The sequence below is a fragment of the Homarus americanus genome, unplaced genomic scaffold (genome assembly GCF_018991925.1).
Source record: "Homarus americanus isolate GMGI-L3 unplaced genomic scaffold, GMGI_Hamer_2.0 scaffold32929, whole genome shotgun sequence".
NCBI lineage: Eukaryota > Metazoa > Arthropoda > Malacostraca > Decapoda > Nephropidae > Homarus > Homarus americanus.
Genome location: NW_024737097.1, coordinates 11,416,319 through 11,488,407, shown reverse-complemented (window position 1 = coordinate 11,488,407; position 72,089 = coordinate 11,416,319). Strand labels below are relative to the sequence as shown.

The 72,089-nt window shown below is 42.8% G+C and overlaps 1 protein-coding gene across 1 annotated transcript; it reads left to right on the top strand.

Moving 5' to 3' along the window:
• Positions 1-12,418: 12,418 nt before the first annotated feature.
• Positions 12,419-54,621, top strand: LOC121873204. Its single transcript, XM_042376558.1, has 3 exons — positions 12,419-15,536; positions 41,485-41,664; positions 53,615-54,621. Exons 1-3 carry the CDS (start codon positions 12,632-12,634, stop codon positions 54,280-54,282), a joined length of 3,753 nt encoding a protein of 1,250 aa, XP_042232492.1. The 5' UTR covers positions 12,419-12,631; the 3' UTR covers positions 54,283-54,621.
• Positions 54,622-72,089: the final 17,468 nt, after the last annotated feature.

The window sequence follows — 72,089 nt, the reverse complement described above, 5'->3', positions numbered from 1 at the left end:
AAGATCTGTGTAAGTTGTTTTATCAGTGTTGTCGGTATGTTTTGAAGGACGGTTTTGTTTATCTGACATAGTCCAGGTGCTTTATTTTTAAAACTGGTTATTATGTTTGTTACGTCTTTTGTGGTGATTGGCGAGGTTAATGTGTCTGCACTGTTTAGTATGTTGAGGTCTATTGTTCTTGGTGGTTGCCATTTCTCTGTGGTTAGTGTAATGTGTGTTGTTACCATCTGTTCTGTTACTCTACAGTAGTTTCTGTTTTCTTCTTCTGTGATTTTATATATGTTACTCCAGAAATTTCTGAAAATCAATTCTTTGTCTACAGATTCTGTAGCTTTTACCCCGTTGTCATCTGTAAGATGGCTGTTATCTATGGAGTTAGTGCCCTGACCTTCTTGACTTGTCTTGACGCCTGGAGAAAAGGTAGAGAGCTATTGCTTGTAATGCTGAGTGGGAGGGCCGGGATTAGGATTGGAAGTACTTTGGTGGCAATTTGGGGGAGGGAGGGGGGGATTGGTTTAGGATCAAGGAAAAAGAGGGAGGAAATTTGAAGGAAAGTAAGTGATTGACAGTATCCGAATCAACCAGATATGCTGAGGTTATAATAATTATATTTGAACTTACATCTTGCGTGATTAGGTTCTAGCTCTCAAGCCTTTTTCATTTAGTTAAAAATATGTTTATTTTTGCTCCAAGGGGTGACGACCTCTAGCTAGGTTCTTGTGGAGCTGGCTGAGCAGCGTATCTTTTGTTTTAATAAGAGTGGAAGGAAGGGGCAAGAAGACAATTGTTGGAGAGGCCAAGGATAGTGTCCTTTGCTCATTCTCATCTTTTTAATGAAACATTTTTCTGTTTTAGAGAATTGAAGCGCTTTGTTTATAGTAGGGGAGTTTAATTTCTAAGAAGAGGTGAAGGATCCAACTTGCTACTTTGTTCACAAGGAGGTGGTCCTATTTTTTTGGTTTAATTGAAAGATTGAAGCTTGACTTGAAGGTACAGTATTTATTGGCTATACAGTTCTTTTTGTTTTTGTGTTAAATTTGATAATTTTTAAATGTATTTTGGTATTGGTGGAGGATTGTTGACTCTTATTCTGCTTAATCTGAACCAAGCGTGTTCTTCTCTTGCTCTTCTTACTGGTTCGTTGTCGAGCCAGTTTGCTACAGTTTCTGAGTCTAACTCTCGTACTTGTTCCCATGTTCTTTTGGCTTGGATGTAGATGTCTATGTTTACTGCGTTGATGTTGGCTCTTCTATGGAGTTCTTCGTTTGTTACTCTTTCTTCGTAACTGATGTTATATATGACTCTTAGGCTTTTATTTTGTGACCTTCACGGCGAGGCATGGGGTATTTATATCATTCTGCCGGATCAAGAATCGAAATGCAAAGATGAGAAATGCTGCTAATGGCTAAGATAAGGGCGGGAACTGACCAATCACCTTGCAGTTTGAACGAGAGGACTGATTTGTGGAACTCGTCGCTGGTTGGATGATAAGTGGGCGGCAAGTGACCAATCGGCAGTTGTAGGGGAGAGTATCCACTACACTACTCTCCCTCCCCTCCAAGCGCTGCAGGAAACTTGTTGTCGGCAGGGTTGTATCCCACATGTGAGAAATAACCGGCGGGGTTGTGAACCACTCGGCCGCTAAGGGTGACGACTCCGTCTAGTGACACGAAATCTGTGGGAAAAGCAGAGGGAGAAGGAGGGTTGTGGATAAGAGAAGATTGAACAGGCGAGGGATGTGGTGCTTCTCTCGTGGCAGGTGCAAAGTCCTCGGGGGCGCCGGGTGGGGTGTCTGGGTCCATAGGGCCGGATGCAGGATCCTCATCAGGAGCAGGGTCAGGAGCAGTAAGTACCTGAGGGAGAAAAGAGGGTGCTGCAGGCGACAATGGTGACCAGACAGGTGTCCCACACTTGGGTAGTCTCCTTTGTAGTATATTGCATTAACTATCTCAATTAAATAGTTAATTCCATTCCAACCCATTTGTTTTAGTAATTCTGTAGGAAGCCCAGCAACCCAGCAAACGTTATAATATTTTCATTTAACTCTTTTATTTAATTTTCTTTTATTACCTCCACTCTCTCCTTATCATTGTATGGTTCTTCCACATACTATGTCCTCCCTGCCCCTTTACTTACCTCCTTTTACTGATTCAGCCTCATATTACCTTTACTTATTCATTGTCCTATTCTGTTTATGGCTTCTTTTATGGTTAATTTCTCTTATCTCGCTGCTCATTTCCTTGTGGTCATGTCTCCTGCTATAAGTTTACCTCCTTGTATTTATTTTGTGAAAAAAATTGGGTGACATTTCTACATCCATTTTTCATTTTCTTGTTTAGTTCCTATAAGCCTCGTTTCCTCTGACCAACTTTCTGCTCGTATCCATTTTCACTTGTGACTCACTCTGTTTCAACCTAATTTTCTTTCGCTGTTCTATCTCTTTCTCAAGTCCCTATCCTTATGACACCAAATGTCTGTTTTGGGTCTTAATTTAAAATTCTATCCCGACCTCCGGTTTCAGCTTTCTTAAGTCCTATTTCACTTTATCCCACCTTCTTATTTATTGACTTTTGCCTGCACTAGTTAAGTTACCGAGTTATTATTTTTTTAATATATGGGCTATTTCATTTCAGACAATAATTATGATTCATCATCCTTGGGTAATGTCGAAATGTGAAGATTTTTGGATAATGATAAAGCCAGGGATTTGCATTGATATTCTTGTTTTCTTTGCAAAAGGTTGGACCTTTTGGCGATGTCGATCTAACAAGTTGTTCTTAAGTACGACTTAAAATTCAGTGCGGTAGGCAGCCCGAGGCCTTATCTGAGGAGAGCATAAATAAATAGAAAAAAAATAGGAAGTAAGCAATGAGGGATTGAAGGGATGGGGGATCGCTCCTGCGACTCGAGATAGATACTGCCATTGAAATAAATCTAGCAAGCACTATAAATTATATATGAGAAAAACCTGTGCGTGCAAAGTTTGAGCGACCAGACTGACTCGGGAAACACCAAAGTAGACCAGCTATACCGTGCAGGTCCTCCACCACGCCCAGACCTGATCCAATTATCACACACCCGAAGTAGTATTGGAACTGGAAGACTCATCGTGTGACCGAGAAATGCTGAGTGGCAAGTTTTCTCTCTTAAATCAATTCTTCGAGAGTTTACTGAAATGCTCAAACAAATCATATATGACTCAGAATAAATATATATGGTCATATAAACGGAAATGGATTCAATCACTGATCATGCGTCACATCCAACTACAATTATGAAATTATTTATATAACAGTAAAAAAATGACTTTCTGGCTCAAGTTAGGTAATTTCTGAGCAAACGGCCAAAAGAAGATCAAAATACCATCTTTGGATTATTGAGTTTTTATTTGCATAGATACTTCGATGACTGAGAGGGGGGAGGACGTGAGAGGATCGAACCAAGTTAACAGAGAAGTCCCACGCCCAACACTCCTCCTTTATGTTCATATCTCGTCTTGTGATCATATTTTTTTCTCGTATTGCTAGTGTTTACGGTGGCAGGATTCAGCGTTCATAACATATTTCTACTGAAAACATGCTCTTGCCAAGAGCACTGCAAGTGGGCAACATTCTCCTCTCACCCTATCCCCGCCTCCACGGTCCTGCTGGCTCGCCCCTGTCTTCGCAGTATTCAAGTGAACAAAGAAATTTTCCTTTTTTTCCAGCTTTTAAGGGCAGTAACCTTGTGCTTTGTTCTCTGGCACAAAGGCGGGAGCAGGCGGGTGGCGACGGGCCCACCAGCACACACAAAGTGGCAACCACCAAAATAACAAAAAGAAAATTACACGCTTGGCCAACGTCACATCAGGAACGAAGCCCAGGTTGAATAATCATTTAATTAATTTTTAAAGCTCATCGAAGATGTAAACGAACATCTCGGTGCACTAATTTGTACATTTACTAAGACTAGTTTCAGCTTGGTGTCGTGGTTATAGTGTTACATGCCTATATTTTAGCAAGTGTATCACTCGCTATTAAAAAAAAAATGTCAATATAACAATATTTTATTTAAGGTACACCAAGTACTCAAGGTGAGAGTGTGAAGACTCTCCAAACACAAGAATAACGACACCATCTTTTGACACAGCTTTTCAGTTGGACTGTTGGGAAAAATCAGTCAGGGTTTGAATTTTGAAAAGGACTTAAGGATATTTACCGTGCTCACCACTGTGGGACACCGTTATGTTTTCAGTTCTGTCTGTGTACCCAAAATAACTCGAGAACCAGTTGGCAGATCTACACCGAAAAAGTCTATATGATAAACTTTTGGTACTTTTGGTATGGCAATGGGTAATCCACTCTCACCTGTATTAAGCAACCTATATATGGAATTCTTTGAGAAGAAACTATTAAGTAATATTGTACCACCCTCAGCAGTCTGGTTTAGATATGTTGATGATGTATTATGTCTCTGGCCATGTAATGAGGACCTAAAAGCTTTCCTGCCACAACTTAACAACTTAGCCCCCTCGATCAAATTCACTGTGGAATTAGAGCAAGACTGTAAATTGCCATTCCTAGACTGTCTGATACACAGAATAGGTAACACTTTTAAGTTCAGTATTTATAGAAAACCAACTAATGTGTGTTCATACATTCATTATTATTCTGCCCACCATAATAAAGTCAAACAGTCAGTATTTTCAACAATGTTTTTACGTGCCTTGAGAATTTGCAGTCCGGAATTCATCGATGAGGAATACAAATATATATATAATATTGGCTCAAACCTTAAATACCCTAGATCTTTCATAGACAAATGCTTAAACATTACTAAGAAAACTTTTTATAGAACTGACCCCAAGCCCACCCATGACCATAAGAATATCTTAATATTACCATTTCACAAAAATTTCTCACACATTCCTGCACAGCTAAAAACCTGGAACGTCAATGTGGCATTTAAAAACTCATGCACTGTTAAACAAATGTTAATCAAGAACTCCCCCAACAACACAATTGGTTGCATTTATAAAGTTCCTTGCAAGGAATGTAATATGTTTTACTTAGGCCAGACAGGTAAAGATCTTGCAACTAGAATTAAACAACACAAATACAGTGTTAGGACAGGCCAGGAATCCAATGCTCTGTTTGTTCATTTGAGGGATAACAAGCATTGCATTGACTGGGATAATGCCTCCTCAATATTACCATGTAATTCAATTGATAGTAGGAACATCATAGAATCTAGTCTTATTAAACATACCGAAGCATTCAACATGAATTTGAGTAACGGCATGTACAAACTGGACAATTTTGTAATTAAGAAGATTTGTGATCAGGTGAGAAGGCCGGGTCACTTGACCATCTGACCTGACCACCAACCGTTGTGTACTATTTAAAGATTAGTATGGTCATTACCTAATACCTGACCATTGTGGACCTGGTCTCACCCTCCTCTGTATATATACACCTTGATTTGTATTACTCTCTCTAGTCTGTACTCACCCCTGAAGATGTGAATTACACGAAAGCGCTTGGGAACTTCGTGTTTTCTTCTTTCCTTGTGGTTATCAGCATATACCTAGATCACGCGCACCTACAGTGATTTACTTGCATATATATATGGATAAGATAAATCTTGAATAAAGACGAAAGCTAAGGTACTCCGTTGTTTCCATTTTCCCGTGTGATTTTATCAAGATATATATATATATATATATATATATATATATATATATATATATATATATATATATATATATATATATATATATATATATATATATATATATATATATATATATATATATATATATATATATATATCACTTAGCGTAGTTTAATAACACGTAGTAACACTAAGGTTGTGACAGAGATAAACATCTTGACGCTTACATCTTCTTTGTTTGATAACGTTTCGGTTATTGCCTTAATTATCATTCATAATCAAAACGATCTATAGAGGAAGAATTAAAAATGTACAGAAAACAAAACAAGTGTGCACTAAGCATTCAGTCGGTAAACAATTAAAACAAACAATAAATTCATAACGTTGTCTTAAACAAGCACAAGCGCAGTGGGCCCCAGAGGGACGGCGCATCGACCCACTGGCATGTGGACACGTCCTGGCGGGTACCAACTATTGCCTCGCTGCCTTGCGGGTTAAACTTGGTAAATATAAGGCTAAGGGAGCATACCCCGAACGAAACATCTGCGGTGGAGCCCCGCAACAGGTAGACATGCTTACAGAGCTCCAACAAGACCCCAACGGCGGTATAGGCTAAAGAGGTGACCACCATGGGAACCCAACGACTACACCGTCGGACGAAGGCAATGCATGATGGACAGATTACTAAGGAGAAACCCAAGAGACTGGGCTATCGGCAGTCCATTGGAACTCTCCCTCTCCCCAGTCGTTGCAATACTTGCACCACTGGATCAGGGAAAAGGTGAGCCAAGATTTGTGGTTGCAGCCTGCGCTCCTGCCTCACCACATAAATCAACTCACGCGCAGCCATCATCCAACACATCATACAGTACCTCTCATCATCATCAAAACCTCTATACCCCCCATGAACCGGTTGGTTAATTCCAAGTTAACCAGGTTGGTATACATATATTATATTGGGCTTTAGTAACGAAACCCAATTGAAGTTTCTTCTTCTATTAAAAAGTATTGTTTGTATAATTCCTGAGTGTAGATCAACCGTAAGTTCCACTATTTATGAGTGTGGTGAGAAAGGGACGGCGTCTATGTAAATAGACGTGAATCAACGTCCATTCTATATTAGTTTGTGAGTGAGACTGACTAAAGGCGTCGCATGGAGCGCGCTTACATATTTGCTGACTATGGTCAAATGGGCTCCTCCCTCTTGGGGAAGCTACCGTTCACGTGATCAGTTCATGTCCTCCTCATAGTTAGTGGAAACTTACAGGGGATGAATTTGAATATAAATCAAATGCAAATAACCCATTTATATAATACTTCTGTTGTTGAGACAGGGGCCATTACACCCAAAGTCCTATGGCGACGGATGAGTGGCGACGGGGACAGGCAGAGATGACTGCGGGGAGTCTCTAGTCACAACCCTGCACATGGGCGGCACAGATAAAATGGGCGTTTATGCACTGGGATCTAGGCAGCATTGCAATCGGGTGCTGTCTGTGCAACTGAGCAACCCTTTCGAGGAGGGGGCTAGAAAACGTGCCCTAAACATAGCCTGCCTAAATAGCCAACCTGACGGGGCAACTGTACCCAGTAAGGTCATCCTTATGGGGTCGAAAACCCAATCAAAATCACAGATCCAAACAAAAACAAACTATACAACCTCCTTTGGTTGCTGCATGGAATGTCAGGACCTTCTGAATACTTGTACTGGCACAAATGAGCGTTACGAAAGAACTGCCCATTTGGCAAAATAGCTGGCTAGGTATAACATCGACATAGCAGCCATTTGTGAGTCCCTGTTCCCAGACGAGGATCAAATCACAGAACGGGGGTTTGGCTATAACTTCTTCTGGAAGGGTAAGCCTGCTGCGCAGAGAAATCGCATTTATGGAGTTGGCTTTGCCATCCGCCAATGCATCCTAGACAGGCTAACTGAAATGCCTATTGGGATCAACGAACACCTCATGACGTTCCGATTCCCACTGAATCACTCACAACATGCCTTTTTCATCAGTGCATACACCCCAACACTGGATACAGAGGATGCCATCAAGGAGGCCCTTTACGCCGACCTTGATAAAGTGCTAACCTCTATTCCCAGAGAAGATAAGGTTGTGCTCCTTGGTGACTTCAATGCCAAAGTTGGTAGAGATACTGACATTTGGCAGGGGTCCATAGGGAGAAATAGACTAAGTAAGTGTAATCCCAACGGCCTACACCTCCTCAGCAAATGTGCTGCACACAACCTCACTTTCACCAATACCATGTTTAGGCAGGCCGAAAAGTGCAAGAGTTCCTGGCAACACCCACGATGCAAACACTGGCATCTTATTGACTACATCATTGTCAGAGAAAGAGATCGCCGAGATGTCCTCATCACCAGTGCCATGCGTGGCTCAGACCACTGTGACACTGATCATCGGCTCGTCAGAGCCAAGCTCTCACTTCACGTCGCCCCAAAATGGCGAAGGCAGCAAGCCTCTAGAAGAGGTTTTAACACTAAAAGTCTGGAGGATCCAGCGGTACCACATTATTTAGAGAGCAGCTCGAACGTGGGCTGATAAACAACCCGACAACGAACAACCCAAATCACAGTGCCGAATGGGGGTATTCTCAACACTGTCATGACAAAAGCCTGCAGAGAGACCTTCGGCCAGATCGAACGAACACACCACTGGTTCGATGAAAATGACCTGGCAATCAATGTACTCTTCAGTGATAAACGTGTTGCTTGAACTGATTGCCAGACCAACCCTCAGTCTCTGACCAAACCTGATACCTTCCGCGACAAGAAACCTGCGGCCTAACAGAAACTTCGCAATTTACAGAACGACTGGTTTAAAAATAGAGCATGTGAAACACAAAAATTTGCAGATCAGCACAAGATACGCGAATTTTTCAATTCCACCAAAACATTTTGTGGGCCTATCATTCGTGGCACAGCGCCCCCGCTCATCCGACGGTAACTCCATAATTTAAGGCAATGAAGGCCTCCTTCAGCACAAGAAAGAGAACTATCATTCAATGCTCAATACAAAACACTGATGTGGATGTCCTGACTATCCAGCAGGTCCCTCAGCATCCAGAGATGACCCACCTCAGCTATGCTCCATCCCTGGATGAGGTAGCTACTGCCATCAATTGGATGAAAAACAACAAAGCCTCAGGGCCTGATGAAATCCCAGCCGAGATGTATAAAGCAGGAGGACCTCTGCTTACCAGCCGTCTCCACTCTCTCCTGGAGAATATATGGGAAAAGGAGGAAATTCCACAAGCTCTTAAAGACGCCTCCATCATCAATATTTATAAGAACAAGGGAGACCGATCAGACTGTGGCAACTACCGCGGGATCTCGCTGCTGTCCGTAGCTGGCAAGATTATCGCCCGAGTCCTCCTAAACAGACTTCTTCCTGAGGCAGAAAACTTTCTACCAGAATCTCAATGTGGCTTTAGACCATCACGTGGTACCACTGACATGATCTTTGCCACCCGCCAGATACAGGAAAAGTGCAGAGAACAGTGCCGTGACCTGTACATGACATTCATCGACCTAACCAAATCTTTCGACTCGGTCAACAGAGGAGCCCTCTGGTGGACCCTCAGCCGTTTTGGCCGCCCCCCCCCCAAATTCATTTACCATGGTGAGGCAACTCCACGATGGCATGAACTGCAGTGTTCTGCACAATGGCACCCAGTCTGAGTTCTTCCCCATCCAAACGGGGGTTAAACAAGGGTGTGTTTTGGCACCAACTCTCTTTTCCATTTTCTTGCCTGCCTTCCTCACTCGTGCCAGTGCCAATTTAGCTGGTGGGGTGGACATCGAGTACCGGATGAAGGGTCTTTTCAACATAAGACCACTCCAGACAAGAACAAAGGTGTCAGCAGCTTCCATTACTGAACTTCAGCTTGCAGACGACCTCAATCTATGCAGATGCGTATGTGCATTTCGGCTTTGAGGTGAATTTACATAAGACTCAGATTCTCTTTCAACCTGCCCCTGGTTCAGACACATCTCCACCATCCATTCATCATAACGATACTACCCTCTCTAATGTTACCCACTTTCGGTATCTCGGCTCCCACCAGTTTAACTTCGCGGACATCGATGAAGAGATTCAGCATCGGATCAGATGTGCATTTCAAGCTATTGGCAAACTCCGAAGCCATGTCTTCAGCTGTGGGGAGCTGAAATTATCTGCAAAGTTACACGTATATCGAGCAGTGGTCCTCCCTACCCTGCTATATAGCAGTGAGGCATAGGTCACATACAGGAGGTACCTCATGGTACTTGAAAACTTTTACCAACGTAGTCTACGTTCCATCCTCCGAGTTCGCTGGGAAGACAAGAGAACAAATGTACTGGGTCACGTCCACTTGAGATGGTGATTTCAGTCATCTGCTCTCGAGTAAAAAAAAAATTGTATGTCTATCTGGGATGACATTTAAATATATCACTTGACATATAACGTTGCTCACGAGAATATATTCGGTATATAGTCTGTTGCCTTGGAGAATGACACTTAGAAAATTTCACTGTTACTTGGGTTACAGTGACGTCGGTTCTTGCACAGTTAGTTACACTGCTTCACTGGTTCAGTTAATGGTTCTATCTGTTCGCTGCCACCTTTATATATAAGTTTTGAGTAGAGCTCCCTTTTAACTTGGCTTATATATAAATAAGTTAAGGGGTTAAGTTACAAACCCAAAATGGTCTTTTCTCCATTTATTGATAAACTAAAAAGGTAACAGGCTATGAGTAAAAGCACCGTAATTAACACTGTAAGCTGTGAGTGTTAGTTAAGGACAGGGCTCAGCTTGACTGAGTTAAGTCACCCGTCTGATTCTTGTGAGGCTCAAGTGAAGACTGGCTGGTGTCCTGAGGGGAGGCTGGGCTGACCCTACATTTTCAAGGTCGGCCTACTGATAGAGGAATTTCCCCTCACGTGAACAGCACATGGCAACTCACAGCTTATGGAGAATTACCGTGGGGTGATTGTATTATATAAACTAAATGTATAAACCCAAATTTATATAATTGTTATTGCCATGAGACAAGGGCTAATTCAAATTAACATCATCGAGTTTTATCATGAATATTTTCCCTCATATTGTGTAAGATGTACTTAACCCTCTCCTCTGTAACCCTCCATATCTCGCGTCCCCTCACCTAGTTCATCCCAGCCTCAGCCCTTTCCTTACATATCTACCCGCAACATGGCCCTCGCCTCAACCCCTTGCATATCCGATACATTAACCTGAGCTCTCCTCCATCTATCACGTTCCAACCTCCTCCCTACCCTCACGCCGTTATATGTTCAACCCAGGCCTCTTCCCTCCCCTCCCGTCCCTTCTTTCACCTATCGGACAAACACCACCTCCCACCAACACACACACTTCATGAAACGAAATAACATGGGAAAAGAAAAAACAGAAATAATGGTTGCATACATAATTTACGGATGACATACTGTGTATATATATATAATTTTGTACGTGTAATTAATTTTGGTCAAGGATGGACGCAGGCTGTGAGCTGCCGCTCTATACTAGTATGTGTCTTCGTGTGTGTCCCCGCTTGTTTTGCCAAAACAAACCAGGGCAATACCAGCTAATATAAAGATAAAAAATAATGGAAAGTAATTAAATTCTCCAGTGAAAAAAGCCTTATGTTCCAAGAAAAATATAGAGGCTTCAGAATTACGAGTGACAGAAACAGGACGTCACTGACAGGCCTCTGATCAATGAGATTTGTCCGTTCCTGATGGGTAAGTATTTTCAGGGAAACTGGGGCCCCAGAAATTGTGTTGACGCCAATATGTAATTGACAGTTGCCGTTGGCACCCTGGAGGCCACTCTGGGCACACAAACACATGGCGGTATGGGAAGTGTCTTGTTATGTTGTGGGGGAGGAGGTTGAGCCGGGATATATATATATATATATATATATATATATATATATATATATATATATATATATATATATATATATATATATATATATATATATATATATATATATATATATATATATATATATCGGCATAGTGGTGGTTACATGGCGTACGATTCTGTAATCGGCTATTTAACCCAATGTTAAACAATTTTATTAATGTTGTATTTCTTCTAAGAGATATGGTAAGAAAATGAGAGACAAAGATACTTTAGAAAGAGATGCGGAAAAAATATAGGAAACATAACAGTGAAAACACTTAAAGAGGGCCTAGGTTAATAGGAGAAGTAGGTGAAGGAAGACAAAGTCCTCCCCAGCGTGTGACTCACACTATCAGGAACAACAGTTAAGCGTCTTCTAAAAACTACTTGTGGCTCCGAGTATCTCCCGTTCCCTCTCCACGCTCGCCGAGTTGTCATTATTTACAAGTTAAGGTGTGCATGCGTGGTAGTGCCTCTCCTTGGTGTTAGTTCTGGAAACGAACAACAAGGTATAACTTGTGTGTCTGTGAATCACCCAACTGTCTAGGAGGTTCATCAAGATGTAAACCCTTGTTCCTAACACACACGTATCAACACACTTGGCAACTATGCATGTTTGGTATCTCTGGTCTTTGTTGTATTGCGATTGAAGTTATATCATTGTATCATAAAGTAACATTTAAATATCTTGTAAGAACTTAGGTTTAGTATATCTTTAAGTCATAATTTACCTTGTCGTTAATTAATTTAATCAACACACGTAGTCACCTTGTTATATTATGACTTCACTGAACTGCGTCGGGGAGGCAGACTGGCACCTCGCTTATTACTTAAACAGCTGTTGTAGTGGCACTGACTCGCCTGCCAGTGTCGCAGTGCCGTCATTCTCGCTCTCTCTGTTACAGTGACCTATGTGCTTCTAGTTAACTGGCATCTTATTAGTGACATCTTCATCCAATTTAAGGACTCATTAGAAAGTTGTGAAGACAAGTGGTGGTGACGGTGTGAGTTTAGGGAGGGCAGCCTCGCTTGGTTGTGGGAGACAAAGATGCGTGTGTTGATGACAGTGTTGACCGTGGTGGGGAGCGTGGCCGGCACAGCTCAGCTGTGGGCCGTACAGTTGGCCAGTGAGGATGGGGAAGTAGCAAACCAGGTGGCTAGAGACTTGGGAATAGTGGTGGTTGGGAAAGTGTTCAATAATGTTTTCCTCATGCGCGGATCAAATGAGGAGAAAGGTGACTACGAGAGTGTGAAGGAGAGGGAACTAAAGAAGGAGTTAGATCATCACCTTATTGTTTGGTCCGAGCAACAAATCGGACGTCGACGAACCTCGGGCAGCGAGAGAACAAACACCGTGATACCTGGTGAAGGATATGTGAGCAGTGTGAGGCAAGTGGCAGGTGTAGCAGGAGTGAGGAAAAACCAACGACAGGTAAGGAACATTGGAGGTTTGAACCGGAAAATCCCTGCATTATCATGGGAATTCTCCAAGACCGACCCACTCAGGTGGCGGCAATGGTACCTGGGTCCAGGACCTGGGATGCAACTAAACGTGACGGGGCTGTGGGAGGCTGGTGTGCGGGGAGGTGGGATCAGCGTGGCCATCCTAGACGACGGTGTGGAGTTGACTCACCTCGATTTGGCTTTAAATTATGACCCCGCAGCATCGTGGGACCTGCTGGATTCTGACCCTGATCCATCACCCGTGCCTTGGTCACGCCACGGTACGCAGCTGGCTGGGATTATTGCTGCAACGCACTCCAATGGCATGTGCGGCATGGGCGTGGCGCCTTGGTCTGGGGTTGGTGCTGTGAGGATGTTAGGTTACGTAGTATGGGACGCTACGGAAGCTGCGGCACTAGCTTACGAACGTAACCACGTGGATGTGTATGTAGCGGCGTGGGGGCCCGTGGACACAGGGGCTGTATTAGAGGGTCCGGGGGTACTAGCTGCCAGAGCCATGAGAGAGAGCATTGCACTAGGTCGCAGGGGGCGGGGATCCATATACATATGGGCTTCCGGAAATGGCGGATTTGTTGGTGATGACTGCAATGCTGACGGTTATGCCAACTCTATCTATACACTAACTGTAAGTGGCAGCACACGTGGGGGTCACCCCCCTAGCTATGCAGAGACTTGCGCAGCCACTTTTGTTTCCACTTACAGCGGCGACGCCGACGAGTACGACTCCGAGGAAGAAGTTAACGGGGTGGTAACTACTGATACCGGTGGTGTTTGCACAGAATCATTTCGCGGGTCGTCTGTGTCGGCAGCAATGGTCGCTGGGGCGTGCGCGTTGGCCCTGGATGTTAACTCCAAGCTTGGGTGGCGTGATATGCAACACCTGATGGTGCGAGCAGCTACACCCCACAACCCCATTCCGACGCAGTGGAATACGAATGGCATCGGGCTACGCTATTCGCACTACTTCGGATTTGGTTCTCTCAACGCTGGGAAGATGGTTGATCTAGCGCGGAAGTGGAAACCTGTTCCTCCAGCTTTCCGGTGTTATGTGCAAGCACCATACCAAAACATTACATTGGTTCCTGACGAGCCCCTAGTTCTCTCTCTCAGTGTTTCCGGCTGCCAGATAGTACAAGCCGAGCATATCCAAGTTAATGCGTCAATCAGTGCCCAAAGCCGCGGGCAGATAGAGGTGTTGCTGGAGTCTCCCTCAGGCACGGTATCTTCTCTTTTACCTAAGCGTCCCCTAGATCTTTCCCCTTATGGCATCTACAACCACCCTCTAATGTCAGTTCACATGTGGGGGGAGGACCCACGGGGTACCTGGAAACTTCGCATCACTTACCACAACTCCAGTATAATTGGCCCATCCGGCAGCAAAACATTCGTCGATGTTCCTAACATGCTGCACAACTGGACGCTAATCATCCACGGCACAGAAATTACCCTGGACCGCGCTACGCCCTATCACTACTACTACACTTCCGAACAACTCACCCGTATAATCCGCCGCCAGAAAAGGACAGGAATTATGACTATTGGTACAAATAAAACTGATAATCCGAGACAACATCAAGAGGATCGTGTAAGAGTCGAAGTTCAGCACTGGTGCTCTCCCATTACCACTAGAGACAAGATACACTCTTACCTTTTCTGCCGTGTACGTGCTCCTGTCCCAGGTATTGTTAGCGGTATCACCTGGTACAGTGGAGACAGAGAAATCGTCCAAGATGTGGTTCGGCGCCTAAGTGGGAAGGGTTTTCTAGCTGCCAAATACCCGTCAATCCTGCTCATAAGGGAGACCAAGACTATTGACGGCAACTTTACTTGCAGAGTGATGTATGATAATGAGGTATTTATACAGAATTTAGAGGTCAGAGGTAATTATTCAACAGTCCCTGAGGTCACTGAAAAGACTCAAGTATCTGTGGAAGGCGGGAACGTGGAGCTGGCCTGCGACAGTCTCTCCCCAATCTTAAGAGGGACATGGACTCGAAACGGGGAACGGGTCAAACCCACTGAACGAGTAACAATTAACGAAGAAAGGCTGACCATCACTGGGGTTGAAAACCAAGACTTGGGTGTATATAAATGCCACGTAAAGTCCCCAAGATTCAACTACTCCCACAATGTCTCTGTCACTCTCTTGCTGGCTCAAGGACGGTCAACACTCATTACCCACTATGCCATCACTTCCCAACCTCCACTGCCGCCCTCTCTAGCATCTACAACTTCTTTGTGCACGTCACAGGAAAATGCAACAGATACTTCCCCAAATCCATTGACATCAGAATTATTTGGAGCAGGGCCAAGAGGCTGTCCTCGACCATTCAAGACATTGGTGGAAGGCCATTGTCTGTTGGTAGCACCCGGGGAGGCCAGGTCGTGGAACCGGGCGAGGGCTCAGTGCCAGCGAAGGGGAGGTGACCTACTGGTATTGCAAGACGCTGCCCTCATGCTGGCAATTATGCAACTCTTCCACTCTCAAGGTTAAGCCAGAGCGTTTAAGGGTGAGCCTTGAGGATGAATTTTATGAAAGGGTGTAAGGGAGTGTTCTGAATGGTTATTAAGAGCAATTGTTTGAGGCGAATAGTTCTATTAATGCTTAAGTATAGGGAAAAAATATATAAATGGATGAAAGTGTGGAAAGGTGTGTTACGTGAGTGATTATTGAGTATGTTGACAAATGGAGGGAAGTCCATAATTGATGATGTTACGGCTATTCATTAACTAACAAAATGTTCATTTCATTTCAGCTATATAATCCACAATGTTAAAGGTGAAACACTTGTATTGTTTTATATAACAAATAGTATTAAAAGTGTTAGCTTGACTGAAGAAAACGGACTTAGACACTCGGTAGTGGTCGTTGTGTTACGCTGATGTGTGATACGAGTCGTAAAATTAGTTGTAAATGAAATGTTGCCTTTCAAAGAAATTGAATATAAAGCATTCATGATTTACTGAAGCCCTTTCGTCACATGTTTTTCTTATGGGGTAATTTTTTTCGCATTGTTACTTTCCTCTCTTTGGAACTTTCTTCACTTTATTCACTACTTCGTAACCTTTCCCATTTCAGCGATTGATTAATTTTTTTTGTACCTATTCCTGATTTTAGTAACTGTGTTCATTGTGTACCCGATTTTGGTCAATTTCTCACATCTTTTCAGAATTTCCTTACGTTACCGCCAACATCTGATCACTCTAGACTATGATCACACACTCACTTCAGATTCGGCCATCACTGAAAATATCCCATCCCCTCGATCTAGTCTGAGCTTCACAGCTTCTAAATTTCTTCATATCGCTGCATCTACAACCCGCCACACTTTCTCTCTACCACTCCCCGAATCCTTCCATTCCGTCACTCTGCAGCTTCTAAACTTCGGTAAGATTTTTGTTTAGTAAACTTTAGCCTTGAATACATCATGAGGATTACAGGAGGAGAGGCATGGAAGGTAAAGCGGGAAGGAGGTAAACAAGAGAGAAAAAATCGAAATTTTTTTTACTTTATAATTTCAGCTTGTAAGTTTTGAGATCTTACATATTATTTTCTCTCAATTTTTATTTCATTAATTATTTTGAAAAAATGCATGTGAAGTTAGTGTGTTGAAGATGTTAATTTGTGACATTTACTGTCAGTGTATTAACTTAAACGCTTTTATCTAATGCCACCAAATTTCTAAAGAGGTTTACTTATGGTTATCATATAGAACGAGTTAAATTGATCCATGTTGAATAAGGGTCACAGCCACATGATCGTATGTCACTCGATCCTCCATGTCTCAAGAGCCTAAGGCTATGTCCCATGTGCAAGCATCCTACGGCATCGAGCGACCAGGGCGTAGACGCGTTACCTACTCCATAGCGATCTGTGTCCCACCTGCCGGCGTCTTGCCAGCGTAAACTTGCTGTCTATGCAACGCAGACGTTTGCTGGTACTTTTAGGAATGATGCTTTTCAACGTGACACCTGCAGAGGTACCCAGGAAAAAACATCACATATATCAGAGGAGGATAGAAGTAGGCGAATTTCACCACCTCGACAAGAAACTTCGCCAAGATCCAAAGAGATTTCACGAGTACACCAGAATGTATTCTGATTGGGGACGAGGCCTACCCACTCTCGATGCCGCAGGACACTCGCACATGGGACATAGCCTTATGGAGGGTTTCACCAATTACCATCCTTGTAGTTTATTTATTTCATTTATTCGTTCTTGTTATTTTGCATATACATTCCTTTTCTACCGAATGCTGAATCGTACTCATCAGTTTAATCTACAGTTTCTGGGCTCCCACGGTCATATAGTTAACTAACTTTTACTGTTATAAACCCTCCAGTCTCCCTACGCTTTGTCTTCCTTCGTAATTCAGTGTGAAAAATTTTCTAATTCCAAATTTCTTAATACCAGAGTCTATTATAAAGCGTCCATAATTTGTTGCGCACTTAAGCTTTTTCCAAGTGTAAACAAACTTTCATTTGAGTTTTCCTCTTCAGTTTCAATCCCAGACTTACATTTATGAGGCAATTTGATTCTTCTCGTTCCGTTCTAGATAATCCTCAAAACTTTTGTCTGGGTTTCGGGTTCTAATCTTTTAAAGTTTCCAAAAGCGAGTTTATAATTAAATTCAGTTTTAGTTTATTTTCCCATTTAGTTTTCTAGGATTTACCTTTTCCTTACTGTTTCTGCTCTCATCTTGTACTAAAGAAGCCTTATTAATTCTTTGTTTATAAATCAGTTTCAGACTTCAATTTAAAGTTCCTACATACCTATTGTTCTGTTTCCTTAATACATTATTCCCTTGCTTTCTTCAAAAGAAATACATTTACTTACAATTTCAAGTATTTACCTGCCCGTCCAAGGGCGTCGTCACGGAGGTTGCAGGAGAGGGGGGTGAGAGGTGAAGGGACTTACACCACTTCTTAATGGTACACCCCCGTTTTTAATCATATCTTTACATATGAATTTACAAGTAATGTAAGAGAGATTTGATATTTTGTATTCCAGTGCAAGATTATTCAGAAGCTGGTTCAGGGCAGCTGACTTCTGACATGTTGGAGGAGTTATCATTATAAGCTGGTGTGATGCGAACAACGAAACAACGTCACCGATTCTGGGTTTAAAAAAACCCGAAGAGACTTGTATATGTTGTCATCAAGTAGATCTTTTAGAGATTTGTGAAGACAGTTCCACAGTAGATGCAGTAACACAGATTGAAGTTAATGTCATGCTCAAACAAAGAAAAAATATATAATCATGGTTCTTCATCCACCTGATCGCCAGCTTCAACACAGAGAGTGTGATTTAGAAACTGGCTTAGGTCTGATTGAAGCCATGGTGGAATCTTTATATAAGAGAACAGAAGAACACATAAAACATGTTATTTCCATGGCTGAGTAGTACGACACTGCAGAAGACAAACCAGCGCGTCGCAGCCGGAAGCTGTAAAACTGCGCAGGATTCGGTAACATATTCTTCGGTTCCATCTGTATCATCACTTAACCCCAAAATATGAAAACAAATACCCTAAACTACACTATGCAGTCCTTGATATTTGCATTTCAGAACTAGACAGTCGAGTTTTTCAAAAGAACAGCAAAATTTAAAAATTTTGTAGAAGTTTTTGCCCAAAAATAAGTTTCATGCTATCATACACATTGACAGATTTACTCTACCTAGTGGTCGTAGACAATGATGCATTAGCAGAAGAGAGCACCGTTAGAAAAAATCCAGATGCATTTCCTAATGCCTATTGCTTATACCGTATGATTCCACTATGGCATGTGGTTCAAGTACAGTTGCGGACAAAAGTTCTCTCCTGCTCCCAGTCACAATGTGACTTCCAAACATCTGCGGTTCGAACAACGTAGTAGAAAGTAGTGACTCCTTGACCCAACAGATGTCGCACCTGAATGTTTTTAAGGGAGACGGGGAGGAAAGGGGGGGGGGGCGTTGAAATGAGAGTAAGGTTGGTTTGAGTGGACAATTACAAAGAAATCTCCGTTTACTGAAAACATAAAGTTGGTGATGTAGATGGTTTACAATAATAAAGCTAATAAATGTATCGACAAAAAAGTTGTATACACGACAAGGAACATATGCCACAGTTAATGGGTTTAAGGGCGTAATTAGAAACTAGACAGTGTTGTTCACCCAATGTTGGAGGATGAAGGCACCACCAACAAGAGGTGAGGTGACACCCAGACTACAAACCTGATATCCACATCAGTTGGAAGTAGCTCAGATTACGTAATGATTGTCACTGTTTACCAAAACAGCGGATATTGAAAACATTTAAGCAATTAAGTTATGCCCTGAATATATAATAGTTGGTGATAAAGGATCATGGACGTTGACTATACTGTATTTTGTGTAGGTCTGTTAATTTACAGCAATTAGACGTGGCTAAGTTGCTTCTTCCATGTATTTTAATGCACAGTGCTATGATTTACAAGTGCATGAATTATCCCCACGTCGAAATGAACTCTTTTAAACATGACAACGTGTCAGTCTGTCTGGGACCTTCTTCTCGTGTGAGGACAAGTGAGTGGTCAGTGTGGGTGGTGACTGGTGAGGTATGGGCAGAGGTGCGTGTGTGTGTGTGTGTGTGTGTGTGTAAGACAAAGAAAACAACGTATAGCGAGGTTGAAGCTACATAGAAGAGGGGGTTACTAGAAAGACAATACAGGTTATAAGAGAGAAAGTGAGAGTTAATGACACTCACCTGGTAGCAATTATATCCTCTGTTTTCTCGCCTCGCTGAATTTTTTTTATTGGGCACCCCCCTCCCCCCCTTACATCCTTGTGCAAGGTGAAGCGCAGAAGCGTTTACAGCGCCCAACAGGGCAGCATGCTAAGTTCATGCTTGCCTTATGTCTCATGAGTGAAGGGCATAGAAGCCTGAAGAATCAATGGTTTATGTCTAAGCAAGTTACTGGAAGCTCCAACAACTTGTCCCCGAATACGAATTCGCAACTTACGATTTACAGCAGGTACCTACAGTACTTTGCTGCTAGGTGAACAGGGACCAAGGGGACGAGGAAGTGTCCAAACAACTTCTGCCGGCCCGGGAATCGAACCCGTGACATCTTGCCTGCGAGGAAAGCTCTACCACCAGCGCCCCTACCTCGCTGTTTATAAAACCTTTCATAAGTGACAACATAATGTAAATACAGTATTAAGAGATGTGTTTAGAACTTCGGAAAAAATAGATTCTAACTAATACGCATATATTAATGCAGTATCACATTAAAGAAGTCCTTGTTGTAAACCGCTTACATTACTATCCGTTTGGGAACCTTCTCAAGTTCTAAACACCTCTGTAAATATTTACAGTCTTGTCACTTTTGAAGGATTTTACAAATGGCAGCAAGGCGTGCAGAGGATATATGCTACCAGGAGACGAATCATCGGGATGAGGAACAGTGGAGAACCGTAAAGAGAAATTGCCGATATGATAGATGTCCCCAACACGACCGTCAATAAATGGATTCAACGGTGGCAGGAGGAGAGTTCTCTTAAAATCAAACCTTGTAGTGGGAGACCAGGAGTTATCACATGTGAAGATGGCACTCGTATACCGAACACCATACAGGAGTAACAAAAGATATCTGCGGTTCAGATCACTGGGGAAATGCAGCTTCTTTCCACTCGCGAACCACAAGACTGCACATTCATGGTGACGGCAAAAAGGAATGACTATCTCAGGCCCAAAAGTAATCTGGACTTGGTTTTGATCCCCAGTACCTTTCAGCAGACCCAATTTCCGGGAAGTCCATTATATTTACGGATGAGAAATGTTGCTCAATACATCCAAGAGAAAAGCAGGAGTGGTAGAGTGACAGCAAATTTTTGGGGACTGGATGTGGGCAATTGGACTTGGGAGCTAGTGGGATTAGAGGGAAGGTTCACAGGCCAAGATTACAATAGCGTTTTAGAAGAGGTATTTTTGCCGTCAGTTAGTACCATGGCATTACCTCATCCACACCCTTTTACACTCGTGCAAGGAACCAATCCCATCCGCATGTACAATGTGGTGAAGGACTGGTTGACTCAGCACCCGGAAGCGGATGTCCTCGACTGGCCGTCCAAGGGTTGCGATATGAATCCCATCCACAATTTATGGGCCACCATGTGTTGCAAGTGGGAGATGAAGTTAGTTGTGACATTGAAAGAAAGGCCCGGGAGGTAAAGGAATCAGCGAGGCGGCGTCCTAACATCTGCCTAACTTAGGAAAATGGGCGAGTTGTCATTAGGAATTTTTTCGTAAGACGGCAGGTCAATGGGAAAAGAAAGCGCTTGAATTCTCCACGGTAATGATATTTTTAAATAAAAGGGTCCAAAAAGCATAAAAAAAGTTTAAAGTAGCTAAAAAGGCACGCGACTGCAAAAAGCTTTGCAATTGGTTGTGACGTCACATGTTGGCTCGAGCCGCCCAACTGGAGCCTAGTGGCAGCCAGCTGTGGTGTATGTGTTGTTACCAGCATAAATATAGGACTTGTGGCCATATACAATGTTGATATACACAGTCACACCTTATTTTTAGGTTAAAAATAAATACTGCTCAAGTATTCGTGTGTATTTACTTGCTGGCTGCCAAAATGATGCAGAAGACCGATAACTCCAGGATGTTTTCATCACTTCTCCATTTCACTAATGTCCATATTTAATGTTGTGAAGGACTAGGGACGTCCATAGCCAGGGAATGGGCTTCAGATGATCAGATGACAGCTGTAATTTAACGAGCTTCATAGCTGGATGGCGGAGTTCTTGATAATACTCTACAATCATAAAGACATCTACTTTGGGTAATTTTTTTTTTCATCTGCCTTGATGAACCCTGGATGTAGTTGTCCAACCTTCTCGGCTGATCGGTTCTGTAAATAAATATTATTAGATAATTATTTGTGCTTTGCAACACAGTAATACTATATTGAATAAATAAATTTTGCTAAGCACATTAACTAAATGGATTTAGCTGCCCATACTACAAATTTCATAGTTTTGTTACAGAAACTGAGCAACTAAGAATGCAAATGTCTTAAGTTCCTTTACTTTAACTTTTATTTTAATCTAAAAGTTTAATTAATTTCTTCACCTGTGTGTCTAGGGGCTGTTTGATTGAAAATTATATCAGTTATAACACCTTGTAATACTCGTGCCCAATTACGTAGCAAATGACAATCGGTTTGTGTAGTGAACTTTTTTAGTTAGGTTTTACTGTAGGTCTAGTTATTACAGCATTACTTTGCTTAATTGAATATTTGACACCACACTCATGGTTGACATGACAGCACCCAACACAGTATAAACAGTAGGACGTGAAATATATGCAAGTGATTTTTATATAATATTCTGAAAACCAAATCAACACAAAACACACATACAAGGGTGAAAAATAATGTACTCAGCTATACCAATACACGTTACAAATAGCTGGCCAGTAGATTCCGCTGTGAACAGGTAACAGTGGCTCACTCCACGCCAGAGCAGACAGGCAGAACGGGTAGCCGATGAAGGCGAGAGTAGAACTGACGTTGACTCCCCGGTTAGAGTAGACATCACCTGTCCTAGATGGCGCCCCCTGCAGCCGGCGATGGTTTTCCACCAATCAGGAGCCATCTCATGGCTCGTGATATTACTAGTTCTCTGCTGGTTAACTAGTGGTTTGGGTACTGTGGAGTAAGCCGTGCAGATAAAGTGACAATGCAGTGTATTTACATGGAAGTGTGACCCTTCTGTGTTACAGTATAAACATTCCAAACAATATTGGTATTATTTTGTTTTGGTCATCTGGGGAACCTTAAGATTCTAACTATGGGGTTAAGTACTTTAAACAATAAGACACATTATCACTACGGGATTTCTGTCGCAAACTATTTTTTGATCTCATAAGAAAATACAGGTCATAGGTTAAGTTAGGTTAGGGTAGGATAAGTTATATTATAAGTTATAAGGTTAGCTTAACATACACCGGTATGGGGGGGGGGTGGATAATATCTCAAAACTAGTGACTTCCGATAGAAATGAAGGTCAAAATCGTTCATAATACATCTCAAACCATCAGAAAAAACATAGTCTACATGTCTAAGTACAGGGATGACCAATACTTAAAACTTAGTTTCAAAACTTACACAAATCATCTAGCAAAAAAGAAGTAAAATTTAATGAACGTGATTAATTTTTAAGATGAATTTAGAGAATAAAAAAATATTTCAAGTTATTCTCTTCATATTTACACTACCAGTGTGTTTCACATGTTAAATTTTACTTCCCTGAGTGCGGAAGTAAGATAAAATAAATATTAAGGCTCGGTTGATGACGTTTTGCATGTTTTCCTATCATCCAATAAGCTATCTTGTTACAAACGGCCTTGGGCCTCATTTACAAAGTTTGAGTGAACACTATTTTTTACAGTAATTCCCGCCTGTACTATTAACAGTATCACTGTTGCTCGTGGAACCTCCTAGTATTTATTCATATAATTCTTTACCAGGTATATAATTTTTTTGTTAATATATTCATTATCTTTATTATTATAAACCATCTCCATCACCATCTTAATGTTATCAATAGATGGATATTTCATTATGTTATTCTCCACTCCAACCAATTGGAAGCATAATGTGTTGTCTACTGGTAGACCCTGCTGCCATATGGCATCACGAAAATTGTGACCAAGTCCTAGGTTGCTGATCTGACTTTCTGTCTCATTTACACACAATTGCAGGGTCTCAAGTGTTTCTCTTACCATTGACAACACAACATTCATATATTGTTTCTCACTCTTGATCTTTTTTTTCATTTTTGTATTTCTTTATTATTATTATTATTATTATTATTATTATTATTATTATTATTATTATTATTATTATTATTATTATTATTATTATTATTATTATTATTATTATTATTATTATTATTATTATTATTATTATTATTATTATTATTATTATTATTATTATTACATTTTCGCTCCCCAGGCCCCGATGTGGGTCAGTGACCTGTGCCCGGGTGAACTAATCCCAGTATACAAAAAGAAAGAAAAACCGTCTTCCCATTTCCCGCCCCTCCCCTTTGCCTCCCTTAAAATCATTAAGGTGTGTAAGATTGTACCATCGTACGATATGTTTTCCCATGTTGAGATGGGGGCTTGTCTTTGGCAGCGCCTGGTTGCCAGTCACCAGCTGACGCTGTTAGAATAAAGTCTACAAAGAACGTGGTCTATGACTCCAACCTCTCACATGGCGCAGTGAGTAGGATATGTAGGGGCCCGACACGCCATTACAGCCCTGACAAGAACGCTGACATGGCCCTTACACGTCCACGATTCTCGACGCCCTCAAGGGGACGCCAGGGCTTCTCTACACCGGCGGGGAACACCACGCGCGCCCAGCAGCAGGCCATGAGTGCATTGATGGCTCAGATGGCGTCTCTAGTTGCTGGCGATGGTCATGCTTCTATGCCGGTCATGAAGCCCTCAGCAGCTGTCGCACCAGAGAAGTGTGAGGCAGAAATGCCAGCAGCTGCGTTTAGGACATGGAGGCGGTCCATGGAGTTATGGGTGCTGTTGAACTGGTGGTCACAACTGGTGGCCACACTCCACATTCGCCTGAACTGCGTCCCTGCACTCCAAAGGGTGATTGACTCGAGATACCCCAGCGGTCAGTGGGAGCAGCTCTCGCCCAAAGAAGCCCTGGAAGCCATCAGTGGAATGGTTCTTCAATCTTCAACCAAGCTGTGAAATGGAACGAGTTTTTCAACAGCAAACAAGGTGAAGAGGAGCCCATGAAAAGGTATTTTCAACGATGCTTCGCAGAGGCAGTGGAGTGTGAATTTAAATGTCCCACCTGTGATAACGACCTCTCTGAGTACATGCTATTACATAAAGTTATGGTGGGCCTGAGTAACCCAGTGTTGAAAAGGGAAATTTTCCAGGGGTACTCTAGTTATAATAGTGTTGAAGTGCTTAGAAACAAATGCATGTTATTTTAGGCAGCAGTGAGAGATGCTGGTGTATTGTGTCGTACGTCTGGCCAGGCAGTGGTGGGAACAGCCGCAGAGGCAGTGGCGGTTGGTGATGACGTCACCGGTGAGTCCGAGGTAGCTGCCGCCCGACCTGGACACCCCAATCACGCGCACTGTGGTAACTGCGGCATGTCACATGCCTCTGGTAAAAGTAACTGCCCTGCAAGTGGGGCTACATGTCGCAATTGCTGTAAGGTTGGTCACTTCAAAAGGTGTTGTAGGAGTAAGTCAGCCCTAAGTGCTCCTGTGGATGTGTCAGGCGCTGTTACAGTGGCAACAGCCCAGCTATCCCGCCACCCCAGGTTACAAGTGTTCGTGTCCCAGGCCGGGGGCAATTCCCCCGCCACCCCTGTGCTGGCTGTAGCTGACACGGGTGCTATGGTGTGTGTGGCAGGCGCATCCCTGCTCCGGGACATCGGTTTGTGTCCGGGGCAACTTCGGGCCCGTAATGGCCTAAGGGACGTGGCAAACAAACAGCTCAAGTGTCTGGGGTCCGCCCCCTGCCGCCTCGGTGTGGACGAGGGGTCCACCGTCCAGGAGGTCTACTTCGTGCAGACAGCCAAGGCCCTCTATCTGTCATTGGAGGCCTGCAAGTGCCTCAACTTGGTGCCTGTCGACTTCCCGCTCCATAGACGTGCTGTGGCTGCCGTGAGCGATGGAGGGGAGCGGCACACTGCCGACGATCTACCTCCGAACCCTTTACCTGAGAGCAGCTGTTTCCCGCCGAGGCCAGTTGAGATACCCTTGCCTCCTTTGGAGGAGAATGTGGCCAGGCTGGAGGCATGGCTACTCACGCACTTTTCGTCTACCGCATTCAACACCAGCAGGTCCCCACTGCCAGTCATGACTGGTCCCCCTCACCGTATCCACCTGACGCCCGGCACGACCCCCTACGCCTGTCACACACCCGCTCCCGTTCCGAAACACTGGGAAGCGGAGGTGAAGGACCAGTTGGAGGAGGACGTCAGGAGAGGCGTCATCCAGCCAGTGCCTTCTGGTGAGGCTACGGAGTGGTGCGCCAGGATAGTCGTGGTGGCCATGAAAAACGGTCAGCCCAGGCGCACTGTGGACTTCCAACGCCTCAATGCAAGCTGTCTGAGGGAGACGCACCACACACCTGCACCATTCGACATGGTGTCTGGGGTGCCAGTGCACTCGTTCAAAACCGTCGCCGACGCCTTTTGGGGATTTCATCAAGTGGAGTTGGAGGAGAAGAGTAGACGCCTGATCACATTCATCACGCCGTGGGGCCGTTTTCGATACTGCAGGACGCCCATGGGACATTGCTCAGCGTCAGATGCTTACACCAAGAGGTTTGACGACGCTATTCAGGATGTGCCCCACAAGTACAAGTGCGTGGATGACACTCTCCTCTATGACTCCAGTGTGAAGGGGGCGTTCTGGCACACTTACGATTTTCTGGAGACCTGCGCTCGCACAGGTATCACGCTGAAACCAGAAAAGTTCTTGTTCTGCAGGAGAGAAGCCGAGTTTGTGGGTTTCCTCCTGGGGTGGGACCTCTACCAGCCCACTGCCCAACGTCTGTCAGCCATCAGGTCCTGGCATGGCTTGGTTAACCAGTTGGCTCCCTTCCTTGCCACTGCACCTGTGATGGAGCCCTTCCGTGAGCTCCTCAAGAAGCCAGTGGGCAAGCAGGTGTATTGGGACGACCAGCTGCGGCTCAAGTTTCGCCAGGCCCAGGACACCATCTGTCAGTTGGCCAGAGACGGCTTGGTGTACTACGACAAATTCAGGCCTACGGCAGCTGTCACTGATTGGAGCAGGGAGGGCATCGGCTTCGTCGTCCTGCAACAATACTGTGCCTGTGCCTCTCCAGAGACGCCCTTCTGCTGCAGAGGAGGGTGGCGGTTGGCTCTGTGTGGTAGCCGACATCTGAGCACGGCCGAGGCCGGTTATGCTGCAGTAGAAGGGGAGGCCCTGGCTGTGGTGTGGTGCCTGCGCAAGGCCAGGCTGTTCCTTCTTGGCTGCCCGAACCTCATTCTGGTGACGGACCACCGCCCCTTAGTTGGCTTGCTAGGGGACAGAGCCCTCACGGATGTGGCGAATCCGCGCCTGTTCAGGCTCAAGGAGAAGGCCCTGCAGTACCGATTCACGGTCAAATACTTGCCAGGGAAGCGGAACTGTGCAGCTGACGCCCTATCCCGCTTCCCCTCCCTCAGGGCGGCGCCTGATGCGGAGGACATGGACCAAGAGGAGGACCTGTGCGCTGCAGTGTGTGCAGTCACAATCGCAGCACTGGATCAGGATGGGTGCATCACTATGGACGAAGATACAGTGTGCAAAGCGGCTGCGGACGACCCAGTGTACCAGATTCTAGTGTCGAGGGTGCTGGCGGGCGACTGGCACCCCCACAAGTCGCAGGAGGTGGCCTGTCTGCGCCCGTACTTCTCGGTGAGGGACAGGTTGGCTGTGGTCAGGGGTTTGGTCACCTCCACCTTTGACCAGGGCTGCGTGCGCCTTGTCATCCCCTACTCCCTCCGCCACCGGGTCGCCGTTAACCTGCATGTGGGGCACCAGGGCCTCGACTCAATGCTCAGGCGGGCCCGGCAGTCTGTCTATTGGCCTGGCATGGAGGGTGACCTGCAGTATCATCGGTCCCGAGGTGCTGCTTGCGAGACCCACGCCCCTTCCCAGCCTCCGGAGTCGTTGGTTCTGACCCCAGCGCCAGACTATCCCTTTCAACAAGTGGTGGCCGATTTGTTCCACCTGCAGGGCCGCACGTACCTAGCATATGCTGACCGACTGACAGGTTGGCTGGAGATCGCCCACTTCCCCAACGAGGCCACCTCTGGAAAAATCATCGCCAGTTTGCGGGCCTACTTCACGAGGTGGGGGGTACCTGAGCAGATCTCCACGGATGGAGGTACCAACCTTGCCAGCCTTGAGATGACAGATTTCCTCAAGTCATGGGGGGTCGAGGTGCAGCTCTCGTCGGCCCACTTCCCCCAGTCCAATGGCAGGGCAGAGGCTGGGGTCAAGGCTGCCAAGAGGCTCCTCAGGGATAACAGTGGGCCCAGGGGTAGCCTGGACTGCGATAGGACATCCCAGGCCCTCCTCCAGTACCTGAACACGCCTCTGCGGGGGGTGAACAAGTCGCCCGCCCAACTTGCCACCGGCCGCCAGCTCCGTGACGGCGTTCCCGTGGCCAGACAGCACTATAAGGTGGACCAGCACTGGCGGCGGGCACTTCGTATGAGGGAGGTGCGCTTGGCCGAAACCCAGGATGGGGTCCTGTCGCGGAGGGAGGTATCCCGCCAGCTGGCTCCCCTAGTCGTGGGCACGCAGGTGCGTGTGCAGGACGCAGCTACCAAGCTCTGGGACAGGACAGGCATAGTGGTGGAAGCCCGCCCTCACAGGCAGTATGCCGTCAGGTTGAGTGGCAGTGGCAGGGTGTCCATCCGCAACAGATGCCACCTGCGAAACGGCTCCACACCTGTGCCTACTACTCCGGTGGTGCACCAAGCTGTGCCTCCTGGCCCCCCTTCTGCTGTGCCCTCCGTACCCGCGCCCTCCTTCGCACCCACGGCCCCTCTCCAGTCGAGCGCGGCCAGGCCCAGGAGAGGCCGTAGGCCTCCGGGCTGGTTGACGGACTACGTGGTGTAGTGTATGTGATGTAAAATCAGTTTAGAGGGTTTTTTTTGTTTTTTCCTTTGTTTGACTGGTTTTTCCTGCATTATTGTTGTTTTTATGAATGCATTGTTTTCCTTTTGTTAGTTCAAATGTGCATTGTCATTTCCTTTTAACTTGGGGGGGAGATGTAAGATTGTACCATCGTACGATATGTTTTCCCATGTTGAGATGAGGGCTTGTCTTTGGCAGCAGGTCCAGAGTTGCCAACTTAGCGACTTTGTAGCTAGATCTAGAGCTTTTTGTTTTTTCTAGCGACATTTTAGAGCGATTTGCGACTTGTCGCAAATCTAGAGATATCCACAGAAATCTAGCGACTTTCTGGATACTTTTGGACTGTCCATGAAAACTCAGTTTTCCTAATTTCGAGCCATAATATTACAGGGACAATAAATAATAAGAAAAGTTTAATACATTTGAACGGGTCGTGGTACAGAAGGAGGGACACGTCTATTTCCTGATCACTTGATGTCAGCCCGTCCATGCATCTAACACCCTAAAATTGTGGTCAGAAGTGGCAAATTACAGAGATGCGACCTGTAAAAACCCTTACCATGATCTGGCTGAAATGCACTCGCTGCCTTATCTCTTCCGCATTCAAACGCAGATGTAGAGCGCGCATTTAGTAATATGAACTTTGTGAAATCAAAATTGCGCAACAAAATGAAACTATCGACATTAAAGGCAATTCTTACAATAAAGTATGGGTTAAAAAGACAGAACACCTGTTGTGCAAGTTATGAACTTCCTAGTGATATTTTAAGAAAGATAGGGACTGTGGAGGCATACAGTTACAAGATATCTGCACGAGAACCTGAACCAAGCACTTCACATGCTTCCAGCTCTACAGTTGTTCACACTGCCGACGACTACGGAGAGGACTGGGATGCAATTACTATTGAATAATAGGTAAGTGTGCACATTAAACATTAAAAAAAATAATATTTTTATTTTTACATAATGCATTTTATTTATACTCCGTTCATTATAGTCGGCATTATGAAAATATTATTTGCATCAAATTACTGAAGGGGAGGAACAATAGCTAGCGACTTTCCATGGAAGATTTAGCGACATTTAGCTACTTTTAGGTACCAGCCTAGCGACATTTGAAAATCCGAGTTGGCAACCCTGGCAGCATCCTGTTGCCAGTCACCAGCTGACGCTGTTAGAATAAAGTCTACGAAGAACGTGGTCTATGACTCCAACCTCTCACAAGGTGCGACATCTGTTGGGTTAAAAAGGCACTTCATTCTACTGCTTCGTTGTTCAAATCTCACTTCGAAGTCATATTATGGCTGGGAGCGGGAGAGAACTTTTGTCGGAGACTATACATGTGCCAGTGAGTGGCCATTTGCTATGCTGTTTCAAATTTTTACTCCTTACAGATCTACAATGCTTCACAACAGGAAAGTTATCGTAATTTTTCTTTCATTTGATAAGTTGTCGCTGTCTTTGTTGAAAAAAAAAATCGGGAATTAAAATTATACTTCGTAATATACTGTCAGGTGTGTGAGATGTGAATTTACAGTATAATCTAGATCCATTGAAATATTTATGCACTTATGACAGTACTGTACAAAGCAGTAAGTATGCAATCAATAATTATTTTACCATGAATTCTGTCATGTTTGATTAACCTTTGCTGCCAATACAAACACGTGTGATTTATATCTAATGCATACACTGATATATGTTGTAATAGAATGATGATGCATTATAACATAAATTAATTGTTTTATTTACTTATTGTATTGTTCTAGCCTGATAAAAAAACTGGTATTTTGCTAGCCAATATTGTACCTCCCGGTCTATCCGTCAAAACTTCTACATTCTTTTACTAATTCTCATAGCTCTACACATCTCTCGTTACTTATTTCACCTCTTCTCAAACTTTCAGAGGACATCATTGACACGTGCAGCTGATCTGTTATTTACCAGACGGCCGTCTTCTTTACACTTGCCTGTGGTGTAAGGACATTAAGATGAATGAATTTGTATTTTCTTGCAAGACTTAGAGCAACGTGAGATATGGTCGAAGTGTATTAATGGATGCTGAGATTAAATTTATAGTTATATACCTGTACATAGGTACTTAAACCATCGAATTAGAAGCGAACACAATGCATAACAATGGGTTTTAAATTAAGAAATTTAGATTTGGGAGTGAAATAGACAGACATTTGTTTGGAAATTGATTTATGGGTGTGTGGACCAAGTTACTAAATTAACTGATTAACTCAGTCACGATCGGAAGTTTCAATTATATGAGTGATAAACATTAGGTGTAAACAGGAGCTGCTACGTTTGGGTCAATAGGCTTACTTTATTTCAATGTTGTATTTTCTGAAATATTTTGGAGACCCACCGTCTACCAGGTTACGTCTATGGATCTCTTACCTCTCACTCCAATATATTTTCAAGATTTACAAAATTTGTATTCTACCCTTCCTAAAAGTCCTCTCGCCCTTCATGCTTTGTACCTTCCTGAAAACGTGACCAGTTTCGCTTTTTGCAGTTCTCTACAACTCCCTCTAGATCCATATATCCAGACCCACACAACTCCCTCTAGCTTTACATTTCTGACATTTATAACTCTAAGTTTGTATTCTAAACTTCACAGTTCTGAGTCTTTATTTCAAACCAACATAACTCTGGATCCTTGCTCCTAACCACAACAACTCTAAATCTATACTTCACACTCTGGTTCATTATTATAGGTATCCACAATTCACTCTGGATGTATTCCAGTCCTGTGCTCAGCTTCACCCGGAAGTGAGCTTCGCGCCCCTCGCCCAGACAGACGGTAAAGTATTCACGGCTGCCTGGTCAGGTCCCCTCTCATAAATACTGTGTCTCGGATCGTGAGGAGACTCTAACCGAACAGGGGATACGAGGCGTGTCCAGGAGGGACTGGTAGGTAGGGTATAGGTGTATTACAGAGGTGGGTGGGTGGGTGTTGTGAAGCTGTGGATAGATGTACTGCAGGAATGTGTGTATGGCAAATGTAGATAGTTACGATGCAGGGAGGAGGAGGAGGACGTACAGGTGGGAGGCTGCTTGTGGCGTTAGGATAAAGGTTTGAGTATTATGAAGAAGTGAGTGAAGGCAATGTAGGGATGTATGACTAACGATGGGGTGGTGGTTGGGTGTTTCGAGGGGTGTAAGGATGTGATGCTGGAATGGGTGTTATGCCGTTATGAGTTGGTCCAACAAGCAAGCATCAACAGTGTCTTGCATTTATTCCTAATTTTTATGTTGATTATAATTATATATCTCAGGTTCTACACTTATAAAACACTTATTTGTCACTACTGATAAAAATTTCAATCTGATTTCTAGCTGTGAAGAATATGACAGAAACAATAAAAGTGGTTACTCTGGCTGGTTAGTTGTTCAGATGATATCTCAGTCGCCCTTTTAGTTAGGAAGCTTATACACAATAGTAAACAAGTACCGTACTTTGCTATTTTTTTTTACCTACCCATATGTACCGCCTCGTCCCCTATTCCATCCCCAGGTGTCGGCAAGTATAGTGAAGGCACTACTAATTGTTTAAAATTATTATTTTTTATATTATCGAGTGTATAAAAGGATATTTTGGACAATAGTGTGTGTTTTAACTTCTTTTGCAAGTATACGGTTTGATGTTGCAATTGTGCAAAGCCAACATTAACCAGAACCTGTGTTTGTATGACGCAGACTAAGGCTGTTAGGGTGAAGATACAAAGCTTACGAAAGAAGAATAGCGAGACGGTTAACTCATATGTTCTTATTTAGATACAAAAAGTTCCTGATAAAAATAAGAAAAATTAAATTTTTTTTCCCCCCAAGTCATAAACCAAACGTACTGTACAACCGTCATTGTATACAGGGAATTAGATGCTTGGATAATATTATAATATAGAAATGTTTAGAAGGAAAGAGATGAGGGATATGACTGAATTATTACCTCAATCTGTCTTAATACAAGAAAATAAATAAATTACAAAAAAAAATCAAGACTTTTAGACATCTCTGTGAGGGCTACTCACTTGACCCTGTTATAACACACTAGCCCTCTCAACCCCCAAGCCTGAGACACATACGTGCATGAAAATTTATGCACAGCCTCGGGGTTTTTGCCGAAAAATCGTTGGATTTTTTTTTAGGGCTCATTTCACTGCCATGGAATTGTTTTATCAATTGTAATGGGGTCTCTTCTAGCATAAAATTATTTGGAAAATTGTATGAAACCACAAAAAAAAATAAAATTCTTGAAATTTAAGCCACCTTTTTCGAGTGTAAGTTGAAAAAGTAGGAACATGTTTAGTAACATCTCGATTTCCATTCACAGTTTGCTTGTATTATGGTGCTCTTTGATATGTACTATATACTAAAATAAAGAAAAAAGTTTGTAGAATATCGTGGCATAGGGAAAAATAACAAAACATAAACTCATGGAATAATTTAAACAGCCGAGCAGAGCACAATCCTCTCGCGCTAATGGCCTAGCGACATTACTCGCCATTCACATGGTGACCAAGACCGTCTCGGGGAAGGTGATAAGACCCATACAAAGAAAACGACGTCTGCCAAATGGTGTCCAAAGTTCAATCAGTTTCACTGAATAGTTTTTAAGATATTTGAAAATACAGCCATTGGACGTCATGAGGCTGAGCTCCCGCCCTTATTAATTATTAAACAACATCTTCCCTTGAGGAGGGTCGTCGTGTTTCAACTCGAGTTTTAAACTAAATGAGTCCTGAGGGACACCGCGGTACAGTACCTAACGGGGTGGTGTGGCGGTAAAATTAACTAATTCCAATATTATAAATTAATGTTATTGGAATCAGTTAATTTTACCACCACACCACCCCGTTAGGTACTGTACTACGGTGTCCCTCAGGACTCATTTAGTTTAAAACTCGGGTTGAAACACGACGGCCCTCTTCAAGGGGAGATGTTGTTTAATAATACGGGCGATAATAAGTTTTTTCGCCTTTAATGTTCGATCGTGCGAGACTGAGAGGGCTAGTGAGGAGTAGTCATCAGTCATTGAAAAACAAAAAAACTAATTTTCTGTGAAAAAAAACCACTTTCCACAAATATTTTATTGTTTCAGTTAAAATTTCGTTTCTGTTCCCCTTTTCCTTGAGAACTCACAAAAAGTTTAAGTTATATGAAAATATAATATACTTTTGGTAATTGTTAGTTTAATAAATAACGTGTTAAGATATAGGGTAAGAACTTTCTGTAAGAGCTTTTGAATCACAAAAGAAATTCCAAAATACATTTCATTCACATATAATATTTATCTAGACTCTAGAGAAATAACCACTCATGCACCAAGAAATTTTCGAAGATATGCATGTCAGTGTATATACTGTAGTAGAGTAAAAGAGGTTGTAAAGCGGTGACATTAGGTCCATCTTCAGGGATGGTGGGGGGAAGTACAGTAGTTTATACTGGTTGGTGGAGGTAGTGGAGGGGTAGTTGGTGTAGTGGAGGGGTAGTGGGTGTAGTGGAGGGGTAATGGGAGTGTGGAGGATGGTGGGTGTAGTGGAGGGTAGTGGGTGTAGTGGAAATGGGAGTTGTGGAGGGGTGGTGGGTGTAGTGGAGTAGTGGTGTAGTGGGGGGAGGGTTGGAGGGGTAGTGGGTGTAGTGGGAGTGGTAATGGGGAGGGAGTGGAGGGTGGTGGGTGTAGTGGAGGGTTGGTGGGTGTAGTAGAGGGGTAGGGAGTGGTGGATGGGTGATGGGTGTAGTGGAGGGGTAGTTGGTTGGTGGAAGGTGGTGGGTGAGTGGAGGGAGGGGTAGTTAGTGAAGTGTGGAGGGTGGAGTGGAGTGGTGGGTGTAGTGGAGGGTGGTGGTGTAGTGGAGGGGTGGGTGTAGTGGAGGAGTTGGGAGTGTGAGGGGTGGTAGGTGTAGTGGAGGTGGGTGTAGTGGAGGCAATGGGGTGGTGGAGGGTGGTGGGTGTAGTGGAGGGTAGTGGGTGTAGTGGAGGTTGGTGGGTGTGGTGGAGGGGGTTGGTGTGTGAAGGGGTAGTGGGTATAGTGGAGGGTGGTGGATGTAGTAGAGGTGGTTGGTGTAGTGGAGGTAGTGGGTGCAGTGGAGGGTTGGTGGGTGTAGTGGAGGTGGTGGGTGTAGTGGAGGGTAGTTGGTGTAATGGAGGGGGTAATGGGAGTAGTGGAGGAGGGTTGGTGGGTGTGTAGTGGAGGGTGGTGGGTGTAGTGGAGGGTTGGTGGGTGTAGTGGAGGGTGGTGGGTGTAGTGGAGGGGGTGTGGGTGTAGTGGAGGGGGGTAGTGGAGGGGGTGGTGGGTGTAGTGGAGGGTGGTGGGTGGTGGAGGGTAGTGGTGGTGGAGGGTGGTGGGTGTAGTGGGGGTGGTGGGTGTAGTGGAGGGTTTGTGGTTGTAGTGTTGGGGTAATGGGAGTGGAGGGTGGTGGGTGTAGTGGAGGGTAATGGGAGTAGTGAATGGGTGTTAGGTGTGTGGAGGTTGGTGGGTGTAGTGGAGGGTTGGTGGGTGTAGTGGAGGGTTGGTGGGTGTAGTGGAGGGTTGGTGGGTGTAGTGATGGGTGTAGTGGAGGTTGGTGGGTGTAGTGGAGGTTGGTGGGTGTAGTGATGGGTGTAGTGGAGGTTGGTGGGTGTAGTGGAGGGTTGGTGGGTGTAGTGGAGGGGTGGTGGGTGTAGTGGAGGGGTAATGGGAGAGGTGGAGGGTGGTGGGTGTGGTGGAGGGTTGGTGGGTGCAGTGGAGGGGGTAATGGGAGTAGTGAATGGGTGTTAGGTGTAGTGGAGGGTTGGTGGGTGTTGGTGGGGTTGGTGGGTGTAGTGATGGGTGTAGTGGAGGGTTGGTGGGTGTAGCGGAGGGTGGTGGGTGTAGTGGAGGTGGTGTGTGTAGTGGAGGTGAAATGGGAGTAGTGGAGGTGGTGGGTGTAGTGGAGGGTTTGTGGGTGTAATGGAGGGGTAATGTGAGTAGTGGAGGGGTGGTGGGTGTAGTGGAGGGTAGTTGGTGTAGTAGAGGGTAATGGGAGTAGTGGAGGGGTTGGTGGGTGTAGTGGAGGGCAGTGGGTGGTGGAGGGTTGGTGGGTGTAGTGGAGGGGTGGTGGGTGTAGTGGAGGGTTTGTGGTTGTAGTGTTGGGGTAATGGGAGTAGTGGAGGGGTGGTGGGTGTAGTGGAGGGCAATGGGGTAGGGTGGAGGGTGGGGTGTGGGAGGGTTGGTGGGTGTGTGGAGGGGTGAGAGGTGGTGGGGTGTGGTGGGTGTGGAGTGGGAGGGTTGGTGGGTGTAGTTGGTTGGTGTGTGGAGGGGTGGGTGTAGTGGAGGGGTGGTGGGTGTAGTGGAGGGGTAATGGGTGGGAGGGGTGGTGGGTGTAGTGGAGGGTTTGGTGTTGTGGAGGGGGAGTGTGGAGGGGGGGGTGGGGGTGGTGGGTGTAGTGGAGGGGTGGTGGGTGTAGTGGAGGGGTGGTGGGTGTAGTGGAGGGGTGGTGGGTGTAGTGGAGGGGTGGTGGGTGTAGGTGGAGGGTGGTGGTGGGGTGGTAGTGGAGGGGTGTAGTGGGTGTAGTGGTGGGGTGTAGTGGAGGGCAATGGAGTAGTGGAGGGGGTGGTGGGTGTAGTGGAGGGGTAGTGGTGTGAGTGGAGGGGTGGTGGGTGTAGTGGAGGGTGGTGGTAGTTGGTGGGTGTAGTGGAGGGTTGGTGGGTGCAGTGGTGGGTTAGTTGGTGTAGTGGAGGGTGGTGGGTGTAGTAGAGGTGTTGGTGGGTGTATTGAAGGTAATGGGAGTAGTGGAGGGTGGTGGTGGGTGTAGTGGAGGGGTAGTTGGTGTGTGGAGGGTGGTGGGTGTAGTGGAGGGTAGTTGGTGTAGTGAGGGGTTGGTGGGTGTAGTGGAGGATTGGTGGGTGTAGTGGAGGGGTGGTGGGTGTAGTGGGGGGGTAGCTGGTGTAGTGGAGGGGTGGTGGGTGTAGTGGATGGTTGATGGGTGTAGTGGAGGTGGTTGGTGTAGTGGAGGGTGGTGGATGTAGTGGAGGGGTGGTTGGTGGTGGTGGAGGGTGGTGGGTGTGGTGGGGTGTGGTGGCGGGGTGGTGGGTGTAGTGAAGGGTTTGGTGGGTGTAGTAGAGTAGTGGAAGGGTGGTGGGTGTAGTGGAGGGGTGGTGGGTGTAGTGGAGAGTTGGTGGGTTTAGTAAAGAGGTGATGGGTGTACCGCTGTTGTTGCTGCAGCCGCCGTCGTGGTACAATTAGTAAGAATCATATAATTTTTCATGAAAATATCACTGGCGGAGAGTAGGCCTGGTTGGTGAGGGAACGTAACTTGACGCCGAGAAAAATTACAGCGCTGGCCTGAAAGTATTTATAGCACTGAACACTTGTTTGCAATTTATATATACAGTCCAAGCTTTAGTTTTTTATAAATTGCTTTTTTATTCAGTATAGTATAATTATTTTTCATACAGTAAATTTGTACAAAGTGACTAATATTTATGTGTTTAGTAATAATTATTGGGAGGTGAATGATGCTTCACAATACAGTCTATGTCATATCCATTAGCCAGAAAGATATATTACCCGGGAAACCCTTGGTCCTGGCTGTCAGGTCATATTGTTTGTTTATTTACTCTTTTTAGCCTTCTGTCACTTAATGTATAGGATGGTAGGAAACAAGAGCATATACACACAGAAAAATCTCCCTTCATTCATTGTCATTCATTACTGTTATAAATGTGCTCCGCAGTGGTGTTCCTCTTCCACAACAAATCCCCAAATCTCTACAGTGAAACCTGTATTTAACGGATTATATGGGGAGGAATGTCCGTAATATCGAGGGTCCGCTAAGTATGAAAGCTCCATCTAATGAACGATATAGAGATGAAAGTCCGTTATCTCAAGGACCCATTAGATGCATCTTCCGGATTATATGAGGAGAGAAGACCGTCATAGGAAGATTTCTTGTATCTGGTTTAGCCCCGACACTTTACTATCAGCAGTACGGCCATCTCCCCAATATTACTGTACGTCATTTACCTACCTCATCCCCTTCACGTCCACTGAGTTCTTCACCCCGTCCTTCCATCTCCATCTTGGTTTTCCTCTCCTAGTATCTACCTCTAAATGATTTAATCTTATTACACGAACTTTCCTTTTTTATAACAATGTTATAAATATGTCATACTACACAAATAGACTTCGATCAGCTCTACGTATTATGTATTGCTTGTTTCTACACCCTACTAATGACTCTCAAGTACACGTTTTTTGTTGTTTCTAATACGCCCTCTCTTCTTAGATGGAGAATCTACACTTCACACATCTACTTCACACATCTATAATTATATCGGTTTGACACTTCTCTTGGTCAAAATATTTTTCAATTCAGGACTAAAGAAACCCGATGGGGTTACATGGATAAGTGTCTCGTTAGTGTGACTATTGTACAATAATTCATTGATTCAGAGTGAGAATTTAAATATTATGTCTGAGAAAATTAGAGATTTTGGGAAAATTGATTAATTATCGGAGATTTATGAAATTCTACACACAAGAATGTTTATGGGTGAGAGTGAGAGCCTTGGGATGACCCTTCAGATGCCACCGCCGAGGCAATCGAGAGTTCAGAATATTATAATCGATGAAGTAAGCAATGAGATTGACAGTTCATATGGAAGTGTTGTGACCATCGATCGGAGATGTCTTAGGTGTCTGTATGATAGGTTCTCAGCAGTCAAAATCTACTCCAGAAGATGACAACAATTTGCAAGCTCATGAATCTTACGGAGCCGATTCAGTCAACATTCGTTCTTGTATGGTGACGGAGATGAGGAGGCCTGGACTCATCATTCGAATTCGAGGCAAAGATGGAATACATTTGCTGGAAAAACCCGAATTCTCCGACAACTGAGAACTTAAAAAGACAACGCTCTGCTGGCAAGACCATATCCTTGATTTTTTGGGATGTTAAAGGGATGCTGCTGATCGATTACCGCATAAAACATGATCATGGGACACTATTATGCTGGGCTAGTGTGAAAACTTCACATTATCTTTAAGATACAACGGGAAATGCTGGTTAGAATTGTGTCTGTTCCACGATAAAGTGATAATCTGTGTTGCACTGATGTCCATTCACAAATGGGCTTTTGAGCAAGTCAACCATTCTCTCTACGGCCCAAATTTTGCCCTTAGCTAGAAGTCCCATCTCTGAATGTTAGGTATTCAGGATGACGAGTTGAAGGAGACTACTGAGGTTCTGTCTGAGGAACAGTCAGAAGACATCTTAAGACTGGCATAGTGAGTGGGAAGTTGCATGTATAGGAAGTGTATGAATGTCAGAGGAGACAAAGTAAAATGAGAGATTTGGTAGTACCTTTTTGTTATATATCTAGTTTACAACACATTTTGATCGCTCTTCAAGTGTATATATATATATATATATATATATATATATATATATATATATATATATATATATATATATATATATATATATATATATATATATATATATATATATATATATATATATATATATATATGTGTTAGCGGGAGAGAGAAGTGGAGAAGACGGGAATGCTGCGTTTAGCACGTTAAAGGGGTAAGATGCAGTTTCTTAGAACAATTTTTTAGGGGGGTCGTATGCATGTTTTCTCAGCACATGAGGACAGTGCTGTCTTTTTTTAGGGGGGTCGTATGCATGTTTTCTCAGCACATGAGGACAGTGCTGTCTTTTTTTAGGGGGGTCGATTGTAATATTCAGAAATTTCAGAGTAATTTCAAACACCGCGCAATTGGCGATACTGAGCTTTCAAGGTCGTCGGAGGGAAGAGAGCGCTCCCTGCACATAGCGAGAGGTTGTGGAACTAGGCCTAAGTGATATTAAATGTAATTTGCCGAATTAATAATGATGCGATTCATGAAGTTAAGGGACTATTATTGAATTTGAAATTATTATAGATCGTTTATCAGTCTGAATAATGTCACGGGTGTCCCAAGGAGTTATTAGTTAGGCGGAAAATATGTCACGTAGGCCTAAGCTAGCGCCTTGGAGAGACGCGACGCTGGCTGGTCCTCAGTCACGTGAAAGTGATTGGACCTACAGGACTTCCCTGTGCGTCCGTCCACAGAAATAGTCACGTGGCCTAGTCACCTGTGTTGCACTATTGCAGTATAACAAGTAAGTCTCATTCGATCTCAGACAGGGTTAGATAGGGCAGTGGTAAAGTTAACAAGAGCTAACAGTGAGTTCATTTCAGGGTTTCCGTCAGAACCCACTTGACTGCGAGAAATTGACTGCGAGAGTGATGACCGCGAGAGTTTGACTGCCGTTTGAGACTGCCGTTGATGATTGAGGGTGGCGATTGTCGTCATTGGACCGATCAGTGTAGGCCTGTCACTGTTTAGCGGGGTATCAAAGGATCTCTTGAGGGAATCTAGCCGTCTGGGTGCCCAGCTGACGATGGGACGATCCTTGGGGTCATCAGCTCTCCTCTACCTCGGCTCACAACACCACATGTCTCGAGCAGCTTAGTGAAACCCTCTTGCTAACGGGAAGCTAAAGCTTCTCTCAACTGTACAAGGTCTGATTGGCTCACTCCCTTCCGTTTCATGGATGTACTGGGGGTAAAGTGAGGCCAGCTGAGTGATACAGGGCCGCACACTGGGGCCAAGAGTCAGTGGAGTTAGAGGTACACTTTCCAAGGTGGAGAAAGGCTGATTTGGGCCTTCAACTACGGGTGCCTGTTGGTTGTGCCTTAAACGACTACGGAGTGCAGGTGGAATCTGTGTGTGTGTTAGGTTAGGGAGCATGGTTCACGGGTATTGGACTCAGTAACGTCTTTATAATTGTGACAATATTTTTGTGTGTAGTTAATACTATTTTTTCAGTTACTAATGTATGCTGTGTGCATTTAAAATTTCTTTATAGTTTCAATCTCAGATATAACCTTTGTTCCCCAGAGTAGTGTTTAAGTTAGGTTAGGAGGTGTGCATCTGTTGGGGTAACATAATTATATTGAGTGCCCTTAAGGCCTATTCATTGTAGAGTATTTAATTTCTTATTTTTTAATACCATTTCCTCAGTGACTGATATTATTTTGTTGAAAACCCTTAAGGCCTGCATCTGTTGGTGTAACATAATTATATTGAGTGCCCTTTAGGCCTATTCATGGTGGAATTATTAGTTTCTTGTTTTTGAATACCATTTTCTCAGTGCTGGATATTATTTTGTTGAAAGCCCTTAAGGCCTGTTTCATGTGTGCAAGCAACATTTCTTAATACTTCAAATTTATTGTTGCCTGAGTTTCTAATAATTTCTATATCATGTATAACTTTTATTCCCCAGAGTAGTGTTTTAAGTTCAAGTTAAGAGGTGCGCATATTGGTGTACCATTATTTGATTGTGTTTGTAGTGTTGGAGGGAATATAAGTGTCTAAATTTTACAGAGTGTCTCATTCATCCCAGTCACAGACGCTATCCTTCCACGGGTCACGGACAATTCATTTTGTTTAGTAGATTTAAGTGCTCTTGTGCTGGTTCGGGATTTTTCTCAAAGGGGCGCTTCCATTGTCATTACCATCTAATAATCTTTAATAAATCCCAAGTCAAGTGAGAAAATAAAGTCCAGTAAATTCCGACCGGTTACATATATATATATATATATATATATATATGTGCATGTTTGTCCATGTGTCCAAGGAAATCCTATGGTTATACTGTAGTGCTGTCCTCAAATATTCCTCTAATATACGCACACATACAAGCATAACAGGATCCACCAGTAACTAATTTTGTACTTTCAGGTTTGAGTAACACCTCCTTCTGGATAGGCGGGCTGAGGCAGAGCCACGAGTTATGGGAATGGGTGGATGGCACGTTCTTACCCTTGGGTCTCGCCTTCTGGTACCCCACGCCCTCACGCCGACCCAAGGAGATTTCAGTGGCCAGACTCCACCGAAACCTGATGCATGGCAGGAGACACGGTGAGGCTACTAATGACATAAGATAACATGGGCTGTATGATCTGAGTTTCCTCTTCCAACTCGCCAGTTTGGCAGATTAACAAAGAAAGACGTGAAAATACGTGACAGTAAATATAAAGAATTAATAAAGGCTATGGTTTGACCAGACTTTGTTTCTCTTAATTAATTTTGAACTCCAAAAAATCGCATTTTTGATGAAAAATATTCAAAGGCGAGCATCTTTTAAACGCTTTAGACAAAAATATTAGTGTTGGTGTTTCGCAACAAGATCATTCTTTCCTCTCCCTTACGCCTTCCATCAATTGAACCACAACAACTTACTTGAGCACGACATAAACCATTCTCTTAGAGGTGCCAGCTATTACCAAGTATGGATATCTGCGAAATACTTGAAACAATTACAGTTTCGAGAATAATACTGTATACTGTACACTCGCGACAAAAACTATCTGCAAGGTGGGGTCCGATGAATGTCAAAATGAACCCTGTAACTCCTGTAGTCTCGGTAGGGTTGTCAAAATCCTTCGTCGTTGTGTCATATTGTCGAGCAAAAATAAGTGCAGATAATCTTTTATCGAGTGTACATAAGCTACTAATTCTTTTTCTTTCATTTAGCAGACATTTATCCTCACTATTGCTAAAACCAATAAAATCCACTCCATTTGTGTTATAAGTTTTCATTTATATAATCTCAATTAATGCAGTGTTTAGTAGGAACCATAGTCATCCTTTTTGTTCTTTACGGCACACACACACACACACACACACACACACACACACACACACATTTTATTACCTTAAAATTAAATATCCTAATGCATAAGTAGCTATCCTAGCTGTGTTGAGTGAGTTGAGCCGCAGATCTATGCGGCATCCAGTGACTGCTGCCTCATAGTCAATATCTGCAACTGTTGTCGGCTTTGGGGCCGATGCTCTCGTTCCCCTGAGGCAGAGCAAAGCAGACCTAAGGAGAGAGAGGGACAGTCGACATCTCATCCAGGCTGTAACATAACTTCTAGGCTGCTGCTTCTGTTCGGATAGCACCTCCGCGAGTCTGGCATAGAAGCATCATGCACTTGGTCCCATCCCACCAAAGGTTGTAAACATCAGAGGAGTGAAGCTACCTTGATCAACGTTCTGAATTCTCTCCCGGTATGCCCTTATCTTGTTATTTTCGTTCCTCCTGTGTGCAGCGTCGAGAGCTAAGTTACGGTGACATGCGGCTATGGGATAAAAAATCCTGATGTCGAAGAAGGCTTGCTGTCCTCGCGTTCAAAATCCTCGAGCACTGATGTCAACACGGACTTCTTTGGATGTGTTTGAAGTTCTATGTTGGAAAATATCACCGTCCAATGGAAGGAGGGTCGGTTCTATCCTGACATCATGACAGATTTCCTTCAACATATTTGCTGTGAGATCCCTTACTTCGTCATGCCTCATGCATATGAAGCCTCCTTTCTTGCACACCATGGCGTGATCGACGTCATAGGAAGAGCCACACACACATTGGGAGGGCAAACCTTCTACTGGCCTACCTTACCTTAGAGCAATGGCATTTGTAAATTCTTGTTTATGGAGACTGAAACCGTTTGCCCTTATCGGTAACATAGTTAACCAGTTCGAGGCGCCCACCTCCTGTGCTATAGCTACTTATTTTTTTCTTCAAATTCTCTGGTACTTGCAGCATCAGTTGCTGCAACTTATCACTTTGGCCGTGCTGACGTTCTGTCGTAATGGACCTTCGAGTCTTGTTTACTTCACTGGTATCCACCTCACCTGTTGCGTTCTGAGCTATTATGTGGTCAGTGAGGGCTGCCGTGAGCTTAACTGAGTTTTGATGTTCGGTGGCAGCAATCTCCTCTGGATTGGTCAATCCCATTCCTCCCAGTCTCGGTGGTAGTGCAAGGAGTGATCTTTCTGCTGGGGTTAAGTGAAGATGTTTCACTAATTAGGGAATGAAATTGACGCTGATAGCTTCTTCCAGAGGGTGGAGGAAGGGTCCGATATCAGGGATAGTGCGCATCAGGTAGTTCCAGCGATGCTTGACTCCATGGGTGAATGCTGCAAAAGCCGCATGTGCTACTACTACTACTACTACTACTATGACCGTCACTCGGAATAGAGCAAGACGATTATCCAGTTAAGAGACATTAAGAGTTTTTAGGGATGTTACCTTCGTTGGTGAGCTCTGAGGTGACTAGAGAGGCCGACATGGGACCTGCAGGGTCGTCTACAGATGTTGCACGTGTGTGTGTGTGTGTTGGGGGTGCTGCATCTATTGCGGGAGGGGCAGCGTTGGCACATTGTCTGCCCCTGTATGCATTCGGGCTAACTCGAAAGTATTGACACCTTCTCGTGTGATGCTCCTCCAAGCGTTACGGTGTGGTGTAATCGTCTACCAGGTGAGGGGTCGATTTGGCACTTTTTCAGGTTTGTCTTAAGACTATCCTTATACCTTTTCAGTTACCCGCCGGTGTTACGTTTACTATTCGTTAGGTAACTGTAAAGTAGCTGCTTTGGCAGTCTACTGTGGTCCATGCGGGTAACAGGGCCAGTCCAACGTAGTTGTTCATGGATAATGGTAGCCTCGATGCTCCTACAGTTGGTGTCAGCAAGAATACTGGCATTTGTTCTCTTGTCTTCCCAGCGAACTCGCAGGGTGGAACGTAGACTATGTTGGTGAAAGTTTTCAAGTGCCTTGAGGTGCCTCCAATATGTGACCCATGTCTCGCTGCCATATAGCATGCCAGTGGGCTTATTTGTAATCCATCTGAGACTCACTGCTTCTCCGAGATCCCCAGCTGGCTTAGCCTGAGCCCACAAAGCACCCAGATACCGTGTGTTGCCACGAGGAGGCACAGAGGAGTCTTGATGGTGAAGAGGCTGTGTCGTGGCAGGGGAGGACTTATGCAAGCTGCTTCCCTGTTCACCATGAGGGCTAGCTCGCAGCGGTAGCTGAAAGTGAGAGGGAGCAAGTAGGCAGCTACCAAACAGGGAGGTACTACCGCCTGGGATAATATTGGAAGCGCAATGTGTTGTCTAATGGTAGACCCTGCTGCCATGTGGCATCACGAAATTTGTGACCAAGTTCCATGTTGCTGATCTGTCTTTCTGCCTCATTTACACACAATTGTAGGGTCTCAATTGTTTCTCTTACATTACAACACAACATACATATAGCGTTTCTCACTATTGATTTTTTCATTCTTGTACAGTATTTCTTTGTATTTATTATTATTATTATTATGACAGTGTTGTTATTATTATTACTATTAATATTTTATTTTGCTTTTTATTATAAATTTTATTTACTATGAATTATTATTATTATTACATTTTCGCCCCCCGGGCCCTTATATGGGTCAGTGACCTGTGCCCGGGTGGGCTAATCCCCGTAAAAAAAAGTGCTTGCACCTTAGCACTAACAAAGTACTGCCACACTAGACGTATTACACCACCCTGTGCGCGCGCACACACACACACACACACACACATATATATATATATATATATATATATATATATATATATATATATATATATATATATATATATATATATATACAATCAACACCTCAACCCGCCAGGATTCGAACCCACGGCCCATTAGCCCTTGACTGCTTCTAGTATCCTGGTGGTCCAGCGGTTAGCGTTCTCTGGTCACAGTCATGGGCTAGTGGGCCGTGGGTTCGAATCCTGGCGGGTTGAGGTGTTGATTTTATGCAGAGGTCCGCGTGCTATTGGGTTAATGAATATATATGGATCCTCGTGTTTCGAAGCCGGATTTGGTAAAACGTTACTCTGACCACCAACGTGATACGGGTAGTCCCCATTAGAGGTTCACGGCGCCATAAGCTCGTTGAACAGGCTTTGTGTGAAAAATAATAATGTCTAGGACTGCTTTTAGTATCCTGGTGGTCCAGCGGTTAGCGTTTCCCGGTCACAGTCATGGGCTAGTGGGCTGTGGGTTCGAATCCTGGCGGGTTGAGGTGTTGATTGTATGTAGAAGTCTGCGTGCTATTGGGCTAATGAAATATATATATATATATATATATATATATATATATATATATATATATATATATATATATATATATATATATATGTGTATATATATATATACAGTATATATAAACCCAGCAACAGATTCTTTTATTTTTAACAAAATGTTTTGACTTTGCTTTGGATCTCATTCAAGATTATTCATAACGTTTCTTTGATATCGCCCATTAGAACAGTGTCGTCTCCAAACAGAAACTGATTCACCTCTTATTTCCATTTACATCCATTATCGTTATTTACCACTCTATGGTAGCGTCTCTCTCGAGCACTGTGTTTTTACCTTCCCCTATTATTGCAGTCATGAAAATATTGAACAGCCACAAACAAAACTTTGACGTGGTCCTTCTTTCACCGGTAACGCGTTTCCGTCTTCCCTGTAGAGTTTAACACGTCCTTCACTTTGTAAAAACTGAGGACAGCGTCCAACAATATCCTGTTTATCTCATACATATCTCTTGTCTAGATCTTTAAATGACGCAAACAAATCCCTCCCTATCTCTAAAAAAAATTATCTGATGTTCATGAACTTACACTTATGATCCACACATCCTATTCTTTTTCTGAATCTTCATTGGTCCTCCATAAAAGCATTCTTTGTTTTGTTAAGATAACTTCAGCAATAACTACAGTTCATTTTGTCCGGTGTACCCAAAGGTAATTCATCCTCTCTCTCATGTGTTGCACTTAAAGGATTTAACAGTATTTTCATCTCGGTTTATATACTTTCTCTCTTTTCTGCAGTTTATCACCTCTTTTATTCTTAATTGCCGTGCCCATTTGCTCCCTTGCTTTTCTCGCCTTATCTGCTGTCGTTCCCCTCACCCACGGCATTAAGACGATAGTTAACAAGTCTTTACAATATCTTTAATTCTATAGAGAGCAGCTGTGCACTTAAGTAGACGATTTTATTCCGCTGAGAGAAACTGCAGCCCTCTAAACTCTAAGGGGCTGACTGGTTCCTCAGAGAATTTAATACGTCTTACTTGATTTTAACAAGAGCTATGAATAAAATTACGGATACAAATAAACACAATGTGGCTCCCGCTAGTACAAATGAGCTGCAATAGAGTATGTACAGTATGTGGTTATAGGGTGCCTGAGGATCACAGAGTCGTGAGGATCATGGGATGAGTGAGGATCACGGAGTACAACAATCACTGAGTGTGTTGGAATCAAGGGGTGCGACGGGATGAAACCGTGTGAGGATCAAGGCGAGCGGGAGGATCAAGAATTGCATGTGGGTAAGGGGGGTCAAAACATCACAGAGTGCATGAGGGTCAATGACTGAATGAAGATCATCGAGTGTTTGATGATTACGTAGAGAATGAGGATTATGAAATGCATAATTATCATAGTGCATGAATATCATGTTGTGCCTGAGGATCACAGAGGTGCGTGAAGATTAGTGTTTCCATGAAGATCAAAGAGTGCAATAAGATCATGAGTACCGCAGAGTGTTTGGTGATCACGGGTACAAAATAATCATGTGGTATTGTACGCTAGGATCACAGAGTGTATGGAGATCACATAACACCTAAGGATCACGGAGTGTAGTTATTGAAAGTATAACGATCATGGTGGATTAATCTTGGCAGGTATAAGGCTACGGGAGTAAACCCCAAACGAAAAATCTGAGGTGGAGCCCCACATCAGGCAGACATGCTTACAGAGCTCCAGTAAGACCCCGATGGCGGAATAGAGGGAAGAGGTGATCAACATGGGGACCCAACATCTACAGTGGCAGATGAAGGGAATGCAAGATGGACAGGCTACTAAGGCTAAATGCAACAAACTGGGCTATCGGCAGTTCATTGCAATTACCCTTCTCCCCAGTCGTTGTAACTACCTGCACCACCGGATCAGGAAAAGGGAGAGCCAAAATGTGTGGTTGCAGCCAGCATTCCTGCCTCACCACATAAATGAACTCACATGCACCCATCATCCTGTTCATGAAAATTCTCATCATCATCAAAATCCCTATCCCCCAAAAGTCCTATGGCGACAGTTGAGTGGCGACAGATGAGTGGCGACGGGGATAGGTAGAGATGACTGCCGGGAGTCTCTATTCACAACTCTGCACATGGGCGGCATAGATGAGATAGTCGTTTTTGCACTGGGATCTAGACCACTTTGCTTACCCCACATGGGGAGGGGCTAGAAAAGGTGCCCTAAACAAAGCTATTACAGATCTAGGTCAGGTTGGGAGAATACTGATATGTAATAAAATTATGTTAATGCACTTATTATTAAAAGTGCTCTAGGCAGGCTTCAATAGGTCAATTGTTGTTTAATTGTGAAGGCGAAAACCCAGAGTGAAACATACACTTTAAACAAATCAATATATTTACAAAGAAAACTCAGGTACGAGCATGGCAAGGCAACACAGCAATCGGTGTCATGAGCTAAAACTGACTCACCTGGCTTTTCCCAACCCAACATGTGGATATAGGGAATTTAAGGTCCACTGGTGTTCATCACCGGAACTACAGTAACTAGTCTCATGGCTGTTATGCGGAAACTAGTTAATTAGAATAAATCAGCTAAATAAATGTATTTTACTTGTCATGTTATTACAAAATAGTCCAATTAATTTATTTAGAATATAATATGAGCAATACACCCGGATTTATATGAACGCCAATGAAATCACTGATACCTGATTCACTGGAACGCTCTGTAATCCCGAGTCATCTTGACTACGGATTCATGACACCTCCCCCTTTAAGACAAGATTTATACATAGATGAATCTTAGAAATTAAATAAACATACAGGACAGTGTGTCTGCAACTACACTATATTTTCCTTTTATATGTTTAATAACGAGATTGTATGGTTGTAAGGCAATGAACCATCTTACAAGTGTTTGGTTACTATTTTTCATGATCACTGTAAGCATAGATGAATCTTAGAAATTAAATAAACATACAGGACAGTGTGTCTGCAACTACACTATATTTTCCTTTTATATGTTTAATAACGAGATTGTATGGTTGTAAGGCAATGAACCATCTTACAAGTGTTTGGTTACTATTTTTCATGATCACTGTAAGCAACAATTTAATGAGGAGTTATTTATGTATATGTATTAAACTTTTTATGAGTTGATAAAAGTGAGATTGCTTCCTTTTCTATAGTGGAGTAATTTTATGGTTTCTTAAATTTTTGAGAATGATAACACACATGATGTAAAATGTTTCTGATCCTAATTCTAATAAAACTCCACCAGCCCACATCACTAGCGTTAACATGAAGGCAGAAGGGTTTATCAAAATTAGGAAACTAATACTGGAGCACTAGTTAGAAGAGCACAGCTATTTTCATAAGCAGCATGGCATTCAGTGGTCCATAGAAACAACTTCTGTGGCTTCCCAGATCAGTGAGAGGGACTGCAATCTGAGCAAAATTAGAACAGAAACGTCTGTAATATCCAGCTATGCCCAAGACCCTCATAACTGCATTGCGCTCCCTTGCAGTCGGGAGATTACAGATGGCTTCAACTTTTGCTGACACTGGAGTGTCCAATCTCATGCCCAAGAAGATAACACGTGCTTTACCGAACTCACTTTTCACCAGATTAACAGTCAATCCAGCATCAGTCAGGTGGGTGAACAAATCTTGAATTCTGAAGATGTGCTCCTCCCAGGTTGTCCTTGAACGTCCGACAACCCATGGATTACTCTGATGATAAGTCTCTGGATTGTAGCTGGTGCATTTTTCATTCCAAAAGGAATGACTTTGTAGTTGTAGAGCCCGTCTGGTATTGTAAAGGCAAATATCCTCTTAGCTCTGCCAGTAAGTCGTATTTGATAATAACCTTTTTCGTAAATCAAGCTGGTCACGTACTCAGCATTCCTTATGTTGTCTACGAGGTCATCAATACGTGACAGTGGGTAACAATCACCTCGGGTAACTTTATTTATTTTCCTATAGTCTGTGCACATTATCCATGAGCAATCTGGTTTTGGTACCAAGAGACACGGAGAATAACATAAGAACATAAGAATGGAGGAAACTGCAGCGGGCCTATTGGCCCATACTGGGCAGTCCCATTTACACCCAACCCCTATTGCTCATACATCCATCCAACCTACGTTTGAAGCTATCCAGAGTATTCGAGTTAATGATGATATTTGGTAACTTGTTCCACTCGTCCACTACTCTATTTCCAAACCAATGTTTACCTATTTTGCGCCTAAATCTAAATTTGTCTAATTCAAAACCATTGTTACGAGTTCACTCCTGGTTGGATAGTTTGAGTACCTTTGTAATGTCCCCTTTGTTTAGCCCTGACTTCCATTTATACACCTCTATCATATCGCCCCTCACTCTACCTCTCCCGAGGGAGTGCATATTAAGATGCTTTAACCTGTCTCTGTACTCAAGGTTTCTAATGCCCGGGATTGGTCTTGTCATTCTCCTCTGGATTCTTTCCAAAGATTCTATATCCATTCTGTAATATTATGACCAGAATTGAACTGCGTAATCCAAGTGAGGTCTCACAAGCGCAAGATATAGTTTTAGGATGACCTCGCTAGTCTTGTAACTAACACTCCTTTGTATGAACCCAAGTACTTTATTAGCCTTGTTTCGAGCAAATACATATTGTTTACTTGCCTTAAGATTCCTACTTATCATTACTCCGAAATCTTTCTCGCAGTCGGATTTCTCAATAACATCGTTGTTCATCTGGTATCTGGTTTCCCTGTTTACATCTCCTATACTGAGTACTTTAAATAATTATTTATCCAGGTCATTTTTGTTTGATCTGAGTTTTCTGTGTGGTATGTTCTGCCTTTGTGTATTAAGTAACTCATTATTTAAATTGTTGTGGAACTCGTCAACCTTAGATCTCGTGAGCAGGTCATCCTCAACCGTCAGGTCTCCAGGTAAGGCGAGGGCGCCCTCTGTGGGTACGTTGTGTGACGTCACCTCATGTGAGGTCATGTAATTCACCCCCAAGCGTGATACCCCTTCTCTCAGCTGCCTCTTCAAACTATCAAAGTTTGCCCTTCTGAAATCTGGAACTTTAGTGAAATTTTCCTTGCGGTTGCCCAGAAATTCTAATTGAAATCTTATTTCTTTGTGATCGCTGTTAGCAAGTTCGTTTCCTACCTCGACATTACTAATGAGGTTTTCTCTGTTTGACAGAACTAAATCGAGTATATTATTACCCCGGGTGGGTTGGGTTATATGTTGGCTTTGGAAACGGTCCTGGATTGTTTCATGAAAATCCTCTGATTCTGAGTTACCCGTAAGGTCAATCCAATTTATTTGGCTAAAGTTAAAGTCGCCTACCACACAGACTTTGCTTTATATGGAAGCCTTCCACTTTCTCCTTCAGAAAATATGGTAGAAGGAGGAAATCCTCCCGAGATCTTAAAGACGTCTCGACCGTCAATATTTATAAGAACAAGGGATACTGGTCAGACTTTGACAACTACCGCGGGATCTCACTGCTATCCGTAGCTGGCAAGATTATAGATCGAGTCCTCCTGAACAGACTTTTTCCTGAGGCGGAAAACGTCCTCCCAGAATCTTAATGTGGCTTTAGACAAATCACGTGGCACCACTGACATGATCTTTGCTGCCCGCCTGATACAGGAAAAGTGCAGAGAACAGCGTTGTGACTTGCACATGGCCTTCATTAATCTTACTAAGGTCTTCGACTCGGTCAACAGGGAAGCCCTCTGTCCTGCCAATGGCACCCAGACTGAGTTCTGCCCCATCCAAACGAGGGTAAAACAAGGATGCGTACTGGTACCAACTCCCTCTTCTACTTTCTTGGCTGTCTTCTTTACTCGGGCTATTGCCAATTTAGCCAAGGAGGTAACTCTGGGCAGGAACAAAGGTGTCAGCTACTTCCATCACTGAACTTCAGTATGAAGACGACCTCACCCTTGTCGTTCACACTGAACGTGACCTACAGGAGAGCCTAAACACCAATGCAGATGCGTATGCACACTTCGGTCTTGAGGTGGATGTGTGTAAGGCTCAGATTCTCTTTCAGCTTGCCCCTGGTTCAACAACACCTCCACCATCCATCCACCTCAAAGTTACTACTCTCTCTATTGATATCCACTTTCAGTACCTTGGCTCCCACCTGTCCACTACCGCGGACATCGATGAAGAGGTTCAACATCGGATTACATGTGCATCTCAAGCCTTTGGCAGACTCCGTACCCGTGTTTTCAGCTGCAGGGAGTTGAAATTATCTTCAAAGTTGCACGTGTATCGAGCAGTGGTCCTTCCCACCCTGCTGTATGGCAGTGAGACATGGGTCACATACAGGAGGCACATCTAGCACTTGAAAACTTTCACCAATGTAGTCTACGTTCCATCCTCTAGTTCGCTGGGAAGACAAGTGAACAGATGCCAGTATTCTCGCTGACACCAACTGTAGGAGCATTGAGGCTACCATTATCCATGAATAACTACATTGAACTGGCCATGTTACCCGCATGGACGACAGTAGACTGCCAAAGCAGCTACTTTACGGTCACCTAAAGAATAGTAAACGTAATGCTGGGGAGCAACGAAAAAGATATAAGGATAGTTTTAAGAGAAACTTGAAAAGTACCAAATCGACCCCCTTACCTGGGAGACGACGACTCCACACTGTAACACTTGGAGGAGCACCACACCACAAGGTGTCAATACTTTCAAGTTAGTCCTGCTGCATACCGAGGCATACAGTGTCGGAAAGACGCTGCCGCCTCCGCTCCCGCACTAGATGTAGCCCTCCACACGTGTAAATCTGTGGATGGCCCTGTCAATCCCGTATCGGCTTCTCAAGTCACCTCAGAGGTCATCAACGAAGGTGACATTTTAATAACTCATATAATTATATCATAGTTGTATGATCGTCATACTGGATTCCGAGTGACAGCAAAGTAGTAGTAGTAAAGGTCATGGAGTGTGTAAGGCTAATGAAGTGTGTGGGGATCATAGTTAGAGTGTGAGTTATAGAGGTGTGTGAGGATCATAGTGGTGTGTGAGGATCATAGTGGTGTGTGAGTTATAGACGTGTGTGAGGATCATAGAGGTGTATGAGGAACAGCTGGAAGACCCTTGAGTCTCTTAAACTATCATACACTGAGACAGGTTATCTGACAGGTGTAAAAAATAATTGGTAACACACAAATACTAAATTATGTACAAAATCAAGTAACACTTTCGTAATTATCTTAAAGCCTATTATGCCGTTTTGACAATTAGTGTCACCTATAATTACCACCAATTCACTGTTATCACTGATATCATTGAGTGATATATTACCTTTCCACTGTCACTATACTTCATCATACATAATGAGTAAAACTATCATGATAAACTCTGCTGCCTTTGTTATCAGATTAAGGACACATAATTACATATTATTAATAAATTCTCGAGTATTTCGAAGATGTTGTAGACTAAACTTTAGGAACCATGATAACCTTTAATACACATTGTTGTAGAGAGAATGTTTTGTAATCTTAAGTTTAGAGCTAATACATATAATATAAAGTAAATTGGATGGATGAAATGTAGCTCTTGTTAGCACTGCTCTTAAGACAGTAAGGATTAATGTAATTACAAGTCAGACACGTTATGTCTATATATCAGGTTAGTTGTACTCGTCCCAACATTTATCTTTGCCAATTAACGTTCATATTAGACAGTTTCGCTCAGATATTCTTAGGATACCCATTCAGAGTTCAGAACTGGCGGTGTTCTGTATCCTCTCGGCTGCTCTATCACGTCTAATACATATCAAGAATTGTCAGTTAATCACTTATTTACATTAATCGTTTATCAAAATATGCCAGCTTTTTAGTTTATGTTCATAAACATCCATCAATGTTGATATTCCAAGATATTATTAACTATGAATTCTCTCTTTCCAGGACTCTATCGTCCTTACACACAAAGTCAAAGAAGAAGGGCCAGGAATGATCTTAGAAGAGGAAGTGCATCTCGTATAGAACCATTGACTGCACAACATCCAGGAAGGTCAGGTTCCAGATTTTCCAGAAAGCGACTTATTCCAGCCTCAATGAGATTAAACCCCTCAAATTCCAGACAAATGAACAGATTCTCGACAAGTGCTCCTGTTGCGTCGTCGAGAGACCTCCAAGATGAATCTCACTTTAGCCCAGTTAACACATCGGGAGCTTCTATCAGAATACCAGGTGAAAAGAGATTCTTGCTAAGCCGTCGCCGAGAGGAAAAGCGAAGGCAACAGCAACTTAGGATTGACCATATATCAGGAGAGAGGGTCTCAGAACACTCGAGGCCTGGAGTGGTACAAGATCACCGACAATATATTTCCCACTATTCAGGCAGGCGAATGTTCACAGACGGGCCTCGCCCGAGAGAGGTGAGACAACAACAACAACAAACATTACCCAATCAAGGTAAACGCCGGCTGCGTCCTGAAGGCGTGGAGCCACAAAGAGCCGTGTGTCTCTGGGCAAGGTTCGGTCACTTCTTCGCGTCTTGCTCGGTGAAAAAGCGCCTGAAGGCTTTGTGTGAATACAAACATGGGACAGGAAAAAAGGAAGAAAATCGTTGATCTGAACCCTGTGGCTGTAGTAACTAAAAACGAAGCAAAACAAACATATATTGATGTACACAAAAAACTACAGCAACAAATGCATATCATGAAAAAATTCTTCTAAGTTTTCTAGTACATGAAATACAAAACCACATTGTATGGAATGGAAAAAAGGGTTTTGTTTTTCCTAAAAAGAAGAAAAAAAGAAGACATTTAATGTTACTCAGACTAGGAAATTTCTTTCAATTTCAGGATTTTTTTCATCAAAGAGAGAGAACACTAGTAGAATTAACTGTACTAGCCTTGCAACTTGTTGACAAGTCTGAGTCTGTGTAATAAAATTTAACTATAAACGCATGAAGCTATAATTTATATTCACATTATTAACAATGAATTACTGTGAGTGCATATACGAGTATTTAGTGAAACAAGAAGACAAGCTTTATGTGCATGGTGTTGATGGTGATGATGATGACCTCTGGAGTTATGGTGTTGATGGTGATGATGATCTCTGGAGTTATGGTGTTGATGGTGATGATGATCTCTGGAGTTATTGTGTTGATGGTGATGTTGATGATGATCTCTGGAGTTATTGTGTTGATGGTGATGATGATGATGATGATGATGATGATCTCTGGAGTTATGGTATTGATGGTTATGATGGTGGTGATCTCTGGAGTTATGGTGTTGATGTTGATTTCTGGAGTTATGGCGTTGATCGTGCTGATGGTGATAACGATCTCTGAAGTTATGGTATTGATGATGATGAACTCTGGAGTTATGGTGTTGATGGTGATGATCTCTGGAATTATGGTGTTAATGATAATGGTGATTTCTGGAGTTATGGTGTTGAACATAAAAACATAAGAACAGAGTAAACTGCAGCGGGCCTATTGACCCATCCCGTATCACTTATATAAGCATCCAACCTATGTTTAAAGCTATCCAGCGTATTCGAGTTAATGATGATATTTGGTAACTTGTTCCACTCGTCCACTACTCTATTTCCAAACCAATGTTTACCTATTTCGCGCCTACATCTAAATTTGTCTAATTTAAAACCATTGTTACGAGTTCGCTCCTGGTTGGATAATTTGATTACCTTGGTAATGTCCCCTTTGTTCAGCCCTGACTTCCATTTATACACCTCTATCATATCGCCCCTCACTCTACGTCTCTCGAGGGAGTGCAAATTAAGATGCTTTAACCTGTCTCTGTACTCAAGGTTCCTAATGCCCGAGATTAGTCTTGTCATCCTCCTCTGAATTCTATCCAAGGATTCTATATCCATTTTGTAATACCGTGACTAGAATTGAACTGCGTAATCCAAGTGAGGTCTCACAAGCGCAAGATATAGTTTTAAGATGACTTCGCTAGTCTTGTAACTAACACTCCTTTGTACGAACCCAAGTACTCTATTAGCCTTGTTTCGAGCAAATATACATTGCTTACTTGATTTAAGATTCCTGCTTATCATTACTCCTAAATCTTTCTCGTAGTCGGATTTCTCAATAACATCGTTGTTCATCTGCTATCTGGTTTCCCTGTTTACATCTTCTGCCATTTTTCAGACTATTCGAAAAATTTGTTTAGATCTTCCTGTAGTTTTGCGGAGTCCTCATCAGATTTAATTACACGCCCTATTTTAGTGTCATCAGCAAATTTACCTGCGTTGCTGTCTACGCCGATATCTATGTCGTTTATGTATATAATAAATAATAATGGTCCGAGTACTGAGCCTTGGGGAACTCCACTAGTGACGTTGCTCCAATGGGATTTAGTGCCGTTAATGCTCACTCGCTGTTTCCTGTGTTGTAACCCCGCCCTAATCCATTTTAGAATATCTGCTTTAATGCCATGTCCCTCCACTTTTCTTATTAGTCTTTCGTGGGGGACTCTGTCGAAGGCTTTGCTAAAGTCGAGATTTACCACATCATAATTGTGCCCCTCGTCCACTGATTCGAAAAACAGATGAAAAGAATGTTAATAGATTAGTTAGACATGAACGCCAGCTTGTGAAGCCATGTTGGGAATCATTGATCAACTTGTGCTTCTCCAGGTGATTTCGAATAGAGTTTGAAATGATTGCCTCCAGTAATTTGCCTACAATTGATGTTAGACTGATTGGACGGTAGTTAGAGGATAGTGATCTATCTCCCTTCTTGAAAATCGGTATTACATTCGCTATCCTCCAGGATTCTAGTACTACAACCGTTTTTAAGGACATGTTAAACAACTTTGCTAAGGGCATACTAAGCTCTTCCTTACATTCCTTTAATACTCTGGCAAATATCTCATCGGGACCTGGTGACTTATTAGGCTTTAGTTTGTCTATTTGCTTACTAACATCGTTACTAGTCACTACTATCTCGCTTAATTTATTTTCTATCACTATGTCTACATAGAGTCGGTGCCTTGGGTATCATGTTTAAATTTTCGGTGGTGAAACCTGTTGAAAAATATTTATTCAGATTATTGCTCATTTCTCCGTCGTTATCAGTTAGCTCGCCTGTATCTGACTGTATTGGTCCAATCTTTTCTCGTTTTAAAGTTTGATACACAAGTGATCGTGGGCCCTTCGTGCCCTTGTGAAAGTTTGAATGCTCGTCACAGCGTACAGCGAATGAGGGTGCGCCAAGTCCGTAGACTTGCATGGTTAATTAGGGTGCGCTACGTCCTTAGACTTGCATCGTTTTCCATCGTAAATAAAATTGTTATTTAATGCCTTCCAAAAGAAACCATCGACATGGGACCAGGTTTGTTCCACTCTACGAATTTTTTTGCGATTTTTCCACCAAGTTTGATGAAAAACGATTGTGCCGTTTCGGCTGCCCAGAACAGACACACACACACAGACAGACAGACAGACACACGGCTAGTCCTCTAGTATATTAGATTTGATAGAATCCCCTGGGGTTTGACTTCGCCTTCCTTGCTACCTTCAGTTCATTATTCCTCTTTGCTTTTCTTATCTCGGTCTTAACCCTACCGGCCAATACCTTATAATAATCTCGGAGGTAGACTTCACCACGATTTATTTTCCTACCTATAGCCTTCCTTTGTCCAATAATATTCTTTAACTAATTATTTATCCATTTAGGGTCATTGTTGTTTGATTTGAGTTTTCTGTATGGTATGTTCTGCCTTTGTGCATGAAGTAACTCATTATTTAAATTGTTGTGGAACTTGGCAACCTCAGATCTCGTTATTAGGCCATCCTCAACTGTCGGGTCTCCAGGTAAGGTGAGGTCGCCCTCTGTGGGTACATTGTGTAAGGTCATGTAATTCACCCCCAAGCGTGATACCCCTTCTCTTAGCTGCCTCTTCAAACTATCAAAGTTGCCCTTCTGAAATCTGGGACTTTAGTGAAATTTTCCTTGCGGCTGCTGAAAGTGTCCACGCATCTGGCTCATATAATAATCCTTACCATATTAAGCCTTTCAGCAGCTTTTTCTTCAAATGAAGTTAATGTTTATTTTCATTAGGTTTTTAGATTATTATTTAATACTGTTTTTGTTTGACCTATTCTGATTTTGGTTTCTTCCGTACGTCTACCATCACAGCTAATGTTACTTCACAAATACACAACATTTTCTACTTGTTTAAGTTTCCTGTTGCCGACCATTATTTTTATTTTAGGTTTCATTTCCAATTTGGTAAGAACCATTACTTTCGTCTTTACAGCATTAACTCTTAAACCATATTTTTTCACCGTTTTCCACTAATCTGTGAACGAGTTTTTGTAATGCCTTTTCTTTATCAATGATAATATTTAGTCATTCATTATCACTTAAAACTTCTCTCATTAAGAATTCTGAATATATATTATACAATATTGAAGATAGAACACAACTTTTTCTTACTCCCTGTCTAACTGTGAACTGTTTTTTAACAATTCAAGGAAATGCACCTGACTACATAATGCAGCATCTAATTCCACTTTTTTACCAGCTTATTCGTGAAAAAAAATCTATGGCTACACATAAATGCTCTTCTATCTATATCTTATTTCATCAAGGATTTTCCACTTGGCAATAAAATCTCTTCTTAGTACTCACTTCACCATGGAAAAAATTCATCAGCTAGCCTGTCTTTATATGAAGTATTTTTCTCAAACTAGTCATAAAATTGTTTAAACGTTGTCCACATCCTTCAGAATAAACGTTATCAGACTTGACCAGCAAATTCAGTGAGGTCTAACGAGTTACTACAGGAGCTACAGGAGGTTCTGTTTTCATTCAGGTGTCAGCTCATTTTGATATTATTTCCTGTTTGGGTGTTGGATTAGATGTAACAAAAATTGATTGGGTAGAGTTTCAGTCTGATGCTGGCAACTTTTTCTACCCTATCCCAATGATTGGCATTTATTCCCTCGTTGGGGATGATTCTAGAAATCACACCCCAGCGAGGTGACAGATTTAAGTTAGCAGACAGTACATTAAATGTTGTGGAGAAATAGGTCTGCAAACTTCATGGGCAGGAATCGTCTAAAGTCAATGTTTTGCACTACTCCAAAATTCATTGAATAGAGGATTAACACCAGTTAAAGTTGACTTTGATGCAGCAATACACAGGACTCTACAACAGCATTCTGCCTCATCGCCCTCAATACCTGTTCACACGCAGAGGTCCAGGGTTCGATTCCCAATTAGTCAGGTATTGTTTGTATAGGGAAGTCCGCATACTATATGGACTGATGATTATAATAGTATATATATATATATATATATATATATATATATATATATATATATATATATATATATATATATATATATATATATATATATATATAACAGGTCGGAATATCTCACTACTAGTTATTGTTTTTGTGTGTGTTATAGTGGATGGTAATGCAGTGGAAGCGCCCCTCAGAGAAAATCCCGAACCAGCACAAACACAATTAAATAAAAATATTTTCTGTGACCGTGGAATAGCTAGTACCTGTGATTGGGGTTAATGAGACGCACTGGTAAAAGATGACACTTCTATTCCTTCCAACACTACAGACAGAATCAATAATTGTACACAAGCACTGGAGTACTTCTTAGCGTGGCTTATAACACTACAATGGGAAACAAAAGTTATACATGGTATAAAAAAAAATATTAAAAGATATTAAGTGCATGTGAACAGAACTACCAATGCAGCAGTACTACATATGCCAGAACAGACAGCAGAACGAGGAACTCATCTGAAACAATTCCTTCGTACATCCTACATCACTTAGTGGCATATAAAACATTAAAATATATTACTTGCACCGATGAACATGCCTTAAGGGCATCCGACAAAATTATAGCAATCACTGAGGAGTAGAAATCCCGATTTAGTCATACTACACAAGAACATGGATCACTCATAGTCTGTCTGGGATGACCCACAAAATACAGTAATCCTAACTGTCCTAACTACCCAGAACCTGAAGGTTATAACTACTAACCTGCCAAATGGCAGGCATTTACAAGAAACCGAGGAAATCACTCATGACCCGTCAGGCAGGCGGGTGCTCCGCTGTTGTTTCATTACTCTTTCTAGGTTTCAGGAGTCATGACTGTATTTCTCCACCAACACCTGTAACATGCTTCACACATAGGTTCAGAATGCACCCGTACTTTTAAGGTACTAACAGCCTTTCACAAACTTTTGGAGAGGAACTCCTATGTCCCACGTGTGCAATCAACCATGAGGAGCGTTGATCTCACACCTGGACTTGGCTATTCTTATCACATTTTACCACCATCACCCGTAACATGCTTCACACCTTTGCTCAGAATACACCCAGACTTTAAGGTGTTACAGCCTTTCACCAACTTTGAAGAGGAACCCCTACGTCCCACGTGTGCAATCAACCACGAGGAGCGTTGATTACACACCTGGACTAGGTTATTTCAATCACATACACCCAATACTGTGGAAATGAATGTTTCTATGTAACCACTAGACTCCCGGTCCCAGCGTGTGACCTTTCATTCACTCAGTCTACACTCAGTTTACTCCCAGTACTTCATGGGTGACGGTCTGACTCGGTACTGTACTAGAGTAGGATGGTGGTACAGTAGGTTGTCTCTCGCCCCGACCCAGCTGGTAACATCATCAAGGTTATGTCGGTGATAGCGAGGGCTCCTCTGTATACTAAATGCACGTTTATTACCCCCAGTGGGCGTTAATGTGTAGGGGAGTGTGGGGCGGAATGGTCTGGCTTGATGCCTAATTGTTATAGCATGTGTCTGAGAGTCTCTATGGTCGTTTTGTGTGAATTTTTCTTTGAGTACACGGAAGAGTATATGTTTCATATACTTTTTGAGAATCGGAGAGTGTGTTTGTCTGAAGGTGTCTCTGTTGCGTGTACTGCACCTAAAGAATGAAAGTATATGTGTGGGAGTGTGCTTGTGTATGGGTGTGACATATAGATAGAAGAAGTGGTTATGGAAGTACAAAGTGTGAGCCGAGCTTATTTCTCGAAAGTTTCGGTGATAAATAGCAGAGCTCCTCTTACCGAGAAAGCCAATATAACTGTTGAAAATATATTCCCCTCATGAGAACAATACTGTACTGACTTGAGCACCAGTCCCTTACTACTGGCTTGTATAAACAAACTCTCTCAAAACCACATTTGAAACTCCCTAGTGTGTGAGAAGGAATCTGTGTTATGTGTCGAAGAAATTACATGACACTGCCTTGTCCAAATTTGCTAGATATGTAATTTTCTCGTACGTCATAATGTAACTTTTGCTCTCACTCTGGAATAACAACTTGTATCAAGGTAGTCAAATTCAAATTTATGTTCCCCAAATTAGAACTCATTCCTTATTGGTTTACCACTGAATTGCAAACCCTATTGACTGCCCTTCAGATGTACGTGGAGACTGGGAATGAAGAACTGTTCTTGTGTAAAGATTGCGTTTTAAGGATAATATATGTATGTGTAGACCGGGAGCAGAAGATACTGTAGACGTGTCGAGGCTCTTATAGAGATGGTTTAAGGGGGGAGTTGGAAAGGAGAGGATTATAAAGGAATTTGGAGAGGTGAGATATACTAGAGAGAGATGATGTGGGTTAGGAATGGGATGAGATGGAATTGATAAGGACAGAGAAAGGTTGGAATGGAGAGGGAGAGATAAAAAGAACGAGGATAAATGGAGTGAGGTAGAGGGAAGAGGAAGGGCTAAGGAGAGGTGGGAAGGGCGAGGGAGGATGGCGTGGGAGGTCTGGAATACGCGGGGGATATGTTGAAAGGGCGAATAATATGTTTGATTGGGTTGAGAGGGGTGAAGTGCCGAGCAGAGAGGGGTAGGATGGGCTAAGGAGGGGTAGGATGGGCTAGGGAAGGGTGGGATGGGCTAGGGAGGGGTGGGATGGACTAAAGGAGGGTGGGGTGGGCTAAGTAGGGGTGGGATGGGCTAGGGAAGGGTGGGATGGGCTAGGGAAGGGTGGGATTGGCTAGGAGGGGGTGGGATGGGTTCGGCAGCGATGGGCTGGGCTAGGGAGGGATGGGATGGGCTAGGGAGGGGGTGGGATGAGCTAAATAGGGGTGGGATGGACAAGGGAGGGGTGGGATGGACTAAAGGAGGGTGGGATGGGCTAAGGAGGGATGGGGTGGGCTAGGGAGGGGTGGGGGTGGGCTAGGGAGGGGTGAGATGGATTATAGATGAATATGAGGACAGGTTCTGATGGACGGGTGAAGATATGGATTACTGTGGGGAAAACCTGGATTGGATGGGAACTATAGATGGTATTTGGGGATGAATAGGAACTACTGATAAAAGGTGGGACTGCTTAGGGTGGATGGAGTAAGGGCGACTAGGAGTGCAAAGAAAGGACTGGGGATGAACGTGGGTGATTAGGGATGGGTACGGACGGCTGGGGGTGAATGGGGAAGGACTGGCGCTCCATTACGACCCTTGCTTAAAACAATCTTAACAAGTTATCCCATAAAAGTTTGTACTAAATAATATTGATAATTTTTCTTGAGTTATAAATCTTGGTAAGCTGTATAACGGAGGGAAAAGAACGACAGAGTAATGGAAGTGTGTCAGAGTGCCAGTGTTTATCGCCAGCCCTGCCAGCCTAGATTCATTATGGATACTTTATGAGAGCTGTTAGTTGGCCGTGCGCCCCGCTGTTTGGACTGTCTGGTATGTGATTTAATGTGTGCATACATTGGTCGATTCATTAATATTCAGTAAGTTGCTTTGAAAATATATAGCAAGTTGTTGTATACCGACTTTATCTACAGTATGTTATCCACTTTGATGTAGCGTCATTTGCAGATATAGTTAATACAGTCATCGAGGGATTGTAAAAGGTGATTTACTTCTCTTAAATCAAGCATCTAACTATATATCAGTTACGTAAGACATGAGGTTAACTATGATATAAATGAAGAAGAACAAGAAAGTAAAAAAATACGGAATGATGAGACATAATGATTGTGGGTAATGGATCACAGTGTGTGTGTGTGTGTAAGGAAAAAAAATGCTGTGAGGACACGGCCATTTGAAGTGAATTATCAAAGACAGAAGGAAGCCCCTCCCGCCATGGGATACAGGGTCGTCCTCGGCTACGATATCCCGCTGAAGATGATGCCAGGGAGAGGTGAAGCAACGATAATTGAGAGGGGGGTGGGGGAAGAGATGGGGGGAAGGAGGAAGGGAGTGAGGGAGGGTGCTTGATATATTCATGACATTTTGTTGGTATGAGCAAACTATAAAGCCTGAATCAAGTTCCTCTTGCACTTTAAAGTGGATTCCCACAGTGTTTAAGAGAAAAAGCAACAAACCAGTGTGACTTTTTCATATATTCGAGATTCTGTGAAGGAGACTGAAGGTTCTGCTTTTACCGCTGTATATTTTAACCCGGGCAAAAGTTTTATATAAAACAAAAGTTTGTGCGTTGTTTTAGTTGTGCGCTGGAAGAGCTGAGGGTGAAATGTTTGTCTGTAAGTCTTATGGTTATAAATGTCTTCGAAAGTTCTCTTAACCTACTTTTTAAACAATATTCTCGAATGAAATTTAAAGAGGAAAAGTCGTTTGATTAATTATCATTAACAGTATAGGCGTGATATTATCTGTATCCGTTTACAATAATAAAAAATCATTGATGCAGGAATAATTAATGGTAAATCCTTTGTTGATCAGAAGGAGTTTTTAGTTTTAGAAGTTCTTTATATATTGGCATGGCTCCGCGTAACAAAACAAAGCGAACTACAGCGTAAATCTGATTGTTCAATATTGGAAGAAAATAAACGTAGCACATATCACATTCCATCAACTAAAAGCACAACATGGTAAAATATTTATCAATTATTGCACATAAAACATGACATAATTTCTCAAACAAAGGAACAATTTGTTTAATTAATGTAGAAAAGTCAAATTCGGCCGAGCATGTTTGGAGAGTCAGAAGAGCTGCAAGGTATACAAGCGACAGGTCCAGGCTCACCCCACTGTTTACGTTATACGACCTCAGCTGGAACGTGCTCACCTTCTCCATATTGCTGCCTCCATAAACAATATACACGGACAGCATACATAATATACAGTGACAGCATGTATAATGTATACCAACACTCACACAGCGCCCATTTCTCGACGCTACCTGCTACCGTGTCCTGACCATACGCGGAATTAGCCTCAGTGGTATTGTTTTTCTTTTAGGGAAACTAAGAATTGATTTTATCTATTAACAAAATATATATATTTTAAAGCATATTTCATGCTTATATTACATTTCTATATCTCAGGGTAATGTGTAATTTGTGTAATTTATGAAAATTTTGTGTATATGTGTACCTATGTTTTGTGTGTATATTAATAAATGTTTCAAAAGACACAGCCATTATGTTTGTACAACATGAATACAGTTTTAAATCTCTCCTCTCGCCCGTACTATCATTCATTGGTCTAGTACTTCACGTCAGCCAATTTCTGGATATACAGTTTATGTTAAATAGAATTTTTTTGTAGCTTCATGGGAATGTATCATCCATGATATAGAGTAATGAAATCTTAGGAACAACTGTATGGCAAAGCAGCACAACCCAACAAAAGCCACCATACAGTGTTACCTCTGACCTTTCGTCCGTCCGTCCGTCCATCTGCCCCGACTTCCTGGAAAGATTGTTAACGTTACTACTCATAATCTAAGGCTTAGCCGAAACAAGTTGGTGGACGTAACCAGAAATATTAACAAAAACTCAGACTTTAAACATCAGAAAGAGAATATAAGGTATTCGTAATAAGACAAACTCCATTAATTATGACCAACGTGAGAAATATCATAAACACTAACATACATATGCAAAAACTTCGCCTGACAGGTGACTGATATGATAAGAATGTTACCACGAGGTGACGGAAACTTGGAAAGATTCAAGAGCCTTTATCATTACAGTATCTGCATCTTAATGGTGGGGTTGGAAAACATTTTTGAGGTACTATAAATTTACTAAATACATCATATTCCTATACTGTAACTAATGCCTATATACACAAAAAGTGACAATTCAAGTCATTGCTCCAACGGGTCAGATATAATCCAGCCTTTCAAAAGAGAAGAAAATTTGAAAAATTGGCCAAAAATTACTCAGAAAACAAGTTCTCACAATCTTCCAAAAGCAGTGACACAAGACACCGCCTTTGATCACCCCGGCTAGCCTGTAGTATCTGACTCATCTTTTATACGACTTAAGGCGCCCCAAATTTTTTTTCTCCTGAAATTTCTGTCGTCCTTGATGTACGATATTTTTATCCTGTTTGAAACAACAACAGCGTTTCAGATGCGAGTTCGTTCTCTAATGTTTATTTTGGGAAAGAGAATCCGCGAACGATAATTATCTTGTACCAACAACAAACACTGTTGAATCTTACTATTTCATTTTTGACCAGTTTCACTTGCTACACAGCGTGTGTGTATATATATATATATATATATATATATATATATATATATATATATATATATATATATATATATATATATATATATATATATATGTGTGTGTGTGTGTGTGTGTGTGTGTGTGTGTGTGTGTGTGTATGTGTGTGTGTGTGTGTGTGTAATTAATTATAATAATAATAATAATTAACGGTTTATTGAGAGAGCATGGCAGCCAAAAGGCTATGGGGGCTGCACACACCATACATTCTGGTGTCTTACATCTTCCGCAGTCTGTCTACATCACGGAATGTACGGTACACCATGTCACCAACAAGTAAAATTTCTGAGTTAGAAGCGAATTGATGCAATGTTCACAGAATCTTATGATAATAGATTTTAACAGATGAATTGGATTAACATGGCATGCACCGAGATGTGTAACTGTCAAGCAGATGAATAGAAATGCCTAAACAAGGTGAAGGAATCTGTGTTTTACACAGAAGAGTCTGATGACGAGAACTGAAGCAATGTCGTAAATATAAAATGAATGTTCTAAGCCTTTCAGTTACTGGTATTATGCATGCGTTTAATTTCTAGTATTTGTCTTAAGCAACCATTTTTACAGACTGCATTCTCTTCTTTGCCAGAGACAAGATGGCATATAATATATGAGCAGACATGTTTGTAACTCACTTAAGATATTATAACAACATTCATGATATATTATGATAAATTGTTATCATAATATAATACTACATGTTCATATGTTATTAGCCAAGTTTTAAGTTACCTAGGACTTATTGGTAATACTTTTGTGGTTGATTACGCCTCTCTTTGATAAAATTTCTTTGATGACATAAAATTTACAATAAACCGTTCAGAAAAAAAGACACTATAGTTCTTCTTAACCTAGAGGGTATAAGGATTAATATGATGTATGGTGTGAAAAATTAACATGTTTATTCATATAATGCAAAAAGCAAAAAAATATTCCAAAACCATTAAATTCTAAGAAGTTATTTAAGAGCCTTAGAGGAGTACAAATAATCTTGAATACCTGAAGGCACCAACATGTAAGACAGCACTGGAAACTTAACTCCCTCATGCTATGATTTTAGGAAGAGTAACAAGCACATCATTACCCGTGAACTGCTGTTGTGCCATCAGTCGTAAATAACTTCTCTTAGAGTCGTAAAGAGTGACGTAGTGCAGAATGTATTTAATATTTTGTATTCTAGTTTCATTCTGTGACAATCCAGCCATGAAAATAGCTTAATTAATTCTCACAACGCGTTTAAACTGCACTGCAGCTTTTATGTTGTCAAAACAATTTTCAGAACACCTTTTGTTAGACAATTTAACAGTATTATTTATTGTATTTTTAATTAATTTTTGTGATTAGAACAAAGAAAAACAAAACACTAGAACATAGATTATTCGCGCACCAAAATTTGCAGAAACATAGATCAAATTACTTAACTTTTGCCATGTTGCGATATTATTCATAACGAAGTATACGCACGAGAAGTTTCAGGACTATCTAGTTAACAATGTTTGAAAAAGTGAGCTCGTACATATGTGCAAGTCATACAGGTAATATAGTCGTACAGATGGACAAGAATAACACTATTTACCACGTCCACGTTTAAAATCAAATATAGAAAATTATAATAAGTTGATGAACCAGGTAATGGTTTTTTTTTACTCACTGAAGGAACTAGGGAGTCGATGGGGTCTTGGGGGTCTGGGTGGCTTGGGGGTTGTGGGTACTGGAGGGCCTAAGTAATCAGAATATTAGTTACGGTTATAAACGTATCTTCAGCATCTACGCTGTGTGACTGTTTAATAACGAGAGTGAACGAGTATTTCCCCATATCGTAACCTACCATAAACTGTGCTGCTGAATAGTGCAATTTGCCCCAGGTGTCACGTGATAAGGTTTATACCGCGATAAAGCAGCTGGACAGAGACAAGATTATATATATATTCAGCGTTCACTAAACTCACGGTCGGGAGAGAGACAGAAATGGTCACCGTGTTTAGTGTACTGTGAGTCACTAGGTTTGGTTCATCCGGGTTTTGGGTAAGTTAGGTTTGATTAAGTTTGGTTTGTTGTTGTTATAATGTTATTGCTGCGCTCCAACAACTAATGTCTTTAAGCGCGTAACAAGGTTAATAATACACTAATCCAACAACAAAATAAACATATGAGAGCTAGACCTCTCTGATAAAATAATCTTGGTTAGGATAAGTTAAGTTAGGTTTCTTTAGATTAAGCTAAGTTTATCATATAAGTGTTGTGTGCCTTAGCGCATTGGAGTGATGTTTATGTGCTTGCTGTGTGTGTGTGTGTGTGTTTATTGTTACGTATGTAATGAGTTTTAGGGTTTGTGCATGGTTATGTGAGTGTTTGATATTAATAATAATAATAATAATAATAATAATAATAATAATAATAATAATAATAATAATAATAATAATAATAATTAACGTTTATTTAAAGAGCATGGCAGCCGGAAGGCTGAAAATATACAGTTACATAAATGAGGAATGGGTCTCTTGATTTACAAATAATAAACAAGTAACATAAGTGATACAAATATGATTTATAATAACTAGGTGGAGAGAAGGTTATACTACAGGGTATTTCAACATAGTGACAGTGCAAAAAGTAAGATTGGGACTGAGCTTTTCTTATAGCGATCAGCTAGTGCTTGTATGGGCTGGATGCGGTTGTGGTGTCGAACAGAAATTCTCGGGCGAGGGATCTCAGGTGGTAGTAGGAGCCAGTGTCGAGGATGGTGCAGAAGCTTCTCACCATATTTGCAGATGAGGTCGTGGTGATGGTCAGTGAGAGCCAAGAGTGTCAGTGTGTTGAGCGCTTCTTGATATGTGGAGTAGGAAGGGGAGAGAATAATCTTGCGTGCCTTCTTTTACACTTTTTCTAGGTGTTTACGTTGTGTGGCATTTAGGGAGGAAGACCAGGTAGGGGAGGCATAGGTGAGCTTGGGAAGTATGAATGTTGAGAAACACTGAGGAGCTCGGGCACAGGAACTCCGAGGGACTTGAGTCGGCGGAGGAGGTGGAGACGGAAACTGGAGGATTTGACAACTTCACTGACGTGTGGTTTCCAATTTAGTTTGTTGTCTATGGTGACGCCGAGGAGCTTAGTGGAATTTACAACCTGGAGTGTGTTGGGACCTAAAGTATTTGAAGGGGGTGGTGTGTGTATGTGTGTGTGTGTGTGTGTGTGTGTGTGTGTGTGTGTGTGTGTGTGTGTGTGTGTGTGTGTGCTGGACGTTTCTGTTGTACCTGCTAAGTATTTATGTGTGTTTTGTATATGTGCTTATGGTATGTGTGTTTTCTTTAGGGTTCTTGTGCTTTGGAGTTTTGTAATTAAATCTATAACGTGATGTACAGGTTTTTAATTTTAATAGAATTTTCTCCCTCTAATTCCAAACTGACATTTTATAAGTATATATTCAGGATATTTCGTCCATAATTTACCGAATACGGAATTATTTATTTAGAAAAGGTGTTATCCTGTCTTTCTTCATCTGCTGTGGACATTTACTCATTTTTAAGGAATTGTCAGAAAATACGATCATAACGAAAGCTGGCGGGCTTGTTTACTTTTATGGGAGTTCACATGTAAAGCCCATGATGTTTTAATGAGTAATGTTTTCTAAAGAGACTTGGAGTTGCTTTACGGTCTTTCATCTTGTATTTGGAACTACAAAGGGGTACATAAGAGTCATTCTGATAACGGTGTAGTGGACGTCTCCCCTACAACTGCGTAGCCGCATGCCACCTGCTACGTCTTCCCTAGCATCCAAACGAGCGGCCCAGGGGGGGGGCGTCACCAGATGCCACAGTATCCTAGCAGCGGAGTCAAAAGACCGGGGTTTCCCACGGGTGACTCACGGGTGACTCACGGCTGCTGTGTATATAAGCTCTGTCTCTCCATTGAGATTCATTCTGCTCTCGGTTCCTGAACACGCAACACCTCCTCCAAGCAAGCTCCTCGCTGTCCCGTTCTCAATCAACCTGGAGGCCAGCAACAGGCAACATCTTCTCTAACGAAGCTCCTGCACATCTACCTCCTTCAACACGCTACTCACCGAACGTGCCTACTGAGCAGCTCCTCACCACACGTCACCTCCAGCACCAGACTGTCTATCATATAACTTATATTATACAAGAAAACCACCTTAGAGTTTCCATCCATCCTGAGTGCTAGACAACATTATATCACGAAACCCTACAACGGCAATAATTTAACTTCAATATTATAAAAAAATGTTACGCGAGTTATTTCCCAAGACTGTATCAATTATTTCTCTCTTGAGGAGATTTAATTATCACTTAGATTATATAACATTTATATTAACGCTGAACTTTAATATGATGTATCAGTTTTTGGAACTCTCAAATTATCACCTGATACAATCGTCTACAAATTTAACATCGAACACAAGAATTTTGCTCAATAAACAGCTGTCAATTGTGAGATTTAAGTTTGTTCGTAACACACACACACACACACACTACTACTACTAGTACTACTATTTTGCTGTCACTCGGAATCTAGTATGACGATCATCCAGCTATGATACAATGATATGAGTTATTAAGGATGTCACCTAGGTTGGTGAGTTTTGAGGTGACTAAAGAGGCCGATACGGGACCGCAGGGTCGACCACAGAAGTTGCATATGTGGGGGGCTACATCTTACATCTAGTGCTGCAGCGTCTTTCCGGCGTTGGCGCTTGTCTGCCTCGTTATGCAGTCGGGCTAACTCGAAAGTATTGACACCTTCTTGTATGGTGCTCCTCCAAGCGATACCGTGTGGAGTAATCGTCTCCCTTGTGAGGGGGTCGATTTGGCACTTTTTCAGGTTTATCTTAAGGCTATCCTTATACCTCTTCAGATGCCCGTCAGCATTACGTTTACTATTCATTAAGAGGCTGGAAAGTAGCTGCTTTGGCAGTATACTGTCGTCCATGCTGGTAACATGGCCAGTTCGGCGTAGTTGTTTATGGATAATGGTAGCCTCGATGCTCCTACAGTTGGTGTCAGCAAGAATACTGGCATTTGTTCTCTTGTCTTCCCAGCTAACACGGAGGATGGAACGTAGACTATGTTGGTGAAAGTTTTCAAGTACCTGTGCCTCCTGAATGTGACCCATGTCTCACTGCCATATAGCAGGGTGGGGAGGACCACTGCTAGATATACTTGTAACTTTGAAGATAATTTCAGCTCCCGACAGCTAAAGACACAGTTTCAGAGTCTGTCAAATGCTTGGGATGCACATCTGGTCCGATGCTGAATCTCTTCATCAAAGTCCGCGGTGGTGGACAGGTGGGAACCGAGATACCGAAAGTGGGTAACATTACTGAGGGTAGTACCGTTAAATTGGATGGATGGTGGAGGTGTGGCTGAACCAAGGGCAGGCTGAAAGAGTATCTAAGTCTTACGCACGTTCACCTCAAGGCTGAAGTGTGCATACGCATCTGTATAGGTGTTCAGGATCTCCTGTAGGTCGCGTTCATTGTGAGCAACAAGGGTGTGGCAGTCTGCATGCTGAAGTTCAGTACTGGAAGCTGTAGACACCTTTGTTCCTGTCTGGAGTCGTCTTATGTTGAAAAGACCCTTCATCCGATATGGGATGTTCATCCTTCCGTCTAAATTGGCACTGGCACGAGTAAGAAAGGCAGCCAAGAAAATGTAAAAGAGAGCTGGTGTCAGTACACACCCTTGTTTAACCTCCATTTGGATGGGGAAGAACTCAGACTGGGTGCCATTGTGCAGGACACTGCCGTTCATGCTATAGTGGAGTTGCCTCACAATGATGATGAATTTCGGTGAACAGCCAAAACGGCTGAGCGTCTACCAGAGGGCTTCCCTGTTGACTGGGTCGAAGGCCTTGGTTCGGTTGATAAAAGCCATGTACCGGTCATGACGCTGTTCTCTGCACTTTTCCTTTATCTGACGGGTAGCAAAGATCATGTCAGTGGTGCCACGTGATGGTCTAGGGCCACATTGAGATTCTGGGAGGAAGTTTTCCGCCTCAGGAAGAAGGCTGTTTAGGATTGCTCGGGCGATAATCTTGCCAGCTACAGACAGCAGCGAGATCTCGCGGTAGTTGCCACAATAAGACCAGTCTCCCTTGTTCTTATAAATATTAACGATGGAGGCGTCTTTAAGAGCTTGGGGGATTTCCTCCTTTTCCCATATATTCTCCAGGAGAGAGTGGAGACGGCTGGTAAGCAGTGGTCCTCCTGCTTCATACACCTTGTCTGGGATTTCATCAGGCCATGAGGATTCGTTATTTTTCATTTGTTTGATGGCAGTAGCTACCTCATCCAGGGATGGAGGATAGCTGAGATGGGTCAGCTCTGGATGCTGAGGGACCTGCTTGGTAGCCAGGACATCCACAACGGTGTTTTGGTTGAGCAGTGAATTGTAGTGCTCTTTCTAGCATTGAAGGAGGCCTTCATCGTCTTTAATTATGGATTTACCGTCGGATGAGCGGAGGGGGACTGCGCTACGAGTGATTGGCCCATAAAATGTTTTAGTGGAATTGAAAAATTTGCGCATCTTGTGCTGATCTGCAAATTTTTGTTTTTCACATGCCTTATTTTTAAACCAGTCGTTCCTTAGATTGTAAAGTTCCCGTTGGGCCGCTGCTTTCTTCTTGCGGAAGGTATGGGCTTTGGTCCGAGACTTAGGGTTGTTCTACCAGTCAGTTAAAGCAGCACGTTTATCGATGAGTATATTGATTGCCGGGACATTTTCATCAAACCAGTCCTGGTGTGTTCTTTCGATCTGGCCGAGGGTCTCTCTGCAGGTTTTTGTCATGACTGTGTCGAGAATATCCCATTCTGCACTGGGATTTACGTTGTTTATCAGCATATGTTCGAGCTGCTCTCTGAAAGCATGTG

Bases quoted from the DNA above. Each gene is read 5' to 3' on its own strand.
- LOC121873204 (XM_042376558.1), top strand. From the start codon at position 12,632: ATGCGTGTGTTGATGACAGTGTTGACCGTGGTGGGGAGCGTGGCCGGC. The intron at 15,537-41,484 runs GTTAAGCCAGAG...TTGTACTTTCAG, and splicing joins GCAACTCTTCCACTCTCAAG to GTTTGAGTAACACCTCCTTC. The intron at 41,665-53,614 runs GTGAGGCTACTA...CTCTCTTTCCAG, and splicing joins GATGCATGGCAGGAGACACG to GACTCTATCGTCCTTACACA.